We start from the raw sequence: 72,089 nt of genomic DNA on the forward strand, positions 1-72,089 counted from the left end.
CCTGTATATAATGATATATGTACAGCTGGTATAACCTGGGGATCTCCAGTAAATAATGATATATGTACAGCCGGTATAACCTGGGGATCTCCTGTATATAATGATATATGTACAGCTGGTTTAACCTGGGGATCTCCTGTATATAATGATATATGTACAGCCGCTATAACCTGGGGATCTCCTGTATATAATGATATATGTACAGCCGGTATAACCTGGGGATCTCCTGTATATAATGATATATGTACAGCCGGTATAACCTGGGGATCTCCTGTATATAATGATATATGTACAGCCGGTATAACCTGGAGATCTCCTGTATATAATGATATATGTACAGCCGGTATAACCTGGGGATTCCTGTATGTAATGATATATGTACAGCCGGTATAACCTGGGGATCTCCTGTATATAATGATATATGTACAGCTGGTATAACCTGGGGATCTCCAGTAAATAATGATATATGTACAGCCGGTATAACCTGGGGATCTCCTGTATATAATGATATATGTACAGCTGGTTTAACCTGGGGATCTCCTGTATATAATGATATATGTACAGCCGCTATAACCTGGGGATCTCCTGTATATAATGATATATGTACAGCCGGTATAACCTGGGGATCTCCTGTATATAATGATATATGTACAGCCGGTATAACCTGGGGATCTCCTGTATATAATGATATATGTACAGCCGGTATAACCTGGAGATCTCCTGTATATAATGATATATGTACAGCCGCTATAACCTGGGGATCTCCTGTATATAATGATATATGTACAGCTGGTATAACCTGGGGATCTCCTGTATATAATGATATATGTACAGCCGGTATAACCTGGGGATCTCCTGTATATAATGATATATGTACAGACGGTATAGCCTGGGTGTTTCTTGTACATAATTACATAGTCCTTGGTGGCCGGGTGTTAGGCCCATCATTGGGTGAGGTTGGGTTATATATAACGTGGCAGAGCCGCCGTGTCCCTGTGCCCTGGTCGGCAGATAACACTGCAGATGTTCTACAATCAGAGCTAATGACAAAATATATATTGTGGCTGCCCGAGGCTACGATTTAATGAAAGCCTCTGTATGACAGCGGATGCTGAGGTGACGCTCCCGAGACGGCAATTAAACCACGAACAAAAAGCAAGAGTGAAAAAAAAGAAGAAAGCTGCAATACAATAAACACCGTCATAAAGAGAAATAATACGAAATATACATAACAGACAACAAGCGAGGCGGTCGAGGGAACATAGGCACAGAGGCAACAACGGTGAAAATAACCTCAGAACTTCAACAAAAGTGAGATAACATCAATAAAAAGGCACACATTTTACTCCAGAGCTGCACTCTTAACTCTGCAGTATTCTCTGATAAAGCTGCCCACTATCCCCTAATGTTGCAATATAAACATAAAACTTGTTTAGAAAACATGCCCCTCCATAATACAACAGCAAAGCTGTCACTTGTGAATCTGCTTATTGACAGTTTTACCTATTAACAAGCAGAATAGTGAGTGCAACTCTGGAGTATAATGCAGGCTGTAACTCAGGATCAGTATAGGATAAGTAATGTCATGTATGTACACAGTGACTGCACCAGCAGCAGAATAGTGAGTACAGCTCTGGGGTATAATACAGGATGTAACTCAGGATCAGTACAGGATAAGTAATGTCATGTATGTACACAGTGTTAGGGATTTTTTATGCAGGGCCCCAACAGCCCTCTTGACTTTTGTAAGGTGAGTCCTAATTAACCCTTTCATGATTGAACATAGAGACCAAGACATGTCAATCTCTTAGTCAAGATCTTCTACCTTTAATAATCAAAATGCATAATATATATCAGACAGAAGAGTCATCAAAGGGGTGTGAATAGTATACTGCAAAGCTATTGGACATCAGCATATTCTAGGAAAAAAAAGTGAATTAATTGTGCGCAGTTCTCAGAGACCTTGTACACAGATATTGTTTATACTAAGAAGAAGATAAGTGGCTCCAGAATCATATTATTATGCAGCTTCGAGGACAGACTGGCTTCTCATTAAATGTCAAAGGGTATTAGCTGACAGGCCAGCAAACAGGTTACATAAAATGAAGTTTGAATCATGACATTAACTTGACAATGGTCAGGGAACATGGCCGCTGTATCTAAGATGGCGGACAGTAGTCAAGATGGCGTCCGAAACCAGTGCGACCTCCTTAACAATTCCCCCCTTTGAGCTTTGCTGGCCTGTAACTCCATCCTGAGCGTGACTGTACCAGCAGCAGAATAGTGAGTGCAACTCTGGAGTGTAATACAGGATGTAACTCAGGATCAGTACAGGATAAGTAATGTCATGTATGTACACAGTGACTGCACCAGCAGCAGAATAGTGAGTGCAGCTCTGGAGTATAATACAGGATGTAACTCAGGATCAGTACAGGATAAGTAATGTCATGTATGTACACAGTGACTGCACCAGCAGCAGAATAGTGAGTACAGCTCTGGGGTATAATACAGGATGTAACTCAGGATCAGTACAGGATAAGTAATGTCATGTATGTACACAGTGACTGCACCAGCAGCAGAATAGTGAGTGCAGCTCTGGAGTATAATACAGGATGTAACTCAGGATCAGTACAGGATGAGTAATGTCATGTATATACACAGTGACTGCACCAGCAGCAGAATAGAGAGTGCAGCTCTGGGGTATAATACAGGATGTAACTCAGGATCAGTACAGGATAAGTAATGTCATGTATATACACAGTGACTGCACCAGCAGCAGAATAGTGAGCGCAGCTCTGGAGTATAATACAGGATGTAACTCAGGATCAGTACAGGATAAGTAATGTGATGTATGTACACAGTGACTGCACCAGCAGCAGAATAGTGAGTGCATTCTCATTCTGCTGTGAGCTACTGACGGGTGTGGTTGTTACTGCTGAGCTCCTGCACCACCTGGAGCAAACCCAATCCACCCAGGCCTGCTCTCTCCTCCCCAGGGAGGGAGTGGGTTCTGTGGGATGAATCCTGCAGGAAAATCCCAGGCTCCTGTCTCCCGGACCAGGCCGGGGGGGGGGGGGGGGGGGGGGCAGGAGAATCCAGTTACCGGCCAAAACTGATGGCGTGAGAAGATCTGCCCGGAGCCAAGGACGCAGCAATGTGACCTCGGCTGCCACCCCCAAGACCCAGGGAAGCCGCAAGGTCTCCGGAACACAGAATATCAAGGCAAGTAACATCAGCCTGAGTGCTCCTCCTGGAAAGCTGAGTGACTGTGTGGGAAAGCTGGGTGGTTCAGCTGAAAAGCTGGGTGCTCACGGAGGTGTGCAAAAAGCATGGGGTGATCTTAAGGCCCGGGAGTCTGCTTCCATCTATGGCTCCCGGATTGCTGAGCACCTCCGTGAGTACGAGGAAGCTGTAAAAGCGCTGAGGAGGCTCCAGGAGGAGATAAGGGAGACCTTGGCCCTAGCAGGGGTGGCCACTAAGAAGAAGAAGCCTGATCTTCTTACCACCATAGACAGACTAAAAGCCGAGGTCACCGCTCTGCAGGAAAAGTGACATCTAATTCGCGAGCACAGCGGTCCGTTTCGTGAAAAATTGGAGAATGACGCCCGGTTTGATGACATGCACCAGGAGAAGCTAAGAAAGCAGAAGGGGCTTCAGATCCAGGCGGATGATGGGGATGATGAGGAAGATGAGGAAGACCTGCCGTGTCCGTCTGGTGGCCTGCACCAACACCAGCAGGCCTCGCACGACAGGCTGCCTGCAGAGCAAGCGCCATTACCATCAGGCTGCGGCTCTGCCAACCTGGAGGAGGAAAGTGATGACAGCGGCCAGGGAGGGGCGCTAATGGCTCAAATACGTCAGCTCGAGTCCCCAGTTCACCTGCAGAACTTCTCCTTTGGTGATGACATCCCACATGATGACCAAGGGAGGAAGAAGAAATCCAAGAAGACCAAGGCGTCTCAGGAGGTGAGCTTGGTGTTTCGTCCCCTCCCTGGACTGCAGGGATTAACAAACCCAAACCTTAAATTTGGTACTTGACCCTGTACCTTGATAAACCATCCAACCGTTTGGTACTTGACCTTGTACCTTGATCAACCATCCAACCGTTTGGTACTTGACCTTGTACCTTGATAAACCTTCCATCCGTCTGGTACTTGACCTTGTACTTTGATAAATCATCCATCCGTCTGGTACTTGACTGTGTACCTAGACTAACCACCCAGCCACCTGGTACTTGACCGTGTACCTAGACTAACCACCCAACCGTCTGGTACTTGACCGTGTACCTAGACTAACCACCCAACCGTCTGGTACTTGACCGTGTACCTAGACTAACCACCCAACCGTCTGGTACTTGACCGTGTACCTAGACTAACCACCCAGCCGTCTGGTACTTGACCGTGTACCTAGACTAACCACCCAGCCGTCTGGTACTTGACCGTGTACCTAGACTAACCACCCATCAACAGACCGGGAAACTAAATGTTTGGGTAATGTGGGAAGGCCACAGCGTTTATTAACAACTAAGATAAATTATTAAATAATGTTATAAATTAAAAACATTTCCCAACTTGCTAGGCCCGCTTGGCATCTTCAAAATCTTGAGAACCAACTTCGCCCGAAATGGCGGCTGCGGCCCTGCAGCCGGCATGTGGGCATCTTCCAGCGCCTTAGGGCCTGTGTAACTTCCGCCTTCGCTGTGACAACTGTAGGAAAACAGAAGGAAACAGCCAGAACCAAGGAAGAAAAGCTGAAAAGAAATAATTCTGAGGGCAGGGTGGGAGGGTGACTTCTCGCCTCTTCGGTCCAGGGGGCAGAAGGAAAGAGGCCCCCCCACGTGCTCTCGGACCTTATAAAACCACCGGGCGGGTCCTTACCCGCCCCCAAACACCGCCTCCGGTGACCTCACACGGGAGGGGTAAAGGGGCAAGCCCCACCAGCCTACCAGAAGGCTTGAAACCACCCCCTACAGTCCTCAGCCCCTTCGCTATTTGCTTTGGGGCTTGTTAGACTGCAGGGATTAACAAACCCAAACCTTAAATTTGGTACTTGACCCTGTACCTTGATAAACCATCCAACCGTTTGGTACTTGACCTTGTACCTTGATCAACCATCCAACCGTTTGGTACTTGACCTTGTACCTTGATCAACCATCCAACCGTTTGGTACTTGACCTTGTACCTTGATAAACCTTCCATCCGCCTGGTACTTGACCTTGTACTTTGATAAATCATCCATCCGTCTGGTACTTGACTGTGTACCTAGACTAACCACCCAGCCACCTGGTACTTGACCGTGTACCTAGACTAACCACCCAACCGTCTGGTACTTGACCGTGTACCTAGACTAACCACCCAACCGTCTGGTACTTGACCGTGTACCTAGACTAACCACCCAGCCGTCTGGTACTTGACCGTGTACCTAGACTAACCACCCAGCCGTCTGGTACTTGACCGTGTACCTAGACTAACCACCCATCAACAGACCGGGAAACTAAATGTTTGGGTAATGTGGGAAGGCCACAGCGTTTATTAACAACTAAGATAAATTATTAAATAATGTTATAAATTAAAAACATTTCCCAACTTGCTAGGCCCGCTTGGCATCTTCAAAATCTTGAGAACCAACTTCGCCCGAAATGGCGGCTGCGGCCCTGCAGCCGGCATGTGGGCATCTTCCAGCGCCTTAGGGCCTGTGTAACTTCCGCCACGGAGCAGCCTCCTCCCTCCTACCACCGGCTGCGACCCCCCACACAGACCAAGGCCATGGCCTTCTCAGCCTGCTTGTGCAGGCCGAGAAGGAAAATATTCGAAAATATTCACCTCAATGGAATTGAGATGGACCCTGTCGCATAATAAGAGATGGTGGTTATCCTATACGCCACTCCTCCCAGGGACATCATGTATTTTTGATAATCAGGACTTTCCTTGCTCTCTTTATAGCAGCTGTGAATAGGATACCTGACCCATTAACTGCTCGAAGACATACCTGCAAAATCCACAAGACTTCCTTCAAGGGACTAGTTATCCGGGGTGAGATGTGCCTTTTGTGCTACCCACGATTATCCTTTTACCGACTTTAAGTTACTGCATTTACCCAAAACCAGGGACCGAAACCGCAAAAGCTCGCAACTAGTTATGGAAAGTTTTGGACACTTCCATCTTTCTCTCTTACCCTGCACTAAATCAACCGCCCTATCAAAGGAGACGTACGTAACCGCCACAACCTTCTATATAGCGTCATTGACCGAGGGACCTTTGGGAAAAGACAGGTGAGCAATTAATCTGAACTTTCCGGGCTCCTTTTGGGAACTAAGCCTGGCGGTTCTATAAGGGACCGGCCATCCTACCCGGGGAAACCTAAGCCTGGCGGTTCTATAAGGGGGCGGCCATCCTACCCGGGGAAACCTCATTCCCGACCTTCTCCAGTGCTAATACTGGATTGAAGAAATTAAATTGCCGCAATTAACCAACATTGCGGTGGGCTGGTGGCTAACCTGATGCAGTGGATGGGGTGAGAAGTGCCTTTTGTGCTGCCCAGGATTATCCAACACTGACATTAACCCCTTAACGCCGAAGCCACTTTTCACCTTCCTGACACGGGCCAGTTTTTTAAATCTGCCCTGTGTGACTATAAATGGTTATAACTTCGGAACGCTTAACCTATCCAAGTGATTTTAAAATTGTTTTCTCGTGACACTTTGTACTTCATGTTAGTTACAACATTTTGGTGGTATGTTTTGCATTTATTTAGGAGAAATTCAGATATTTGGTGAAAATTTCGAAAAATTCTCAATTACCGGACTTCAAAATGTTCTACTTTATCCCATACATAGTCATAACCGCTAAAAATGTAATAACTAACATTCACCAAATGACTAATTTATGTGGACGTGATGTTTTATGCATATTTTAATTTTTACAGGATGTTATGGGGCTTTGAATGTTACGTGCGATTTTCCATATTTTCATAAAAAACGCAAAAACCTGCTATTGCAGGACCTGCTCGGTTTCAGGTCACTTTGAGAGGTCTAAATAAAAGAAAACCCCCTAAATTACCCCATTATAGAAAGGACACCCCTCAATGTATGTGAAACAACTTTTGTGAAGTTTATTAACCCTTTAACAGTTTTACAGGGGTTAAAACAAAAACGGATGCAATTGAAAGTCCTTTTTTTTTTTTTTTTTTTTTGACTAAATGAATGTGTTTTTCAAAATGTACAAATTCTCAGTGGATAAAATGCCAAAACGCTCCACAAATTTTAATCCCCAATCCCTTCCGCGTATAACAATACCCCATATGTGGTGGTGACTGCTGTATGGGCACACACCAGGGCATGGGGGGGGGGAGCTGCGCCATTCACCGCAGATTATGCATTGTCACTTTTTATTGGCTATACAATCTTTTTTTTTTTTGGACAAATAAGGGCTTATTTTTTGCGTCATGAGATGCACTTTACAAATACTTCATTTTAGTGGGTCATTAGCTTATTGATGAGATTTTATTAACTTTTGAATGTATGGGTGAAAGAAAAATTGTCAATTTTGGTTCCCTTTCTTTTTGTATTTTTTGAAGGTCGTACACCGTACACTAAAAATACTATATTATCTTTATTCTATAGGTCACTACGATTACGTTGATACCTCATGTATATAGTTTTTTACTTTTACAATTTTACTGAATAAACTAAAATAGAGGAAATCTCATTTGTTTTTGCATCGCCATCTTTTCGGAGACGTAACTTTAATATTTTTTGTTGACAGAGCGAGTTTAGGGCTTATTTTTTACATGTTGAGTTGTTCTTTTCAATTGATACCATTTTGGCGCTCAATTTTTTTTTTTTTTTTAAATTAAAATATGTTTTTATTAAATGTATTAACTCTTATCACTTTTACAGGTACGCCTGATCAAGCGATCCACTGATCGCTTGTTCAAGCTATTGTTCACCACACACAGTGTAATATCGATGTATCACACTGCGCATGCACGGACCCGGCTCCTGGAAGGAGGATCGCACATCCCCGGGCACTGGCAGTCCCGGGGCTGCGATCCCTAAATGGGTTGCCCTGTCCTGCGCTAACTAAATTCCCTAAGCCCACAGTGTATCCTGACTGGCTTGTAATTGTGTGAGTAGTGATCTAATGGACGTGATGACCTCTGTGTTCTTGTGTGATGAGGTAATGGCCAACCACAAGGGGAGGCCACTGAACTCACCGGATGAAGTCTTCGCTGGTGGAGCTGACTTGTCCTGATGTGAAGACTGTGCTTTGTCCTGTTCAGACGGTTGGTGATGTTCGGAAGCTGAAGTGATGCGTTGAGGTGGTTGCTTGATGATGTCAGAGCTGCGAGGTGGAGCTTGAGAGCTTTGGCTGCCATGACGGGATGACCTCTGGGACTGCGGTGGCTGTAGATGAGCTGAGGATCTGTTTTCGGATTCCTGGCGAGATGTTGGATGCTCTGATGTCCGCCTGGAGCGCTTGGTCAGGCAGTGAGGGAAGTCTCGGTGACGGGTGCGGGTGTGTGAGTGCGCCACCTCGCGGCCACTGTAACCCGGTGACGATGGGCTGCTGTAGTGTCTGCGACGTCCTCCGTGATGATGATGGCGGCTGCGGCCTGGTGAGAGGAGCTCAGAGCCAGAATCTGCAGCCCGCCTGCGGTATGGCCTCTGGGAGTCCATTCTGCTGTGACGTTGCTGCTTGTAGGACGGGGATCTGTGGCTCCTGTGTCTGTGGTGCGCCGTGGGCATAGAGGTCTCTACTGCATCAAGGGTATGCAGAGAGGACTCGGGAATAGGAGAGGAGGAGGGAAGGGGAGCTGCCCAGGGATCCAGGGCTGTGGTGTTGGCTGGGCCGGGACGCAGGCTGTGGATAGCGCTGCTGGCGGCTCCTGAGTTGGTGGGGGGTATGTGACAGGGAGGTGGGCCTGGGCTGACTGGGGAGAAGGCCCGAGGCCTGGAGTGTGGGTAGGCCCGAGGACTGCTATGGGGCCTGGGGCAGGATGGGGGATAGGCCCGAGGCCTGGTGCCGAGCCCGGGGCTGGTGATGGATAGGCCTGCGGCTGGCGTGGGGGCCCGAGGCCTGGTAGCAGGCCCAGGGCAGGCTGAAAATTAGGCCCGAGGCCTACCGGAAGTCCCCGGCCTAGGCGCCGGCCTAGGGTAGGCCTGAAGCCTGCCGCACGGCGGGGGAAGGGACAATGGGGGTGTCGGAAGGGCTGGGAAAGGCCGGCCCTGCCAGTGTGAGGAGCAGGACGGGGATCGCTGCCGAGGGAGGGCGGCTCGGCTTACCAGAGACCCGGCCGGATGCGGAGGCCGCAGGCTCCGGCTGGTGCTGGAGGTGAGAAGAGTGGTGGGGGAAGCGGGATCGTGGAGGTGAGATGATCGGGGGGGTGGGAGGTTGGTGGGCGGCATGGCGGGCGCCACGGAGGTGAGGATGATCGGGGGGGGGGGGGTTCGAGGGCGCCGCGGAGGTGAGGGGGTTACCTTGATGTCCGGGAGCTGGGGAGGCCGGGCATCGGGGCTAATAGCTGAAACCGGCCGGGACCTGAGCTGGAGGTGAGGAGAGCGGGGAGGTCCATCTGGCCGGGGCCAGGCGCTGGGGTAGGTGAGCGGGCAGCAGCGCTGGGGTAGGTGAGCGGGCAGCAGCGCTGGGGTGCCAGGCAGAGGATGGAAACCTACCCCTTTGCATTCTCCTCAGCAGGGATCCCACGACGATCCTCCTGGGCAGTCGGTGTCCCATGTGGTCTGGACGACGCCATCTTCTTCTGGCCCGGGCCGCGCTTCCTGGCTGGTGCAGGTGATGATCTTCCTCAGGAGACGTCCTCCATCTTCTGCCAGCTGCTCCCGTGGAGGAGGTAAGGAGCACTGGGTGGGTGGTGGTGACAGGGTGGCGGGCCGCCGGGCGGGGGTGGTGGCTGTACCCTCCAGCGTGAAAGCCACTGCAGGAGGATTCGGTCCTAGGAGATGGGTGTCCTCTTCAGGGACGTCCGCTTCTTGAACCGACCCCGCAGCAGGGCGCTGCAGGAGGGTATCCAGCCAGGCTGAACCATCCAGGGCCGCTTGCTGGATTACTTGTTCTTCTAGGGAAGCCATGCTGGGTATTTGCAGAGGTGTCTCTGACTTCTCGCCTCTTCGGTCCAGGGGGCAGAAGGAAAGAGGCCCCCCCCACGTGCTCTCGGACTTTATAAAACCACCGGGCGGGTCCTTACCCGCCCCCAAACACCGCCTCCGGTGACCTCACACGGGAGGGGTAAAGGGGCAAGCCCCACCAGCCTACCAGAAGGCTTGAAACCACCCCCTACAGTCCTCAGCCCCTTCGCTATTTGCTTTGGGGCTTGTTATTCCCTCCGGGCGGGCAGCAGTGCCAGCCTGTCGTGTAGGCCCCGTTACCCAGCCCAGCACGAATCCTGCAGTGGACCCGGTGCCAGGGTGCGGGGAGATTGCAAAGCCACGTTCCATCATGGCGCAGAGCACCAGCCTTGTTTGTAGTAGCAAGGATGGTGCCGGGAAGGCATCGGCCGAAAGGCCGGACAGTGAGGGCGATCCAGCAGGTCCTGGTACTGTGCGCTGCCCCCCAGTGGGAGGGGGGGGGTGGCCCAGTGCCAGGGGCAGTGGCGGTGGCTCCTGTGGCTCCTAGCGCTGTGGCTGTTGCTTGCTCCGGTGAGCAGCGGCAGTGTGATGGGGCTGCTGGGGCTTGTAGTGCGGTGCCTCCCAAGCGTCCTGTGCAGCCTGCAGGGAAAGGCGCAATGAAAGTATTGTTCTGTATTGGTGCATCAAACTCTGGAGATATGAAAGGGGCAAAGAGACTGTCTGGAGTCTGTAAGGATAAGAGGCCTCCACCACCAATCGAGCAGCGATGCTCAAACATCATAAAAACTGCTGGACAACAAGGGGTTAATGCCAATGAGGCAGAGGGCACAAGTAAGATCGGGGTTGGAGCTGCCTCTTCTCAGGCTGTATCAGCTATGGAGGTGGCTCTACCCCCAGTGTCCAGTGACGCCGAGGCAACCCCAGGTCCTCCTGGCCCAGCTGGTGTGAGTGATGCAGGGAAGCGAGGCAGTAATGCACATAGTGTGGTGAATGGTTCTGAGAGGGGTGATCCTGGTGTGCGTGCTGGACCATCTGCACCCACAGTGGTGGCCGCTCCCATAAGGAGCTATGCGAGTGTCACCGCTGGGGCAAGTGGGGTTAACTCCTTGTCTCCTGGCTCTGGGAATAGCGTTTTGCAAAGGCGTCTTCTGGAGGCTCTCAGGAGAGGGGAAAAGTCAATCACTGTAGAGGGGAGAGAGGTTGATCTGTCCTTCTGGACAGACAGGCATGGGAGAGCGGAGCCTGCGCAGCTGGGCGTAGAGCGGGCATGACAGGCTTGGCAGGGAGGGACATATAATACTTGGGTGGAATTCTATTGGGGGAGGAGAATAACAGTGGTAGGGATAGGGGGATTTAAAACAGGGGGGATGAGTTAGAGGTTATTTAGGCAGTGGTAGGAAGAGGTGGCCTCATTCTGGCCAGAAAAAATTGTCCCCACCCACCCTCCCCTTAGTTTGGTTTGTATAGGGAGCACACGTGTGTTTTGGGGAGTTGGGATACAAGTAGACAGATTCTTTGTCAGGTGGGTTTAGGTCAGGAAGTTAGGAGGTATGTTTTTGTAAGGTGGCGGGTTCTTGGCAACAGCCAGTGGTGCATTTAAAGTGTGGTTACAAAAAAGTTAGCCACGAAGTATCAGTAAGGTGAGGTTACTGATGTGAGGTTGGTGGTTTTTCCCTTGGAGCGGTATCCAGGTGGAATGTTTGTTTTCATTGTCTCCGAGTTGGTTTGCTCTAGGGCCACATCTTCGTTCGCCATTTTGCTAGGAGGTTGGCGGCCAAGTGGAGCTGGGGGTGTGGTTCTCATGCGCTGAGCGTGCAATTTATGGTTTATGGAGACAATGAGGTAAAACGGTGGTTTTGGTTATGTTTTAATCCCATGCCAATTAGGGTTGTTGCCAAGAACTTTGCCGTCATTATATGTTGATGTATTTTTTATTATGTTAACAAATGTTTCTTGTTTTTCAGATTGACATCCATTTGAAATAAAGCTGTGACCATTCACCTTTCCAACAAAATGTGTCTGTGTTTTATTGTAGCTAGGTGGTGGTCAGGCTCGGGGGTATTGTGGGTCCTTCCCTGGGTGCCGAACTCGGCCATTGCCTGGTCATGGCCTGGCAGCCTTTCAAGAGCAAAGGGGGGGAGAGACTGTATGGTCTTTACCCACAACCGGGCCCGGAGCTTCCCGTAGGAATGTGGTTCGTCTTCGCTGGAGGGGCAGTGACGCATGCCCACCCAGGTCAAGGGTGGTGGAGCTACTCCTGAAGATGAACTTCAGGGCTAGCGACATCTTTCCCCTGATACATCCTTATGGTATTCCGGAGTTCGATGTCAGCTTTGTTCGGCCGGAGGGCTTAGAGCTCTTCTGGTCAAATTATGAGCTGGCAAAGAACGAGCCCGCATGGCGAGACTTTGCTGTGCAAGCAGTGTCTCGCCAAAACGCAGTCAAGAAGGTGACCGTTTTGACCCGTAACAAGTCATTTTCTTGCATGGACATCATGACGTGGCTCGGTCGTTATGGCGAAGTAGTTCAGGTACCTCAGAAAAAACGTGATGAATTTGGCATTTGGTCGTCTGGAGCCTGGACCTTCATGGTTAAGTTGAAGTGTTCAGGCAGCACAGTCGCCCACATTCCCTCTTCAGCCTTTCTTGGGCGAGACAGAATCCTGATTTTCTACCAGGGGCAGCCGAAGGTCTGTCACAGTTGCGGTGACCCAGCACAGTTTAGCGCCAGCTGCCAAGTGCAGAAGTGCGCTTTGTGTGGTGGGCTAGGTCATCTCGCTGCATCCTGTAAGGACATTAGGTGTAACCTGTGTGGTGAGCTCGGTCACCCTTTCAGCCGTTGTCCTCGCTCCTTTGCCAATGCGGTTGTGACCCCAGTGGAGGAGAGCCATGAGGTTGCTTCTGTTGGGGAAGGTACCAGCAGAGGTGGAGGAGCTGAGGGGCCTGTGAAGAAAAGCAAGAATAAGTCACCTTCTCAGTTAAGGCGGCTTGAAGCTAGACAAAAAGGGAGAGAACTGGGGAAGCCTCAGGTTGCTGGGGTGACCCTTGGTCCTCCCTCAGAGGCTGGTCTTGCTACTGAGGCCCTGAGGGATGATGAGTTGGATGAGGAGGTCAGGAGGATGGAGCGAGAGAAAGGTGCCATGTCCTCCACGTCCTCCCATTATGAGAGTATGGATGAGGATAACAGGATTTGGCTAGAAAATAAGCGCAAGCAGAAAAAGAAAAAGCGCGGCGTATCTTAGGTACCTAAGGAAGGGAAAACTTCCTCCCCTCTGGTTGAGCTTTCCAACCAGTTCCTCACCCTCGATGAGATCGCCTCCTCGGAAGGAGGGGCTGAGGGTGGGGTTCTGGAGGTGGCGGCGGAGCAGCCTGCAGGGGGCGCCGAGTCTCTATCCTCTGGGGAAGCTGGGTCCTCAGAGTGGGAGACTGACTCAGAGTCAGGAGACAAGGACGAAGGAGAGGGTGGTCCGCGTGGGTCCTTGGGGTCCAATAATATTATGGACACCACAATTTCATTAAAGAGAAGTTGCCCCAATTCTGAAGGGAAAAGGGATCATCCTCAGAGGACAGTAGAGGAAAGGGAGGTAGTAAGAAAAAAGCCATCTAACTCAATCACTCATGATGGCGGCACCCACTCCGTTGACGCTGGCGTCCATTAATGTCGCCAGCATTAAGTCTGATGCGGCTAGATTTGCGGCCTTTGATTTTCTCGGCCGAGTTGAAGCCGACATTTTATTTTTGCAGGAGACCAGGCTGCCAGATTTGGCGGCCGTGTTTAAAGCTAAGAGGGAATGGAGACACGGGCCTTCCTATTGGTCTCTTGCGGCCGAGCCGTATAGCGGGGTGGCGGTCCTTTTTACCGCACCGGTAGAATGCCGACGAGTTATTGAGTTAGAAATGGGGAGGTGCCTGATCCTGGATGTCCTCATGAAGGGACAAGAACTGTGCCTAATTAACATCTATGGTCCCCAGTCCAAGTGGGACAGGAAGTGTCTCTTTATGAGGATCAAGCCCTACCTTTTTACAAGTCGGCAGGTGGTCTTTGGAGGGGACTTCAATGCTGTCACGAGGTCCCAGGATAGGGGAGGTTCCAGAGACAAGCTGACTTATGATAGCGTCGCTCTTAATAGCATAGCTAGTGGGGCTCGCCTGGTGGATGTCCACATCCGGCACACCCCAGGCCACGCGGGGTTCACCTATTATAGGGGTAGCTGCAGGTCTAGAATAGACAGGTTTTATTTAAAGGAGGAAGCCATTTCTTCAGCAGTGTCCGTTGTTGAGGTGGAGTTCTCCGACCACTGTCTAATTTTGTTTTCTCTGAATGTTACAGAGACCCCCCGGATGGGAAGAGGCTACTGGAAGCTCAATTCGTCTCTCCTGGAAGAAGCAGAGATAAGACAATCCTTTGAGGACTTTCTTCAGAGCCAGGTACCATTGCTGGGCCTTTGTAGCAGTAAGTCAGAGTGGTGGGAGATGCTCAAGAAAAGGGTGGCGAGATTCTTCCGCCAGCTCTCGAGCCTCAGGAGCCTGGACAGGTACCGCCTGTATCAGGGCCTGAGGAGGAAACTCGAGCACCTCGTCTCGACTGGAGGTAGTCGTGAGGACATCTCCAGAGTGAAATCCTTGCTGAAGAGGTGTCAGTACGATAGACACGCATCTTTGGTTTTTGAGAGGGATTACGGGAAATACCGCTCGCCCGACCCTTACAGAAACTGCAAGATGTCAGTGAATGGTAAAGTTGTCACAGGACTGGTTGACAGTACGGGATCCCTGAAAAGGTCCAGATCAGGGATTCTGGAGGTCGTCAGATCCTTCTACTCGCACCTCTTGGGCAGGAAGGATCTAGATCGGGATGTGATGTCGGCTTTCCTGGCTGAAACTGTCCCTGAGCCAGGAGTAGACCCCTCTCTTGATGTTTTGACAGAGATGATCAGTGAAGAGGAAGTCAGCCGGGCGATTGAAGGGCTCGCCCTCAAGAAATCGCCAGGTCCGGATGGCTTAACATCTGAGTTTTATAAAACCTTTAAGGACGCCTTGGTTCCCCTCTTGACTGAGGTATTCAATGAGTGTCTTTCCTCGGGCGCTCTGCCGAAGTCAATGAGGAGGTCTGCCCTGATCATCCTGTCAAAGGGTAAGGACCGATCTCGTATTGAGAACTGGCGTCCCATAGCGCTTCTCAATACAGACAGAAAGGTTTTGGCAAAGGTGCTGTTTAATCGGCTGGTGCAGTTTGCACCCCGGCTCCTTTCGGGGACCCAGCACTGCTCTGTTCCAGGCCGCAGTACATTTAGTGCTGTGCTTTGTGTCCGGGAGGCAGTGGAGCAGGGCAGGGCTGGTAACTGGAAGGGGTACTTGCTGTCCTTGGATCAGGCAAAAGCGTTTGATCGGGTTGACCACGAGTACCTCTGGTCTGTCCTTCTGAGGTATGGCCTGCCGGGGGAGTTTGTCAATTGGCTAAAGGTTTTGTATGCAGGGGCAGAGAGTTTCCCGCTTGTGAACGGTTGGATTGGCCGCTCTTTTGAGGTCGGGTCTGGTGTTCGCCAGGGTTGTCCTCTGAGCCCACTTTTATACGTGTTCGCGATTGACCCATTCCTTAGGAGGGTTGATCGTGGGCCGTTGGTGGGAGTCGGGATGGACCAGGCGGCACCGGAAGCCACTCTAAGGGTGGTAGCGTATGCCGATGATGTCACCGTTTTTGTGTCCTCGAGAGGGGAGGCGCAATGGGTGATGTCAGAGGTTGACCGCTACTCAGAGGCTTCTGGGTCCAAGATCAACCGGGATAAGTGTGAGAGTCTCTGGCTGGGAGAGGGGGATCCAGGCTTTGATCTCCCGGACACTCTTCCAGGGCCCCAAGACTCTGCCAAAGTTCTCGGCATCGATTTTGGCCAGGGGGATTACCCCATGCAAAACTGGGATGGCAGGCTTAAGATCGCCGCTCAGAGGGTGGACCAGTGGAAGGGTTGGTCTTTGACCCTCAGGGAAAGGGTGAACTTGATTAAAACTTACCTGCTCCCATTGCTGATATATCTGGGCAGTGTGTGCATGTTGCCAGAACCCCTCTGGACTCGGGTCTACAGTCTGTTCTTCCAGCTGTTATGGGGGAATAGGCTGAACCTTATCAAGAGGGAGGTTACTTACCGCACGAGGAGACAAGGAGGGTTGTGTATGGTCAACCCTGTGGTGTTCCTAGTGAATACCTTTCTTAAGATCAATGTAGCAAACCTCTGGAAAGAGAGGGCTCATCCGTGGGTATACTCCTGCAGGGGATGGTTTCGGCCTTTCTTCCAGGAATGGGAGACAGGAGGGCAAGTGAAGGATCTCCGCACACCGCATGGGCATCTTCCGGCTTACGCTACCCCGGTTCTGAAGGTGATTCGCCGGTGGGGTCTGGGAATGTGGGAGATCAAGGTGCGCTCTCTGGAGTATGAGAGGCTGGGCACGGGGAGGGCCTCTCTCCTTTGGAGGGGGTTCTCCTTTAGTGTCCCTTAGTCTGTCATCTCCTCTCCTGGTGTTGGGCTGAAGCTGACACTGTAGATTTTTGTTTTGTGTCCTGAGGTTATAGTGATGTAGGGCTTGCAGGCGCCGATCCTGGCCTTTATGTGGTTGGTTTGTTATATGTTGATATGTTTAATGTGTTTGTATTTTGTGTACAGTGTGTATTTATGTAGTTATAGTTAATGTGTATATAGCTTGGTTGGTTTTGGGGTGTTGGTGTTAGGGTGTTAGGTTGGGAGGGGGGTGGACGGGACTTGGACTGTACGATCCTGGGCACTGGTCTGGACTATATAGCGCGAACTTTGGACGTTAGACCAGTGTCTGGGTGGGAGGGTGATGGGCGTGGGATTTAGTTAGTTATATTTAATGTTTTTATTTCCTGTTTGTCTTTTTTTTGCTGTGTATTCTTTAGTTATTTATGAAAAAAAAAAAAAAAAAATTATAAAAATTTATATATTAAAAAAAAAAAAAAAAAAATTAGGTGGTGGGATTGGGTGAAGGTTTTGTTTTATAATGCTGATTGTGTGGTGTGTGTGTGGCTGGGCCAGGAGATTTTCGTAAGACTCTTTTAGTTTGTATTATTGTTTTGTTATTATTATTATTGTTTTGTTTTGCCAGAAGTTATGGCTTGATTTATGTTTATTGTTGTAATGTTTTTCATTTTTATATATAAAATAAAAGATTTACAGGATGTAACTCAGGATCAGTACAGGATAAGTAATGTCATGTATGTACACAGTGACTGCACCAGCAACAGAATAGTGAGTGCAGGTCTGGGGTATAAGACAGGATGTAACTCAGGATCAGTACAGGATAAGTAATGTCATGTATGTACACAGTGACTGCACCAGCAGCAGGATAGTGAGCGCAGCTCTGGAGTATAATACAGGATGTAACTCAGGATCAGTACAGGATAAGTAATGTCATGTATGTATACAGTGACTGCACCAGCAGCAGGATAGTGAGCGCAGCTCTGGAGTACAATGACTATAAGCCCCAGATTCTGGAAGATATGGTGACCCTTATTGGCTGTGTCATGTTGCTGTGTAATGTACATAATAACATGTTTGTACTTTCAGCAGAACCTTGAGTATGTGTGAGGAGGCGGCGGTGACATTATGTATCGGCTGGAGTTATGTTGCAGGACGGGGGAGCGCTGGTAAAGGGCGTCCTGCACACAGAAAGCAGAATAAGAGTGAAGCGGGCACAGAGCGGGTGCGGGAGTAATGAGTACAATGGATAATCAGGAAATGATGGATCTATCATGGAAGCAGAAGAGGTTCAGGATGGCCCCCTGGACCCCCGGGGTGGGTATATGTCCCCCCTCTTCCCCCAGTCTCTTTGGCAGCAGGGATAGACGGATCAGTTCCAACATGCTGATATACCCAGACCGGGCACGAGAGAGGACACCGCACCCTGACAACCCGGCCACAGAAACTACAGACAGCAGGTATGTGCCAGTCAATGCGGCATCTGGGAAAGCTGGGTGATTCTCACCCAGGGACCTGTTATATTTGGCCTTTTTATACATAGTCTGTATTATAGTGCCTATGAATGATGACATAATACTGCACATAGAGCTCACATTATACCTCTATAACCCATAGCTACACAGAATCTTATTACTAGTGCTACATAGTGGCCCAATAATACCCCCATACAGTGCTAGAAGTACAGAACTATTAGAATAATTATTATACCGCCATACAGTGCCAGCATCACTGGACTTATCACACATCTAAGCAATCATATCCCCCCAGTCTAAATAAATATAACACCTTGTGCCTCTATAATACTGCCATATAATGCTTTCATGTAGTATAATACTGCAATACAAGGCTCCTATAATAGAGCTATATAGTGCTTCAATAATAGCGGGATGTATAATACTGCCATATAGAGCTCATATAATACTGCTATGCAGAGATGAGATACATGTGTGGTATGTATGTTCTCTCCTCCATCACCGGCTGTGTACACATGTGCTGTATTCTCTTTGCCCCTCAGATTGTCCTTGAGGTTTGGAGGCGGTACCTTGGTCCGTCGTCTTCTGCTGGCAGGATGCCTGGTCCTGACCATGGTCCTGGTGGCTGTGGGCACAGTCCTGCTGACCCTCCGTGAGTCCCACTCTCTCAATGGACAATCTCCAGATCCCAATGATAGGACACCTGGGGTCTGAGAGGCCGCCATATGGGTCCTCACAACATTTCTCTTAAAATGTATCCCCATTATTCATCAAATTTGTCAACTATCCCTCAGTCTGCACCTATAGACCCTCTAGCTTCATCTATAGCTCCCTAGTTCTCAAATTTAGTCCCCACTTTCCTCTTAAACTCTCAAGTCTTTATGTTAGCTCCACAGTCTTCATCTATGGTACATCTGGCTTTTATCTATAGCCTACTCATTTTTATATATAGCCCCCCAAGTCTTCATGTACAGCCCCTCCTGTTCATATTTAGCCTCCAGTCTTCATCTCTAGCTCCCCAGTCTTCATCTGTAGCCCCCAGTCTTCATCTGTAGCCCCCCAGTCTTCATCTGTAGCCCCCCAGTCTTCATCTGTAACCCCCAGTCTTCATCTGTAACCCCCAGTCTTCATCTCTAGCTCCCCAGTCTTCATCTGTAGCCCCCAGTCTTCATCTGTAGCCCCCAGTCTGTCTTTATCTGTAGCTCCCAGTCTTTATCTGTAGCTCCCCAGTCTTCATCTGTAACTCCCCAGTCTTCATCTCTAGCTCCCCAGTCTTCATCTGTAACCCCCAGTCTTCATCTCTAGCTCCCCAGTCTTCATCTGTAGCCCCCAGTCTTCATCTGTAGCCCCCAGTCTGTCTTTATCTGTAGCCCCCAGTCTTTATCTGTAGCTCCCCAGTCTTCATCTGTAACTCCCCAGTCTTCATCTGTAACTCCCCAGTCTTCATCTGTAGCTCCCAGTCTTCATCTGTAGCCCCCCAGTCTTCATCTCTAGCTCCCCAGTCTTCATCTGTAGCCCCCCAGTCTTCATCTGTAGCCCCCCTGTCTTCATCTGTAACCCCCAGTCTTCATCTCTAGCTCCCCAGTCTTCATCTGTAGCCCCCAGTCTTCATCTGTAGCCCCCAGTCTGTCTTTATCTGTAGCTCCCAGTCTTTATCTGTAGCTCCCCAGTCTTCATCTGTAACTCCCCAGTCTTCATCTCTAGCTCCCCAGTCTTCATCTGTAACCCCCAGTCTTCATCCCTAGCTCCCCAGTCTTCATCTGTAGCCCCCAGTCTTCATCTGTAGCCCCCAGTCTGTCTTTATCTGTAGCCCCCAGTCTTTATCTGTAGCTCCCCAGTCTTCATCTGTAACTCCCCAGTCTTCATCTGTAGCTCCCAGTCTTCATCTGTAGCCCCCCAGTCTTCATCTCTAGCTCCCCAGTCTTCATCTGTAGCCCCCCAGTCTTCATCTGTAGCCCCCCTGTCTTCATCTGTAACCCCCAGTCTTCATCTCTAGCTCCCCAGTCTTCATCTGTAGCCCCCAGTCTTCATCTGTAGCCCCCAGTCTGTCTTTATCTGTAGCTCCCAGTCTTTATCTGTAGCTCCCCAGTCTTCATCTGTAACTCCCCAGTCTTCATCTCTAGCTCCCCAGTCTTCATCTGTAACCCCCAGTCTTCATCTCTAGCTCCCCAGTCTTCATCTGTAGCCCCCAGTCTTCATCTGTAGCCCCCAGTCTGTCTTTATCTGTAGCCCCCAGTCTTTATCTGTAGCTCCCCAGTCTTCATCTGTAACTCCCCAGTCTTCATCTGTAACTCCCCAGTCTTCATCTGTAGCTCCCCAGTCTTCATCTGTAGCTCCCCAGTCTTCATCTGTAACTCCCCAGTCTTCATCTGTAGCTCCCCGTCTTCATCTGTAGCCCCCCAGTCTTCATGTGTAGCTCCCCAGTCTTCATCTGTAACTCCCCAGTCTTCATCTGTAACTCCCCAGTCTTCATCTGTAGCCCCCAGTCTTCATCTGTAACTCCCCAGTCTTTATCTATAGCCCAGAGTCTTCATTCAAGTTTTTTTTTCTTCTAGATCTACAGGATAACTCTTATCTAGACACCATCTACAGAGAACGAGATGCTCTATCCTTGAACCTCAGCCACAATATGGCGGCTATGAAGAACCTGAGTGAAGACACACAGATCCTAAGCAACAACCTGTCATTATTGCTGGACTCTGTCTTCTCTATAAAGGAGGAAACCATAGCTGGGCTGGTGCAGAACCAGACTGAAATCTTACAAGAGATGATGAAACAAGGGCTGCTTTACCAGATGGAGCTCCAGCAATACATCCACCTCCAAAAGAGCATGGAGAACATCAGCAGAAGTTACCTGCGCATCCCCCAGGACAGTCCATTGCTAGAAAACTGCCAGAGAATAGACCAAGGTAGTGTCCTGTACCTGACACCATCATTACTATCACCAGTAATGTGGTAGAACTAGGGCCAGGACTAGAATAACATACCTCCTAGGAGGCATGGAAGAGCCAAGGGGTGGCTTACAACATGGCATGGTCAATATATGATGTTTATCATTATTTTCATTATCTCCTACAGGCACCATTTGCCAGTTTTGCTCGGCAGGGTGGCATTTCTTTGGGCTTTCGTGTTACTTACTTTCAGCACAAACCAGGAATTGGCAACAGAGCTTACACTGGTGCCGTGAGCAAGGGGCGCACCTGGTGGTGATCAACAACCAGGAGGAGCAGGTAGGGTGCTTGGCTTATCATGATAATGTGGGTGGCGGACTATGCAAGTCATAGATTCCCCATTGGCCACTATTTTTGTTTACAGGATTTCCTAAAGAGGACAGTGGAGATGCCATCCTGGATTGGTCTATCTGATCGAGATATGGAAGGACAGTGGAAATGGGTGGATGGGACCCCCTATGATTTAACTCCAAAGTAAGAAATAGGGACATTTTTCTATAGGGATGGCAAAAGATGTCATTGACCATGGGATGGCTTAGGGGACCTCCTTGGGAGACTTCTTGACTGGATCTGGTCAAAAGATCCCGTCTATGGTGGTTATATCATCTTTCAATATTTCATTCCAAGTTTTCTTGACCTTTCTACTCCACAGATTATGGTTTCAAAAGCAGCCGGATAATTTGGGCAATGAAGATTGTGCAGTCCTTCTCCCGGGATCCATGTGGAATGATGACAAGTGCCGGAAATTATACAGCAGCGTGTGTGAGTACAAGGCTGGGGAACTCCATCTTCCTGTGGAAGGTCTTCAGGATGAGTTACTGGGCCCTTGATTTGGCCAAACCAAAGGAGTCTGTAGACCGTAGACAGATGCCAACAATCTACAGTTTATGATGCAATCTCCTTTGATTTTGGGCATGTGCCACCTCAACATTTGAAGAATTCTTTGTTGTCTACCACTGTCCCAACCATATGATACAAAAAGTATGATTTGAAAGTTACAATAAAGAACCAAGTTGGTGACCAAGCATCAAATTCTTCTAGTTCCTACCAACCTAAATGGTCCCCTCTGAAGTTACCCAACCTGTAAGATACTTTTTGCAGATGCCAGGGTCCACTGGGCTTGGAGGTCCCATGGTGATCTAGATAAACACTCATGTAGACCAGGGACCAACTTCATCTGTAGCCCCCCAGTCTTCATCTGTAGCCCCCAGTCTTCATCTGTAGCCCCCCAGTCTTCATCTGTAGCCCCCAGTCTTCATCTGTAGCTCCCCAGTCTTCATCTGTAGACCTCCAGTCTTTATCTGTAGCCCCCCAGTCTTCATCTGTAGCCCCCCAGTCTTCATCTGTAGCCCCCCAGTCTTCATCTGTAACCCCCAGTCTTCATCTGTACCATCCAGTCTTCATCTGTAGCCCCCAGTCTTCATCTGTAGCCCCCCAGTCTTCATCTGTAGCCCCCCGTCTTCATCTGTAGCCCCCCAGTCTTCATCTGTAGCCCCCCAGTCTTCATCTGTAGCCCCCCAGTCTTCATCTGTAGCCGCCCAGTCTTTATCTGTAGCCCCCCAGTCACCAAGCATCAAATTCTTCTAGTTCCTACCAACCAAAATGGCCCCCTCTGAAGTTACCCAACCTGTAAGATACTTTTTGCAGGTGCCAGGGTCCACGGGCTTGTAGGTCCCATGGTGATCTACACTCATGTAGACCAGGGTCCAACTGATTTAGAATTGATCCATGGCATACCCTTAAGTTTTGCACAATAAGATTTCGTATTACGAAGACATTAGTAGTGTTTTTCCAATTACTAGACACGTTACTAAGCAGTAATGTGATGGATCAGAACCAAAGTTTTAAGAAGAGGACAAGCCAATCGACACAACTAATGCGTGTTCTGGAGGTCAGTGGTTGAATCAGATACCCGCCAGGTGAGGGCACATCCCTGGGATGGCAGGGTGATTGTCATTAGCAGGAACACATCAATTAGCGCTCGTCAGATCAGCGGGCTCGTCCTCTCTTTCATGTTTCTCAGTTTTAAGTTATTTTTAATGTCAGGACATGGCAAATGCCTTGGGATTGGTGATCGTTGGGCTTTTAATATAAATTAGCAAATTATTTCCATGTTAATAGACACCGAGCCGCCCACTCCTCGAGACCCCAGGTGCTGTAATCAGAGTTAAAATGAAACGACGCCCCCGTGCAAAACAGGCTCATTTGCATAATTAACGGCTGCCGGCAGCTAATGAGAGAGTGATCGTTGAGAAGGAAAGATACTAGATGAGAGGCTCTCATCACTGGGAGAGCTACATGGCGGCTCAGATGGGTGTTTGGGGGGACATCCATCCACCTGCAATTGTGTATGTCAATGCTGAAGAGCTGGAGATGATGGGAAGAGTAGGAAGAGTGATGGCGTAAGTACTAGGGCATGACATTTCTCTGCTCTCCAACTCTCAGCTCTTCCACTACAACTCCCACTTTCCGGCTACACTATTTGATTCTATCCCATTGAAGAACCTCCTTCAATTCATCGCTCGGCAGTTTTCATATGCAATTAAACATTACTTCTTCTGTTCCGTCTCTGAACTTTTATCTAGCAGGTCATGACTTTTTGTCCTTTAACTACACGTCTCATCTACATCCTTGAGCTTCTTACTATCTCTCCATCATACACCATTTCCAATGCTTTTGGCCTCCTTCCATACATACCTGAGGCCTGCCCGTCATTATCCTCTGCTCTACATCCTCTACATCATGTCTGATGGAGAGAACTAGTCTTCTCGAAAGCTCCACCATCAAATATACTCAGTGATCCTCAAAAAGTTATCACCTGATGTCTTCACTCTTCTTCTGCTCTCCATGGCTAACACAGTACAAATCTACACTACCAGCTACATCCTCTCATCCTCTCATACACATGGTCCACTACCGGCTACATCCTCTCATACACATGGTCCAATACCAGCTACATCCTCTCAATCTCTCATACACATGGTCCACTACCAGCTACATCCTCTCATCCTCTCATACACATGGTCCACTACCGGCTACATCCTCTCATACACATGGTCCACTACCAGCTACATCCTCTCATTCTCTCATACACATGGTCCACTACCGGCTACATCCTCTCATACACATGGTCCACTACCGGCTACATCCTCTCATACACATGGTCCACTACCGGCTACATCCTCTCATACACATGGTCCACTACCGGCTACATCCTCTCATACACATGGTCCACTACCGGCTACATCCTCTCATACACATGGTCCACTACCGGCTATATCCTCTCATACACATGGTCCACTACCAGCTACATCCTCTCATACACATGGTCCACTACCGGCTACATCCTCTCATACACATGGTCCACTACCGGCTACATCCTCTCATACACATGGTCCACTACCGGCTACATCCTCTCATACACATGGTCCACTACCAGCTACATCCTCTCATTCTCTCATACACATGGTCCACTACCGGCTACATCCTCTCATACACATGGTCCCCTACCAGCTACATCCTCTCATACACATGGTCCACTACCGGCTACATCCTCTCATACACATGGTCCACTACCAGCTACATCCTCTCATACACATGGTCCACTACCGGCTACATCCTCTCATACACATGGTCCACTACCAGCTACATCCTCTCATCCTCTCATACACATGGTCCACTACCGGCTACATCCTCTCATACACATGGTCCACTACCAGCTACATCCTCTCATACACATGGTCCACTACCGGCTACATCCTCTCATACACATGGTCCACTACCAGCTACATCCTCTCATACACATGGTCCACTACCGGCTACATCCTCTCATACACATGGTCCACTACCAGCTACATCCTCTCATCCTCTCATACACATGGTCCACTACCGGCTACATCCTCTCATACACATGGTCCCCTACCAGCTACATCCTCTCATACACATGGTCCACTACCGGCTACATCCTCTCATACAAATGGTCCACTACCAGCTACATCCTCTCATACACATGGTCCACTACCGGCTACATCCTCTCATACACATGGTCCACTACCAGCTACATCCTCTCATTCTCTCATACACATGGTCCACTACCGGCTACATCCTCTCATACACATGGTCCCCTACCAGCTACATCCGCTCATACACATGGTCCACTACCGGCTACATCCTCTCATACACATGGTCCACTACCAGCTACATCCTCTCATACACATGGTCCACTACCGGCTACATCCTCTCATACACATGGTCCACTACCAGCTACATCCTCTCATCCTCTCATACACATGGTCCACTACCGGCTACATCCTCTCATACACATGGTCCACTACCAGCTACATCCTCTCATACACATGGTCCACTACCGGCTACATCCTCTCATACACATGGTCCACTACCGGCTACATCCTCTCATACACATGGTCCACTACCGGCTACATCCTCTCATACACATGGTCCACTACCGGCTACATCCTCTCATACACATGGTCCACTACCGGCTACATCCTCTCATACACATGGTCCACTACCGGCTACATCCTCTCATACACATGGTCCACTACCGGCTACATCCTCTCATACACATGGTCCACTACCGGCTACATCCTCTCATACACATGGTCCACTACCGGCTACATCCTCTCATACACATGGTCCACTACCGGCTATATCCCCTCATACACATGGTCCACTACCAGATACATCCTCTCATACACATGGTCCACTACCGGCTACATCCTCTCATACACATGGTCCACTACCAGCTACATCCTCTCATACACATGGTCCACTACCGGCTACATCCTCTCATCCTCTCATACACATGGTCCACTACCGGCTACATCCTCTCATACACATGGTCCACTACCGGCTACATCCTCTCATACACATGGTGCACTACCAGCTACATCCTCTCATTCTCTTATACACATGGTCCACTACCAGCCACATCCTCTCATCCTCTCATACACATGGTCCACTACCGGCTACATCCTCTCATACACATGGTCCACTACCAGCTACATCCTCTCATTCTCTCATACACATGGTCCACTACCGGCTACATCCTCTCATACACATGGTCCACTACCGGCTACATCCTCTCATACACATGGTCCCCTACCAGCTACATCCTCTTATACACATGGTCCACTACCGGCTACATCCTCTCATACACATGGTCCACTACCAGCTACATCCTCTCACACACATGGTCCACTACCGGCTACATCCTCTCATACACATGGTCCACTACCAGCTACATCCTCTCATCCTCTCATACACATGGTCCACTACCGGCTACATCCTCTCATACACATGGTCCCCTACTAGCTACATCCTCTCATACACATGGTCCACTACCGGCTACATCCTCTCCTACACATGGTCCACTACCGGCTACATCCTCTCATACACATGGTCCACTACCGGCTACATCCTCTCATACACATGGTCCACTACCGGCTACATCCTCTCATACACATGGTCCAATACCGGCTACATCCTCTCATACACATGGTCCACTACCAGCTACATCCTCTCATACACATGGTCCACTACCGGCTACATCCTCTCATACACATGGTCCACTACCGGCTACATCCTCTCATACACATGGTCCACTACCGGCTACATCCTCTCATACACATGGTCCACTACCGGCTACATCCTCTCATACACATGGTCCACTACCGGCTACATCCTCTTATACACATGGTCCACTACCGGCTACATCCTCTCATACACATGGTCCACTACCGGCTACATCCTCTCATACACATGGTCCACTACCGGCTACATCCTCTCATACACATGGTCCACTACCGGCTACATCCTCTCATACACATGGTCCACTACCGGCTATATCCCCTCATACACATGGTCCACTACCAGCTACATCCTCTCATACACATGGTCCACTACCGGCTACATCCTCTCATACACATGGTCCACTACCAGCTACATCCTCTCATACACATGGTCCACTACCGGCTACATCCTCTCATCCTCTCATACACATGGTCCACTACCGGCTACATCCTCTCATACACATGGTCCACTACCGGCTACATCCTCTCATACACATGGCCCACTACCAGCTACATCCTCTCATTCTCTCATACACATGGTCCACTACCTGCCACATCCTCTCATCCTCTCATACACATGGTCCACTACCGGCTACATCCTCTCATACACATGGTCCACTACCAGCTACATCCTCTCATTCTCTCATACACATGGTCCACTACCGGCTACATCCTCTCATACACATGGTCCACTACCGGCTACATCCTCTCATACACATGGTCCACTACCGGCTACATCCTCTCATACACATGGTCCCCTACCAGCTACATCCTCTCATACACATGGTCCACTACCGGCTACATCCTCTCATACACATGGTCCACTACCAGCTACATCCTCTCATTCTCTCATACACATGGTCCACTACCAGCTACATCCTCTCATCCTCTCATACACATGGTCCACTACCGGCTACATCCTCTCATACACATAGTCCGCTACCAGCTACATCCTCTCATTCTCTCATACACATGGTCCACTACCGGCTACATCCTCTCATACACATGGTCCACTACCGGCTACATCCTCTCATACACATGGTCCACTACCGGCTACATCCTCTCATACACATGGTCCACTACCGGCTATATCCTCTCATACACATGGTCCACTACCGGCTACATCCTCTCATACACATGGTCCACTACCGGCTACATCCTCTCATACACATGGTCCACTACCGGCTACATCCTCTCATACACATGGTCCACTACCGGCTACATCCTCTCATACACATGGTCCACTACCGGCTACATCCTCTCATACACATGGTCCACTACCGGCTACATCCTCTCATACACATGGTCCACTACCGGCTACATCCTCTCATACACATGGTCCACTACCAGCTACATCCTCTCATACACATGGTCCACTACGGCTACATCCTCTCATCCTCTCATACACATGGTCCACTACCGGCTACATCCTCTCATACACATGGTCCCCTACCAGCTACATCCTCTCATACACATGGTCCACTACCAGCTACATCCTCTCATACACATGGTCCACTACCAGCTACATCCTCTCATACACATGGTCCACTACCGGCTACATCCTCTCATACACATGGTCCACTACCAGCTACATCCTCTCATACGCATGGTCCACTACCGGCTACATCCTCTCATACACATGGTTCAATACTAGCTACATCCTCTCATACACATGGTCCACTACCGGCTACATCCTCTCATACACATGGTCCACTACCGGCTACATCCTCTCATACACATGGTCCACTACCAGCTACATCCTCTCATACACATGGTCCACTACCGGCTACATCCTCTCATACACATGGTCCACTACCAGCTACATCCTCTCATCCTCTCATCCTCTCATACACATGGTCCACTACTGGCTACATCCTCTCATACACATGGTCCCCTACCAGCTACATCCTCTCATACACATGGTCCACTACCGGCTACATCCTCTCATACACATGGTCCACTACCGGCTGCATGCTCTCATACACATGGTCCACTACCAGCTACATCCTCTCATACACATGGTCCACTACCAGCTACATCCTCTCATCCTCTCATACACATGGTCCACTACCGGCTACGTCCTCTCATACACATGGTCCACTACCAGCTACATCCTCTCATACACATGGTCCACTACCAGCTACATCCTCTCATCCTCTCATACACATGGTCCACTACCAGCTACATCCTCTCATACACATGGTCCACTACCAGCTACATCCTCTCATACACATGGTCCACTACCAGCGACATCCTCTCATTCTCTCATACACATGGTCCACTACCGGCTACATCCTCTCATACACATGGTCCACTACCGGCTGCATCCTCTCATACACATGGTCCACTACTAGCTACATCCTCTCATACACATGGTCCACTACTGACTACATCCTCTCATACCCATGGTCCACTACCGGCTACATCTTCTCATACACATGGTCCACTACCGACTACATCCTCTCATACACATGGTCCACTACCGGCTACATCCTCTCATACACATGGTCCACTACCGGCTACATCCTCTCATACACATGGTCCACTACCGGCTACATCCTCTCATACACATGGTCCACTACCAGCTACATCCTCTCATCCTCTCATACACATAGTTCACTACCAGCTACATCCTCTCATAGACATGGTCCACTACCGGCTACATCCTCTCATACACATGGTCCACTACCGGCTACATCCTCTCATACACATGGTCCACTACCGGCTACATCCTCTCATACACATGGTCCACTACCGGCTACATCCTCTCATACACATGGTCCACTACCGGCTACATCCTCTCATACACATGGTCCACTACCGGCTACATCCTCTCATACACATGGTCCACTACCGGCTACATCCTCTCATACACATGGTCCACTACCGGCTACATCCTCTCATACACATGGTCCACTACCGGCTACATCCTCTCATACACATGGTCCACTACCGGCTATATCCTCTCATACACATGGTCCACTACCAGCTACATCCTCTCATACACATGGTCCACTACCAGCTACATCCTCTCATACACATGGTCCACTACCGGCTACATCCTCTCATCCTCTCATACACATGGTCCACTACCGGCTACATCCTCTCATACACATGGTCCACTACTGGCTACATCCTCTCATACACATGGTCCACTACCAGCTACATCCTCTCATTCTTTCATACACATGGTCCACTACCAGCTACATCCTCTCATCCTCTCATACACATGGTCCACTACCGGCTACATCCTCTCATACACATAGTCCGCTACCAGCTACATCCTCTCATTCTCTCATACACATGGTCCACTACCGGCTACATCCTCTCATACACATGGTCCACTACCGGCTACATCCTTTCATACACATGGTCCACTACCGGCTACATCCTCTCATACACATGGTCCACTACCGGCTACATCCTCTCATAAACATGGTCCACTACCGGCTACATCCTCTCATACACATGGTCCACTACCGGCTACATCCTCTCATACACATGGTCCACTACCGGCTACATCCTCTCATACACATGGTCCACTACCGGCTACATCCTCTCATACACATGGTCCACTACCGGCTACATCCTCTCATACACATGGTCCACTACCGGCTACATCCTCTCATACACATGGTCCACTACCAGCTACATCCTCTCATACACATGGTCCACTACGGCTACATCCTCTCATCCTCTCATACACATGGTCCACTACCGGCTACATCCTCTCATACACATGGTCCCCTACCAGCTACATCCTCTCATACACATGGTCCACTACCGGCTACATCCTCTCATACACATGGTCCACTACCAGCTACATCCTCTCATACACATGGTCCACTACCGGCTACATCCTCTCATACACATGGTCCACTACCAGCTACATCCTCTCATACGCATGGTCCACTACCGGCTACATCCTCTCATACACATGGTTCAATACTAGCTACATCCTCTCATACACATGGTCCACTACCGGCTACATCCTCTCATACACATGGTCCACTACCGGCTACATCCTCTCATACACATGGTCCACTACCAGCTACATCCTCTCATACACATGGTCCACTACCGGCTACATCCTCTCATACACATGGTCCACTACCAGCTACATCCTCTCATCCTCTCATACACATGGTCCACTACTGGCTACATCCTCTCATACACATGGTCCCCTACCAGCTACATCCTCTCATACACATGGTCCACTACCGGCTACATCCTCTCATACACATGGTCCACTACCGGCTACATGCTCTCATACACATGGTCCACTACCAGCTACATCCTCTCATACACATGGTCCACTACCAGCTACATCCTCTCATCCTCTCATACACATGGTCCACTACCGGCTACATCCTCTCATACACATGGTCCACTACCAGCTACATCCTCTCATACACATGGTCCACTACCAGCTACATCCTCTCATCCTCTCATACACATGGTCCACTACCAGCTACATCCTCTCATACACATGGTCCACTACCAGCTACATCCTCTCATACACATGGTCCACTACCAGCTACATCCTCTCATTCTCTCATACACATGGTCCACTACCGGCTACATCCTCTCATACACATGGTCCACTACCGGCTGCATCCTCTCATACACATGGTCCACTACTAGCTACATCCTCTCATACACATGGTCCACTACTGACTACATCCTCTCATACACATGGTCCACTACCGGCTACATCTTCTCATACACATGGTCCACTACCGACTACATCCTCTCATACACATGGTCCACTACCGGCTACATCCTCTCATACACGTGGTCCACTACCGGCTACATCCTCTCATACACATGGTCCACTACCGGCTACATCCTCTCATACACATGGTCCACTACCAGCTACATCCTCTCATCCTCTCATACACATGGTCCACTTCTAGCTACATCCTCTCATACACATGGTCCACTACCGGCTACATCTTCTCATACACATGGTCCACTACCGGCTACATCCTCTCATACACATGGTCCACTACCAGCTACATCCTCTCATACACATGCTCCACTACAAGCTACATCCTCTCATCCTCTCATACACATGGTCCACTACCGGCTACATCCTCTCATACACATGGTCACCTACCAGCTACATCCTCTCATACACATGGTCCACTACCGGCTACATCCTCTCATACACATGGTCCACTACCAGCTACATCCTCTCATCCTTTCATACACATGGTCCACTACCGGCTACATCCTCTCATACACATGGTCCACTACCAGCTACATCCTCTCATACACATGGTCCACTACCGGCTACATCCTCTCATACACATGGTCCACTACCGGCTACATCCTCTCATATACATGGTCCACTACCAGCTACATCCTCTCATACACATGGTCCACTACCGGCTACATCCTCTCATACACATGGTCCACTACCGGCTGCATCCTCTCATACACATGGTCCACTACCAGCTACATCCTCTCATCCTCTCATACACATGGTCCACTACCGGCTACATCCTCTCATACACATGGTCCCCTACCAGCTACATCCTCTCATACACATGGTCCACTACCGGCTACATCCTCTCATACATATGGTCCACTACCAGCTACATCCTCTCATACACATGCTCCACTACCGGCTACATCCTCTCATACACATGGTCCACTACCGGCTTCATCCTCTCATACACATGGTCCACTACCGGCTACATCCTCTCATACACATGGTCCACTACCGGCTACATCCTCTCATACACATGGTCCACTACCAGCTACATCCTCTCATCCTCTCATACACATGGTCCACTACCGGCTACATCCTCTCATACACATGGTCCCCTACCAGCTACATCCTCTCATCCTCTCATACACATGGTCCACTACCAGCTACATCCTCTCATCCTCTCATACACATGGTCCACTACCGGCTACATCCTCTCATACACATGGTCCCCTACCAGCTACATCCTCTCATACACATGGTCCACTACCGGCTACATCCTCTCATACACATGGTCCACTACCGGCTACATCGTCTCATACACATGGTCCACTACCAGCTACATCCTCTCATACACATGGTCCACTACCGGCTACATCCTCTCATACACATGGTCCACTACCGGCTACATCCTCTCATACACATGGTCCACTACTAGCTACATCCTCTCATACACATGGTCCACTACCAGCTACATCCTCTCATACACATGGTCCACTACCAGCTACATCCTCTCATACACATGGTCCACTACCAGCTACATCCTCTCATACACATGGTCCACTACCAGCTACATCCTCTCATACACATGGTCCACTACCAGCTACATCCTCTCATACACATGGTCCACTACCGGCTACATCCTCTCATACACATGGTCCACCTTTTTAGACTTCTGGTAATAGGTGTCGTTGGTGTTTGGTCCCTGATCTACAACTCTCAACCTCTTTCTCTATAATCCACGCTCTTATCTTCAACCACTGGTTCCATAACCTTTTACTTTACAGCTAAGTCTCTGTACTTCGCTCCACAACTTTCAACCAAGATTTTCACAACCCTCAACTATCTACTAAGTTCTCATCTTGTGTTTCTCTTTACAATAATTCTTTACATACTGTGTCCTCTTAGTTTTGTTCCGCCATTTTTTTTATTTCTAACCAGACTTTTTTGTCTTCTATTCTACTTCTCCCATCCTATTTCTTCACCATATTGAGTTTTATCTTTAATCTACCATAAAATCCATCGGGGGCACTTACTCATACAGTAGATCCAGCCACTGTAACAGCTAATCTACTTATATTTCTTATCCATGGATGCCTTACTTCTAAAATCAACTTTTAAAATTACGTTAATGTTACCAGAGCCCCTCAGTGCTGGAGATTCACTGGCTGTTACGCTGTGCAGATGATGTCAACGCCTTTCCCCTGCTCTGTCCCCCATCTCTCGGCTTGTGCAATTTAGCAGCAGCAGGAAGTATAGGGGAGGGAAGACCTGTAACAGCCTGTGAAGCTACAACACTCTGGATACACCCATCAGAGCCCTTCAGGCTCATAAGCATAATTATAAAAGTTGGTTTTAGAAGAAAGGAGGCCCTGGATAACAGATATGAGAAGACTGATCTACGACTAAGTTTATCATGATGGATTTAGATTTCCTTTAACTTTTTCTCTACATTCTTTACTATCTTCCTAGAATTCTCTCACCTTCTTCTTCGTTTCTGCTTTTCTTATCTAAAATTTACAGTTGTCGTTGTGAATTCTTTAAATGCATTATCTGGTCTACAACATCTTGCTATAAAAATTTAAGAATTACGTTCTCCATCTCTCAATCTTTGGTTAACCTTAGGTCTCTCATCCAGCATTTCCAAAGTTTTGAAGCCGGCAGGTCCACAACTTTGATTCACCACTTCATTATCTACTACCTTATTATTTTATTAGTGGAGCCTCTTTCCAGGACATGTTGCCCCTCATTTCATGGAGCGAGAGCTGTAGGCATTGAGGGACTGTGTGACTTGGCATTTGTGTTCTGAATGAGAGAAATGTTGATGAAATTAATTTGGAAATCCATTTCCCCCCAAGGATTTTAGATTTCAGAATTTCTAAATCCACTGGGGGCGCTTCTGCTAATGACTTCATTTACAGAGCTGGCACTTGTGTCTGACGCTACAGTCACCATGAGCCGACAGACAGGAGGGGGGGGGGGTCAGTACTAAAATGACCACCACCCAGGAGACATGGGGATCATTCGCAGGGCAGGGTCACCACATTTGTGAATGAAAAAGTCCTGCAGGAAAAGGCTATTTGTTACCAGCATGTGCGTCATAACAGGAGCAAGGAAGGAGAAAGGAAAGCATGGAAATAAGAATGGAGGAAAAGGAAGGGAGGGAAGAAAAAAGGGAAAAGCAAAATGGAGGAACAGAAAGATAAAAAAGAAAGTGAGAAAGGACAGAGATTGGGAATGATGTAAGGAAAGAAGAATGGGAGAGAGAATTGCAAGAAAAATTGAAAAGAAAGAGGGAGAGAAAGGAAGAGAATGAAGGAGAGAAAGAGAAAAAAGGAGAGTGAAGGAACGAAAGAAAGAAGGAAAAGAAGAAGGAAGGGGAAGGAAGGGAGGGAGAGAAAGGAAGAGCATGAAGGAAAGAAAGAGAATGAAGGAAAGAAAGAAAGAAGGAAGTGAAGGAAAAGAAGAAGGAAGAGGAAGGGAGGGAGAGAGAGGGGGAGAAAGGAACATAATGAAGGAAAGAAAGAGGAAAAAAAAAGACAGTGAGGAAATGAGAGAGGGAAAGAAAAAAAAAGGGCAAAGAAAGAGAATGAAGGAAGGAAGGGAGAGAAAAAGGAAAGACAAAGAATGTGGAAAAAGAAAAAAGTAAGGATTGGAAGTAAGGAGGATAGATGAAAAAGATGGTCTGAAAGATGGGAAAGGAGGGATGAAGGACTGAAAGGAAGAAATATGTGAAGAAGGTTGGAGAGGAAGAAGTAGGAAGAGAGAGAAATCAAACTTTATAAAAATAAGGGCGGGGAGAGAAAAGGACAAGAAGGATTGGAAGGAAGGATAAAGAGAGAGAGACCTAAACACAAGGTAAATGGACTGAGGGAGGGAGAAAAGTTGTAAGAAAGAGACAAAAACATGGAATCTAAGGAAAAAAGGAACGAAGAGAAGAAAGTAAAGAAGGGGAAGGAGGAAACACATGATTTGGGAAGGAAGGAGAAATAGAAGGAGGACTGGAAGAGAGGGAAGACTGATGGACAGGATAGAAATGACTGTGTGAAGACTACGAGGGACCCTCCATATCTCCACCTCTCTGCTCCGATTCTAGTTCCCCCATGTGTTACACATCCTGCTAATCCAACACAGGGATTATACATGACCAGTTTCTGGATTAAAGGAATCCTCTCGTACTTAATTCCTAGGAGTTCTCCAGGCTGTGGATTACTTGGAGGATCAGGGGGGCAGGGGGTTGTGTTGCCTCTTAAACCCCGGATCTGTTGACTGCATCCAATGGGGCGGAATGTAAATAATCCCCAAAAAAATCAAATCCTTCCGCCTCCCCGGCTCTCCGCCCACACGGCCAGGCTGCCAGTTTGCAATCATAACACCAGAGGAAAATAACTGGAGGAGAGGAATCAATGAAATCTATCTCCCTGTTTTGCACCTATCCCGCTGGGCAGGGGGGGGGGGGACTTGGCATTTCAGAAGTAGACACTTTGCAGCGCTGTGAGCATAGAAAAGCCCGCTGCTCGCCCCGTCTTCCCCTCCTGCCCTTCCGCCTCGCAAAGGTTCGTAATTGCCTCTCAATTGTTCAACTCAATTAAAGCCAAATAGGCCCTGCCAGGCGGGGGGGGGGGGGGGGGGGGCTCAGGCGGCACAAAAAGAACTCATTCCCAGGGCCCGCAGAAGAGGGTAGGAGGGGTGCGCCGGCTGGATGGCATTTTCAATTACCAGTAAATTTAGTGCAATTTGGCCTTTTTTCTGAGGCTGCCCCATGCTGGGAATGAAATAGGAGCCTGAATCTGCAAACTTGTACTGCTGCTAGATTTCGGGAGGAGTGGGTGAGGGGGGGAGGCAGGGGTATCACAGACCTAAATGGAAGTAACCCCTTCACTGCTGGCGCAGACGTCACCGCCAGACCAGGCGACTGATAGATGGAGGTGGCGGATGCGTCTCTATGAAGACATGGCGTAGGTAGGATGAGCTGTGTTGGGTGTATAGGGTTCACTTCAAAGGGTTTGTCCAGATTAAGAAATGAATGGGTGATTAGTTCCACAGACAGCGCCACGCCTGCCTATGGGTTGTGACTGGTATTACAGCTGATGTGACGGAGGATGAGCTGCACTACACTACATAACCTGTTTAGGAGAAAGCGCCCATATTTCTGATCTTAGATCATAGTTTCTAGCGGTCTGTGAGAAGATACCAAAATTAAAGGATGTCTCCATCTACCGTATATTCTGGACACATACACAAAGCCCCTCAAAAATTAGGACTATTATTCTTTGCACCGAGATTGACAAGACAAAAAATTGGCTGAAGGGTTGTGGCAACGATTTGGACATTTAATAAGAATTGTCTGCTAGAAAAAGTTCTATTGTCCCCTGCAACCAATCACAGCGCAGCTTTTATTCAGCTAGAGTAGTAAACAAATTGGAAGCTGCGTCTTGATTGGTTGCTATGGGCTACAAGGCCTGGTGCACTTTACACAGGTACAGGTGCTATATACAGAAAATATGAACATTTCCATGTTCTCCAGATGATGACTTTAACATTATTTGACAGTAAAATCCCTTTAATCCAGAAGTTTTTGCTCCCAAAACACATTTCATAACAGCAGACATTTTGTTTTGGCTTTGGGCAGCTTTTCAATATTCACCATCAGTGTCTTAAAGGGAAAATTACATCATTCACAGGATAGGGGATAAGTGTTATATAGCTGGGGATCCAACCACTGGGACGCACATAAATTACAATAACTGTGAGCCATAGTCTGCAAATTACTCATACTGGCAGCAACAGAGCTCCTTCCCCTACTGGCAGAAGCAAAGTTCCCTCCCCTGCTGGCAGCAGCAGAGCTCCTTCCCCTACTAGCAGCAGCAAAGCTCCTCCCCCTGCTAGCAGCAGCAGAGCTCCCTTCCCCTGTTGGCAGCAGAAGAGCTCCTCCCCCTACTGGCAGAAGCAAAGTTCCCTCCGCTACTGGCAGCAGAAGAGCTCCTCCCCCTACTGGCAGCAAGAAGAGCTCCCTCCCCTACTGGCAGCAGAAGAGCTCCCTTCCCTACTGGCAGCTAGTGATGGGAATTCTGGCCCTTGTGATCCTGATGGATCATTAGGCTCTGCTCACTAAGAAGAGCTTGCTCTTCTGGCTACTGAACGTCATCCCAATTACATGTATAATAGGGAGCCGCAGGCCAGTCAATCATTCCACACCACTCCACTTTTTACCCGATTGTATTGGGTTAAAGGGGGCATGGTCAGCCGGTTAGGGACGGGATTAAGTGAGCCATCGTCTCACTGATGGAAGCCGGCTCCCATCGTTCATGAACAAGACACGGCTCGTTCGCGAATGACACATCACTACTGGAAGCAGCAGAGCTCTCCCTACTGGCAGCAGTAGAGTTCCCTCCCCCTACTTGCAGCAGCGGAGCTCTTTCGCTTACTGGCAGAAACAGAGCTCCTTCTCCTACTGGCAGTAGTAAAGTTCCCTCCCCCTACTGGCAGCAGCAGAGCTCCCTCCCCCTATTTGCAGCAGCAGAGCTTTGTCCTTTACTGGCAGCAACAGAGCTCCTTCTCCATACCCTATTGACAGCAGCAGAGCTCTGTCCCCTACTGGCAGCAACAGAGCTCCTTCTCCCTCCTGGCAGCAGCAGAGCTCCTTCTCCCTACCCTATTGAGAGCAGCAGAGCTCTGTCCCCTACTGGCAGCAGCAGAGCTCCCTCCCCCTATTTGCAGCAGCAGAGCTCTTTCCTTTACTGGCAGCAACAGAGCTCCTTCTCCATACCCTATTGATAGCAGCAGAGCTCTGTCCCCCTACTGGCAGCAGCAGAGCTCCTTCCCCACTGGAAGTTTCCCTTTAAGTGCATGACGATCATTGGCTGCATAAAAATTACAATCCTCCTCTCCAAAATAACATCTGACTTGCATCAATCGCCGTGAGGTTATGTAGGATTGTACCTGAGCGCCTGTTATAAGAGGACTCCCTTTAGGACAGAGGTTGATCTTAATCAGACTCCTATATCCATACGATCTTGTGGGGTATATAGATTTATAGTGGCAGATGATACATCAACCCTTTACTATTTCTACCTGCTTGTACCTTATACTGTATAATATATGGGGTAGCTGTTTTGTGATGCCCCATGGAGTGTGGCCCCCCACCTCTAGTGATGTCAGCGCACATCACTTATTATAATCCCAGTGTGAATCTTTCCATGATACCCGACCCCTTCACGGGAGACCTGATCACAGATAGATTCTTCCATACAATTTCATTTTCTACAGTGGAGGTTGGCGGCTGGGCCGGCGCTATGGGTAGGCAAATTGAAAGGGGAGAATATCTTCTTTCAAATAAATTTTGAATTGTGTTTCTAGGTGCCAGGGATCCGGAGATATTCAGGTTTAAAGTGAGAATATCAGGGGCCATTTTTATATATAAAAATCACTCCCGATGGTAGTTTAACAGTTAATATCTCCGTTTTCCTGAAACTTAGAATCAAATTCATAGATTCCTATAAAAGAGGAGACTCTCTTCTTTCTTAGGAAAAAAGAAGTGAGGTTCTATGTGTCACGGAGCCAGAGATACAGCCCCCTGAAGTGTGCCCCCCCCCCCTCCAGATTCTTAGCCATCAGGCTGCAGGGAGTTTGCTGCACACAGGAGCTGCTGCACCTCCCAGATAATGGAAATAATCACTTTATATGTTACTACATTCTGATAAGGAACAATATCAACTAATATTCATGCAGAACTATCTAAGAACACACTTTCTCTCTAATTGCCTTTTATTTCGTGATAATTTTTTTTTGCAAAAATTGACTGATACGATGAACATTCGATCCTCTTCGCCTAATGTGACTGCATATTTACATGTCAAAATGGTAAAAATTGCTTTGGTCAATAATGCAACAAAATATCCAGACATGCCGGGCAGTGAAAGGGTTAATACCTGTTGGTTACCTGCTTATCATCCATCTCCTGTCTATATATCTATCTGTCTAATTATCATCTCCTATAATCTGACCATTTATATATCTTGCTATTTCTCTATTTATTAATCAATCTTCTATTTCTCTTCTACTATATTTATCATCTACTTTTATATTCTGCATCTAGAAATCGCTATAAATATCATCTTTCCTATTTATATTCTATCATTATAATAATTAATAATTCTTTATTTTTTCGAATCAGTCGGGTTTTCGTTCGGCCACGCCCCCCGATTTCCGTTGCGTGCATGCCAGCGCCGATGCGCCACAATCCGATCGCGTGCGCCAAAATCCCGGGGCAATTCAGGGGAAATCGGCACAAATCGGAAATATTCGGGTAACACGGGGGAAAACACGAATCGGGCCTTTAGTAAATGACCCCCATTAACTCTTTGCAGATGTTGACCAGCGCTGCAAGGCTGTAGTGCTAACCACTGCAACACCATGCTGCCCATCACTCTCCCTATCATCTATAAAATATCCAATATTACAGTTTGTTTTACCATACTATAGGGAGCCTCTTACTGACTGTGACTGGTCATTAAATAGTTTTATTTTGGGAACCCACTTTTAGTTTTGCCCAGGGCCCCACTTTGTCTAGAACCGGCCCTGGTCAGCGGAGTCACACAATTTCCCGTAATCTGGAGGGGAGGGGGAGGATGGATGGTAATACGAAAGATCTAGAACATTATATGTTCACCTGATATGAGGTATTTATATTGTGTTACCTCAATATATATATTATACAAATTGGGGCAGATTTACTTACCCGGTCCGTTTGCGATCCAGCGGCGCGTTCTCTGCGCTGGATTCGGGTCCGGCCGGGATTCATCAAGGCAGTTCCTCTGACGTCCACCAGGTGGCGCTGCTGCACTGAAGTTCCCTGAAATGCACTGAAGTTCACGATCCTATCCTGGATGAAGGTAAGTGCAAGCTCCGCGACACAATTTCCTTTTTTAAATGCGGCGTTTTTTTTCCGAATCCATCGGGTTTTCGTTCGGCCACGCCCCCGATTTCCGGCGAGTGCATGCCGGCGCCGATGCGCCACAATCCGATCGCATGCGCCAAAATCCCGGGGCAATTCAGGTACAATCGGCGCAAATCGGAAATATTCGGGTAACACGTCGGGAAACCGCGAATCGGGCCCTTAGTAAATGACCCCCATTGTCTACAGTAACAATCCATTAATCCGGCATCAATAAAACATGACTGTCACAGATGATGAGATATTCCGGATTATTGGACAGTCATAGCAAAATGAGTAGCAGATTAGGAATGTGCAGATTTTGGCGCACACGATCAGAATAGTGAGTGTTGCATACTATGCAAGTCTATAAGAAAGTTACAGAACTTGACGTAAGATAAGACTGAATCCATTTAGAAGGAATTCGGGAGCGACACTGGGGGCACAATTGAGAAAATTACATTATAACTGGAAACTTATGGAAAATAAACTGAAGTGAAACGTGATGCTGCGGATGGCGGTGAGCGGTGGCTGATCATGTGGGTGGTGTCATGTGGCTGCTGCTGTTTAGTGGCATTTATATGTAGTATCGGGTGTAGCCCGGACGGGCTGGCGGGTCACAGGAGTAACACCTGCACCGCTGATACCCAGCTAACAGGATGCGGGCAGCGGCATGGCAGGGGTTAACCCCGGGGACACTAAGCTCTTTATAACTTCACATGTTGGGCCTTGCATCCGCGCACTGTATATACACAGAGTTATGTCGGGAGGCTCTGACTCAGGGAAAACCACGGCTGTAATTGGATTCAGAGGGACTTAATTAGGAATTATAGAAAACAGAATGTAAATGGGATCCATTGATGCCGGGAGCCTTCTGTAAGCGGCTAGGAAGTGGCCCGCACCCCTGGTGGGCCAGTGGGAAGGGAGATCCGGCTACTTTGCTGGACTCGTGCTCCATCTAGTGGCTATAATAGGGAATCACACATGATGGGTGCTGCCAAATCAAAGGGAAACTCCGGGAAAAGCTTTCTCCAGTGTAATCATTTATAAGCACCCAGGTATCAGCACCCCCGCTCCTGGAAGGAGACAATCCTTTAAAAAGGTTTTCTGCTTGCTGTCAGTGAATGGGAACATTCTTGTATAAATCTAGACGCATAACAGGGCCCCAATGCAAAATCTGAAACCAGGCCCTGACTTACTAAGTGACGCTCCTATAGCTATACACCTGATCCACAGAGATGTGATACTCACAGCATAGTGTTTGCTACAGTTGTATCCACTGTAGACAATCCTCAATGTGCTCAACAGCCTCATACAAGTAAATTGTATCTGCACTGACACAATGGGGCTCATTTACTAAGGGTCCGTCGGACGCATTTTGGTTGGGTTTCCCGACGATTTCCGTTTTGTGCCGAATTGCCCCGGTATTTTGGCGCACGTGATCGGATTTTGGTGCATCGGCGCCGGCTTGCACGCAACAGAATTCGGGGGGGGGGCCGTCAGACAACCTGACGGATTCGGACAACGCGCGGGATTTAACATTTAGAAGTGTGACGCAAGACACGCACTTACAAAGCACCAGGAAGAAGAAGGTGAACTCCGGCAGACTTCAGCAGGGAAGCGATGGATGCAGGAACTCGTGCGCACAATCTTAGTGAATCGCGGCAGACCGGAATCCTCGTCGGACAATGCACTGCGGGATCGCGACAGGACCGGGTAAGTAAATGTGCCCCATTGTAACAAACAGGAAACAGAGATATGAGCTGCTGCTCTGGCTACATTATGACAGACAGTGTCATAGAAACCATTGTAACAAATCACAGCAACAATGTATATAATGCATTGTTTACATGCAAAACACGTGGTGCTAGTTACCAATCACACGTGTTTCCTCTGAAACGTAGATGAGCTCAGTACAAGCCCATTGCTGACGAAACGGTTGCTGAACTGCGTGGCCGCATCCTAACTTTCCAGTTTTCACTGACATTGCAAAAAAAGTTGTGCCGATCCAAAGTGACTGAAACCCTCCGGAAGCAGAATGTCCAAATGAAGGCCCAAGGGGTGATCCTATCAGTTAGCGCATTTGGTCACTCCAAGTATGTAATTTGTAGAAAATTGCATCTTTACAACATCATAAACTCAAGTCACAAGTCCCCCAAGAAGACTGCCCCCCCCCCCCTCCAGAAAGACAAATGCAAGAGAGGACAGGATAATGCGGAGAATCTCCATGGGTAATTGTTCCATCACAGCAGTTTGAACTGCTGCTAGTTCAGCACTGAACAGGGTAAGGATCTGTCTCATCATACAGTGTCATGATGTTTGAGAGCGTTTCCACTGAAAGACAAATCTGCAGTGACCAAAGCTCTCATTACCAGAAAGAATCAAAAGGCGAGACTCACCGCTGAGGAGCAGGATGTGTGGACAGAGGAGAAGTGTCCACAGTTCGTTTTAATAATGAAAGCAAGTTTCATTTATTTGTATCAGATGGAAAATATTATATTTGTCAACAAATTGGGGAAAGACTGAACCCAAAGTGTGTAAAGAAGTCAGTGAAAGGTGGTGGAGGAAGTGCCAAAGCCTTCTAGAAGACCCACAACCAAGTGAACCAACCATGAAATCCTAATACATCTGTTCCTGCTTACAGTACAGTTATACTCAAGAGGCAATTTAGGACCTTCCAAGGGTCCTGAAACTGCAGATTGAAAGCAGGCAGAAGGAATGAATCCTCCATTCCCCAAGAAGCTTTATATTGATATCATATGCAGTTAGTGAATCCCAGGCTATAATATTCATACAGTCCAGGGTCCATGGCAGTCTTAACCGATCCCTGCCCATCCCAGTGATGCCCTGTGGTCGGTGCTGAGGTCCTGTGTTCTCCCTACTGATTGGTGACTGCTAGGACCTTCAGAAAATGTCATTATTATCTTTCTCTGTTCTCTAATTATCACCATCACATTTTCTGCAGATGAAAGGTTTTATGATGATACTTTGGTAATTGTGTAAAACCCTGTTCTAGGCACCTGGTGACCCCTTACAAAAACTCCTTCAATTGTTCATCAATGGAGATGACATTATTTTTCAGAGAATCAAGTCATCAGACATTGGGGCTCATTTACTTACCCGGTCCCGTCGCGATCCCACGGCGCGTTCTCCTACGGCAGTGGTGGCGAACCTATGGCACTAGTGCCAGAGGTGGCACTCTGAGCCCTTTCTGTGGGCACCCAGGTCATCACCCCATAATTAAGTTCACCAGACAGGACTCAAAGAATCTGCCGGGATTCACTAAGGTCGTGCGCCCGATGTCCACCAGGTGTCGCTGCTGTGCCGAGGTCCGCCGGAGTTCACCTGCTTCTTCCCGGTGCATGGGAGTGCATGATCTTGCGACACATTTCGTTTTTTTAAATTCCGCGGTTTTTCCGAATCCGTCGGGTTGTCCGATGGCCACACCCCCCCCATTTCTGTCACGTCAAAATCCGATCACGTGCGCTGAGCCCTTAGTAAATGAGCCCCATTGTTCTCTCATTTTGATCACAGGACCTCTGTTCTCATGATCACTGGGACCCTGGACTGACAAGTTATCCCCTAGCCACGTGACCTGATATAAACAGAAGACCCCTTTAAGCTTCACAATTGTATCCGGTCTATAAACTAAACAGACTGATACATATAACTGCACTGAAACATTGTAGCAAACAGGAGAAGGGGAGAGAATTTTACATTGTACCGGATTGAACAGTAACAAATCTTCAGCTGTGAAAAGCATTAGGTTTTCCGGCTCTGGATGTAAACACGTTTCTATTCACTGACAGAAAGCAGAGATCTTGGAAATTCTGAGAAACTGATGCGCAAATTAGAACAGAAAGTTGTGGATAAATGTATTTGGTTCTTGGGAATACCCATAGCGGAGCTGGGTGATAGGAGGGACGGGATTGGCTGGCGCGGCGTGCGACCTTTGCGCTGATTTCGCAGTGTATGTACGGCGTGCGGTGTGGTCTCCGGGACGTGAGATATGCCAGCCCCGTCCTGGATCCCGTCCAGTGGACACATCCTTGTAATATCTGCCGGGATAGGGTCACATTCCTATTGACACTTAATTCACTATAAAATAAACTGCGGATAATTCTGTTTGGATTGTAGGAATAAACACTCCGGCAAAATGCAGCGTTAAAAGTCCCAGAATCAAAGAAGCCTCTTCTGCCTGATGCCAGCTGGGGTGTCGGGGGCTTTACTACACCGCACACACACAAGAGACCCTCACACCATGGAGCAGACACAAGTCCTGCACTCTGAATAACCCCCCCGAAATATCCAGAAAGAGGGATCCAGCTGCTGAACAGACAGAGAGGAGGATACAAGATGGAGAGAAGTAGATACAGAGAGAGAACTGATACAGTAGAAGATCAATAGAAGATATAAAGATACATATGAGATACAATGGCCATAGCAGCACGTAGGGGCACATAGGTCGTGCGCCCGATATCCACCAGATGTCTACTGCTGCGCTGAGGTCCGCCGGAGTTCACCTGCTTCTTCCTGGTGCATGTAAGTGCGTGATCTTGCGACACAAATAGTTTTTTAAATTCCCCGTTTTTTCCGAATACGTCGTGTTGTCCGATGGCCACGCCCCCGATTTCTGTCGCGTGAAAGCCGGCGCCAATGCGCCTCAATCCGATCGCAATTCAGCGCAAAACGGAAATATTTGGGAAACCCGACGAAAGTGCAGCGTTCGGACCCTTAGTAAATGAGCCCCAATAGGTTACTGCCTGCCATAGACTGAGAGACATGTGATATACCATAGACTATAATTACCCCCCCCCCCAAACTCATGTCTCCCTTCATCGTGTTCCCCATCACCCTGTACCCCACCTCATCCACCACAATCCAATATTTTATAAATGCTTTGGCAATGCTAACGTGTATTTAATCCTGCCAATGAATGGATAGATAGATAATGGGGCACATTTACTAAGGCTCAGTTCACATGTCCAGTTTTTTAGCAGCTATTTGTAATGTGGATAAAAAAGTAGTAGCAGCAGCTTTGTCTCAGGGTGCGGTCACAAGTTGCGTTTTCACGCATGCGTTTAATAAAGCAATGCCAGAGCTGAAGAGAGATTTGCCTAATTAAACAGCTTTAAACACGAGTGTTTACAAAATGCAAACGTTAACGCATGCAATGTTAACACAATGTTACCACAAGTGTTAACATTTGTGTTTTGTAAACGCAAGTGTTAACAGCTGTTTAATTAGGCAAATCTATCTTCAGCTCTTGCGATGCGTTTTTAAACGCACGCGTTAAATGGGACGTGTGACCGCACCCTCAATGATACATTCTCACCCATTATCATCCACACCTGCTTTTGTGTTTGAACGCAGCCTCGAGTCTTTTACTTCTCTTCACTATTGCACTATTCCTCGTGCAACTTCCTCTGCACTGAAGGGGGCGCTCCGGTGCTCAGTCAGACCATGCGCCACATTTATCATGCAAAGTCCAACAGAAATGTGTCACACGCCCCATGTTAAAGGTGCATCAAAAAAGAGTCAACATCTGCAAAGAGTTTGTATGTTCTCTCCGTGTTTGCGTGGGTTTCCTCCGGGTCCTCCGGTTTCCTCCCACACTCCAAAACATACCGGTAGGCTGATTAGATTGTGAGCTCCGTTGGGGACAAGGACTGATTTGGCATCTCTGTGCAGCAGCGCTGCGTAATCTGTGTGCGCTATATAAATACTAGAATTATTATTATTATTATTATTATTATTATTAGAGATGAGCGAACACTAAAATGCTCGGGTACTCGTTATTCGAGACGAACTTTTCCCGATGCTCGAGTGCTCGTCTCGAATAACGAACCCCATTGAAGTCAATGGGAGACTCGAGCATTTTTCAAGGGGACCAAGGCTCTGCACAGGGAAGCTTGGCCAAACACCTGGGAACCTCAGAAAAGGATGGAAACACCACGGAAATGGACAGGAAACAGCAGGGGCAGCATGCATGGATGCCTCTGAGGCTGCTTAATCGCACCATTATGCCAAAATTATGGGCAACAGCATGGCCATGACAGAGTGACAGAATGAAGCTAGATAGCATCTAAAACATCCAATAATTGACCCTGACACTATAGGGGACGGCATGCAGAGGCAGCGGCAGCAGGCTAGAGAGTGGCATGGCGACATACCCTAAATGGACTCAGGCTTCAAACCAATGGGTGGCAGAGAGGAACCAAAGGAGGTGAGCAAGAAGCGCTCAAATAATATCGCTACATGATAAAAGGATTACACAGCAGGGTGGCGACAAAGTTAACATGGAAGCCATGAAAACAACCCAAAATTCTGCCTGACACAGCTCGTTTGATAAGGGGACCATGTATGCTTACAGTTCATGCCAGTCGCTGCACTTGCTGCCAGTCTCCTTTCGAATAGTTTAAAATAATAATAACCCTCATCCATAAAGCTCTGTATAATGCTGCACCCCCCTACCTCTCCTCTCTTATCTCAGTCTATCGCCCAACCCGTGCTCTTAGATCCGCCAGTGATCTTAGATTAACCTCTACCCTAGTGCGGACCTCCCACTCGCGTCTCCAAGACTTCTCTAGAGCTGCACCAATTCTATGGAATGCTCTGCCCCGGACTATCAGACTAATACCTAACCTCCAAAGTTTCAAACGTGCTCTTAAAACCCATTTCTTTAGGCAAGCCTATAACACTCATTAACTGCATGAAGTTTTAACTCTTCTACTAACCCGTCCTGTGTCGTCCTCCCATCTGTTATCCAGCAACCAACAGGCACCAGACTTCTCTGCAGTCCCATTCACCCTGGACCTGGTATATAAGATGACGGCTGAGTGTTTCAAGCGACAGCAATTCCATTTATTATATTTTGTTCTATTCCCTAAGAAGAATGGCTTGACCATTAAATATTCTTTTACCTCGTGTTACCCCATCATCTTCATAAACCGTAAGCTCTGGCGAGCAGGGACCTCACTCCTGTTGTTCCATACAAATGTTGTGCTCTGTTACATTACATTTGTATTTGTTTCCTATGATTTGTAAAGCGCTGCAGAATATGATGACGCTATATAAATAAAGATTATTATTATTATGGAGGCAGTGAACTAGTAGTAGATTAAAGGTGCTGCAACTATGTTAGTTGGATCTTGTGATGGAGCTGGCGCTCTGCAGCCAGTCGAGCTTTCGCCAATCCAAGCCCCTGTCTATAGGCTACTCCCCAAACAGCACTTCTAAGAACCTTTTGTATAAGATCAAGTGTAGTAGCGTTCTTATAAGTTTAGGATATGCCGGGTGAGGGGAATGTAAACAGATGCGCAAGAAGCGCTGAAATAATATCCCTAAATGGTAAAAGTTTGCCAGTATATTTTGTGGATAACACAGCAGGGTGGCGACAAAGTTAACAACTTTGATGTGGAATCCATGAAAACAACCCAAATTTCTGCCTGACACACCTCGTTTGATAAAGGGACGATGTATGGAGGCAGCTATATGGACGACTTTTGGAGGTAGCAATGGAGACAACGTGTGGAGGCTGCTATGGAGACAATTTAATTTGGATAGTGCCTGTATGTGGCAGTCCCAAACATTTTTCAAACCAGAGGAGCAGGTAGGTGGCCCTCCAGTAAAATGGAATAGATTGAGTGCCTGTATGTGGCAGTCCCAAAAATGTTTCAAACCAGAGGAGCAGGTAGGTGGCCCTCCAGTAAAATGGAATAGATTGAGTGCCTGTATGTGGCAGTCCCAAAAATTCTTCAAACCAGAGGAGCAGGTAGGTGGCCCTCCAGTAAAATGGAATAGATTGAGTGCCTGTATGTGGCAGTCCCAAAAATTCTTCAAACCAGAGGAGCAGGTAGGTGGCCCTGCAGTAAAATGGAATAGATTGAGTGCCTGTATGTGGCAGTCCCAAAAATGTTTCAAACCAGAGGAGCAGGTAGGTGGCCCTCCAGTAAAATGGAATAGATTGAGTGCCTGTATGTGGCAGTCCCAAAAATTGTTCAAACCAGAGGAGCAGGTAGGTGGCCCTCCAGTAAAATGGAATAGATTGAGTGCCTGTATGTGGCAGTCCCAAAAATTGTTCAAACCAGAGCAGCAGGTAGGTGGCCCTGCAGTAAAATGGAATAGATTGAGTGCCTGTATGTGGCAGTCCCAAAAATGTTTCAAACCAGAGGAGCAGGTAGGTGGCCCTCCAGTAAAATGGAATAGATTGAGTGCCTGTATGTGGCAGTCCCAAAAAATTTTTAAAACAGAGGACCGGGTAGGTGGCCCTCCAGAAAAATGGAATAGATTGAGTGCCTGTATGTGGCACTCACAAAAATTGTTTCAAACAGAGGACCGGGTAGGTGGCCCTCCAGAAAAATTAAATGCATGAAGTACTATAGCAAGAGCCAGTGGGCCCTGTCAAAAAATAGCCATTTTCCTCTGCTTTACTGTACAAAGAGGAGGAGAAGGAGGAAAATGAGGAGGAGGAGGAGGAGTGGATCAATTATTCAGGTTGAGCTTCCTTCACCTGGTGGAGATTGGAAATTCTGAGAAATCCAGCCTTTATTCATTTTAATAAGCGTCAGCCTGTCAGCGCTGTCAGTCGACAGGCGTGTACGCTTATCGGTGATGATGCCACCAGCTGCACTGAAAACCCGCTCGGTCAAGACGCTAGCGGCAGGGCAGGCAAGAACCTCCAAGGCGTACAGCGCCAGTTCGTGCCACATGTCCAGCTTTGAAACCCAGTAGTTGTAGGGAGCTGTGTGATCATTTAGGACGATGGTATGGTCAGCTACGTACTCCCTCACCATCTTTCTGTAAAGATCAGCCCTACTCTGCCGAGACTGGGGACAGGTGACAGTGTCTTGCTGGGGTGAAATAAAGCTGGCAAAAGCCTTGTAAAGCGTACCCTTGCCAGTGCTGGACAAGCTGCCGCTCGCCTACTCTCCCTCGCTACTTGTCCCGCAGAACTACGCACTCTGCCGCTAGCGCTGTCAGAAGGGAAATACTGTTTCAGCTTGTGCACCAGGGCCTGCTGGTATTCATGCATTCTCACACTCCTTTCCTCTGCAGGGATGAGAGTGGAAAGATTTTGCTTGTACCGTGGGTCCAGGAGAGTGAACACCCAGTAATCGGTGCTGGAATAAATTCTTTGAACGCGAGGGTCACGGGATAGGCAGCCTAGCATGAAATCTGCCATATGCGCCAGAGTACCAACGCGTAAGAATTCACTCCCCTCACTGGCCTGACTGTCCATTTCCTCCTCCTCCAACTCCTCCAACTCCTCTTCTTCTGCCCATACACGCTGAACAGTGAAGGACTCAACAATGGTCCCCTCTTGTGTCTCGCCAACATTCTCCTCCTCTTCCTCCTCATCCTCCTCCACCTCCACCTCCTCCGATATGCGCTGAGAAACAGACCTCAGGGTGCTTTGGCTATCAACAAGGGAATATTCTTCCCCCGTCTCTTGTGACGAGCGCAAAGCTTCCGACTTCATGCTGACCAGAGAGTTTTTCAACAGGCCAAGCAGCGGGATGGTGAGGCTGATGATGGCGGCATCGCCACTGACCATCTGTGTTGACTCCTCAAAGTTACTCAGCACCTGACAGATATCAGACATCCACGTCCACTCCTCATTGTAGACTTGAGGAAGCTGACTGACCTGACTACCAGTTCTGGTGGAAGTTGACATCTGGCAGTCTACAATCGCTCTGCGCTGCTGGTAAACTCTGGATAACATGGTCAGTGTTGAATTCCACCTCGTGGGCACGTCGCACAACAGTCGGTGAGCGGGCAGTTGGAGGCGGCGCTGCGCTGCCCTGAGAGTGGCAGCATCTGGGCTGGACTTCCTGAAATGCGCACAGATGCGGCGCACCTTCGTGAGCAAATCAGACAGATTGGGGTATGTCTTGAGGAAACGCTGCACTATCAGATTTAACACATGGGCCAGGCATGGCACATGTGTCAGTCTGCCGAGTTGCAGAGCCGCCACCAGGTTACGGCCGTTGTCACACACAACCATTCCCGGCTTGAGGTTCAGCGGTGCCAGCCACAGATCAGTCTGCGCCGTGATGCCCTGTAATAGCTCTTGGGCGGTGTGCCTTTTGTCGCCTAGGCTCAGCAGTTTGAGCACCGCCTGCTGTCGCTTAGCGACGGCACTGCTGCTGTGCCTAGAGCTACCGACTGATGGCGCCGTGCCCACGGATGGTAGTTCGGAGGAGGAGGTGGAGGAGGGGTGGGAGGAGGAGGAGGCATAGTAGGCCTGAAACACCTGGACCGAGGTAGGCCCCGCAATCCTCGGCATCGGCAGTATATGAGCAGCCCCAGGGTCAGACTCGGTCCCAGCCTCCACCAAGTTAACCCAATGTGCCGTCAGCGATATATAGTGGCCCTGCCCGGCAGCACTCGTCCACGTGTCCGTGGTCAGGTGGACCTTGTCAGAAACGGCGTTGGTCAGGGCACGGATGATGTTGTCTGACACGTGCTGGTGCAGGGCTGGGACGGCACATCGGGAAAAGTAGTGGCGGCTGGGGACCGAATACCGAGGGGCGGCCGCCGCCATGAGGTTGCGAAAGGCCTCGGTCTCTACTAGCCTATAGGGCAGCATCTCCAGGCTAAGCAATCTGGAGATGTGCACATTAAGGGCTTGGGCGTGCGGGTGGGTTGCACTATATTTGCGTTTCCGCTCCAGCGTCTGGGGTATGGAGAGCTGAACGCTGGTGGATGCTGTGGAGGATCGTGGAGGCGACGATGGGGTTTTTGTGCCAGGGTCCTGGGCAGGGGGCTGACTAGCAGCTGACACAGGGGAAGGAGCAGTGGTGTGCACGGCCGGAGGTGAACGGGCTTGTTGCCACTGAGTGGGGTGCTTAGCATTCATATGCCTGCGCATACTGGTGGTAGTTAAGCTAGTAGTGGTGGAACCCCTGCTGAGCCTGGTTTGGCAAATGTTGCACACCACAGTCCGTCGGTCATCCGGTGTTTCCTTAAAGAACCTCCACACTTCTGAAGATCTAGCCCTCGCCGCAAGAGCCCTCACCACGGGAGCTTCACTAGTTGACAGTGGCGCTGATGCACCAGCTCTGGCCCTGCCTCTCCGTCTGGCCCCACCACTGCCTCTTCCAACCTGTTCAGGTCGAGGACTCTCCTCCGTCTCAGAAGCACTGTGTTCACCCGGCCTCTCAACCCAGCTTGGGTCTGTCACCTCATCATCCTCCGATCCCTCAGTCTGCTCCCCCCTCGGACTTCCTGCCCTGACAACAACTTCCCCACTGTCTGACAACCGTGTCTCCTCATCGTCGGACACCTCTTTACACACTTCCACTACGTCAAGAAGGTCATCATCACCCACAGACTGTGACTGGTGGAAAACCTGGGCATCGGAAAATTGCTCAGCAGCAACCGGACAAGTGGTTTGTGACTGTGGGAAGGGTCCAGAAAACAGTTCCTCAGAGTATGCCGGTTCAAATGGCAAATTTTCCTGGGAGGGGGCAGACTGGGGGGGAGGAGGCTGAGGTGCAGGAGCTGGAGGAGTGGGGATTTCGGTGACATGGGTGGACTGCGTGGAAGACTGACTGGTGGTGGACAAATTGCTCGAAGCATTGTCAGCAATCCACGACATCACCTGTTCGCACTGTTCTGGCCTCAACAGTGCTCTACCACGAGTCCCAGTAACTTCAGACATGAACCTAGGGAGTGTAGCTCTGCGGCGTTCCCCTGCTCCCTCATCAGCAGGTGGTGTCTCACCCCGCCCAGGACCACGGCCTCTGACCCCTGCAGTAGTTGGACGCCCACGTCCCCGCCCTCGTCCTCTACCGCTAGCCCTCGGGTTAAACATTTTTAAAATGAGAGTTATAACTTTTTTTTTTTTTTTACTTCTTTTTGTTTTTTTTTGTGTTTTTTTTTTTTTTTTTGTGTTTTTTTTTTTTTTTTGAGTTTTTAAAACCAAACAATCCTATCCTATTGCTATGGCTATTTTCTAGCCAAGTATCAAAGGAAGCACACTACTATGCCAGATGAGATGACACTGAGTTATTGCCTAATAGAAATCCAACCCCTACTGAATTTTCCCACTTCAGCCTTTGCTATGGATATGTGCGCCACTAAGCGCAGAACACAGCGGTCGCAAGTCTCACTACAAATTGCTCAGAATTGGCAAGTACATGCACTGCAGAAACTACAGCCACCAGCAGATCAACCAGAAATCAAATATATAGAACGCTACTGTAGGCTTCAAGAAGCTGTTTGTATTCTCCTATGGCTATTTTCTAGCCAAGTATCAAAGGAAGCACACTACTATGCCAGATGAGATGACACTGAGTTATTGCCTAATAGAAATCCAACCCCTACTGAATTTTCCCACTTCGGTCTTTGCTATGGATATGTGTGCCACTAAGAGCTAAACACAACGGTAGCAAGTCCCCCTGCTAATTCCTCACAAAATGGTAAAAGATGCAAATTAAAATAAAAAAAGTAGAACGTTATTGTAGCCCTAAGAAGGGCTGTTGGGTTCTTTGAGAATCACTCCTGCCTAACAGTAAGCTAATAGAACACCCTAACGCTTTCCCTGACCAGCAGCAGCTCTCTCCCTAGCGGCATCCAGAGACAGAATGATCCGAGCAGCGCGGCCAGCGGCTAGTCTATCCCAGGGTCACCTGATCTGGCCAGCCAACCACTGCTATCGACGTGTAAGGGTACCACGTCATGCTGGGTGGAGTGCAGAGTCTCCTGGCTTGTGATTGGCTCTGTTTCTGGCCGCCAAAAAGCAAAACGGCGGGAGCTGCCATTTTCTCGAGCGGGCGAAGTATTCGTCCGAGTAACGAGCAGTTTCGAGTACCCTAATGCTCGACCGAGCATCAAGCTCGGACGAGCATGTTCGCTCATCTCTAATTATTATTACAAGATTGGTGCAGATTGTCTGAGCACTGCAGGGGGCGCAAGATTCATGAAGAATGTGTGCCAGAAATCCTAAACTGGCGCCCCCTGCACACGACACAGGACACTGCACATAGCTACAAATCTCTTTTGCTTATCTGGGATGTAAGGTGATGGACTACAACTCCCATCACTTCCTGCTCGGCAGCAGCTGGATTGCCACCTGTGTGTAGGTTTGCATTAAGGGGGATTACGGTATATAGGGGTCTGTTTGTCAGGAATGTGGAGCAGGGCAAAGATCAAATACATGGCAGCAGCTGCAGAGTGAGGGATGGAAGTGATGTGTCGCTTGTAATTAACAACCACTGGATGTTGGGTAACAAAAATTCCATAAACCAACCTGAGCGGCGCAGCCCCTGCACTGCAGGACATCTGGGACCCACAGGTTGTGGGCACGGAGAGCAAAATATCGTAATGATCCCTTTAACTTTGTCCTGGTGTAAGAAGGTCCTTACTACATTGTCCTGAGTTAAGAAGGTTCTTACTAAATAGTTCTGGGGTAAGAAGGTCTAGTCCACAGAGTTTTTGGTCCATACTACCTGCTCCCGGACTAAGAAGGTCCATACTACCTGGTCCTGGGGTAAGAAGACTCACCCTACCTAGTCATGTGCTAAGAAAGTCCCTAATACCTAGTCCAGGGGTAAGAAGGTCTGCACTTCCTAGTCCAGGGTTACGAAAGTCAGTACTACCTAGTCCAGTAGTAAGAAGGTCGGCACTTCCTTGTCCAGTGGTAAGAAGGTCGGCACTTCCTTGTCCAGTGGTAAGAAGGTCTGCACTACCTAGTCTTGGGGTAAGAAGGTCCTCACTAACTAGTCCAGGGGTAAGAAGGTCGGCACTTCCTAGTCCAGTGGTAAGAAGGTCCGCACTAACTAGTTCAGGGGTAAGAAGGTCCGCACTTCCTAGTCCAGGGGCAAGAAGGTCCGCACTAACTAGTTCAGGGGTAAGAAGGTCCGCACTACCTAGTCCAGGGGTAAGAAGGTCTGCACTATCTAGTCCAGTGGTAAGAAGGTCTGGACTATCTAGTCCAGTGGTAAGAAGGTCTGCACTACCTAGTGCAGTGGTAAGAAGGTCTGCACTTCCTAGTCCAGGGGTAAGAAGGTCCGCACTACCTAGTCCAGTGGTAAGAAGGTCTGCACTTCCTAGTCCAGTGGTAAGAAGGTCTGCACTTCCTAGTCCAGTGGTAAGAAGGTCTGCACTTCCTAGTCCAGTGGTAAGAAGGTCTGCACTTCCTAGTGCAGTGGTAAGAAGGTCTGCACTTCCTAGTCCAGGGGTAAGAAGGTCCGCACTTCCTAGTCCAGGGGTAAGAAGGTCTGCACTACCTAGTCTTGGGGTAAGAAGGTCTGCACTACCTAGTCTTGGGGTAAGAAGGTCTGCACTACCTAGTCTTGGGGTAAGAAGGTCTGCACTACCTAGTCCAGTGGTAAGAAGGTCGGCACTTCCTAGTCCAGTGGTAAGAAGGTCTGCACTACCTAGTCCAGTGGTAAGAAGGTCTGCACTACCTAGTCTTGGGGGAAGAAGGTCTGCACTATCTAGTCCAGTGGTAAGAAGGTCTGCACTTCCTAGTCCAGTGGTAAGAAGGTCTGCACTACCTAGTCTTGGGGTAAGAAGGTCGGCACTTCCTAGTCCAGTGGTAAGAAGGTCTGCACTACCTAGTCCAGTGGTAAGAAGGTCTGCACTACCTAGTCCAGGGGTAAGAAGGTCCGCACTACCTAGTCTTGGGGTAAGAAGGCCCGCACTACCTAGTCCAGGGGTAAAAAGGTCGGCACTTCCTAGTCCAGTGGTTAAGAAGGTCCGTGTTACCTAGTCCAGGGGTAAGAAGGTCTGCACTACCTAGTCCAGTGGTAAGAAGGTCCGCACCTCCTAGTCCAGTGGTAAGAAGGTCTGCACTATCTAGTCCAGTGGTAAGAAGGTCCGCAATTCCTAGTCCAAGGGTAAGAAGGTCCGCACTACCTAGTCTTGGGGTAAGAAGGTCTGCACTACCTAGTCTTGGGGTAAGAAGGTCTGCACTACCTAGTCCAGTGGTAAGAAGGTCGGCACTTCCTAGTCCAGTGGTAAGAAGGTCTGCACTACCTAGTCCAGTGGTAAGAAGGTCTGCACTACCTAGTCTTGGGGTAAGAAGGTCCGCACTTCTTAGTCCAGTGGTAAGAAGGTCTGCACTACCTAGTCTTGGGTTAAGAAGGTCTGCACTACCTAGTCTTGGGTTAAGAAGATCTGCACTATCTAGTCCAGTGGTAAGAAGGTCTGCACTTCCTAGTCCAGTGGTAAGAAGGTCTGCACTACCTAGTCCAGTGGTAAGAAGGTCTGCACTACCTAGTCTTGGGGGAAGAAGGTCTGCACTATCTAGTCCAGTGGTAAAAAGGTCTGCACTTCCTAGTCCAGTGGTAAGAAGGTCTGCACTACCTAGTCTTGGGGTAAGAAGGTTGGCACTTCCTAGTCCAGTGGTAAGAAGGTCTGCACTACCTAGTCTTGGGTTAAGAAGGTCCGCACTTCCTAGTCCAGTGGTAAGAAGGTCTGCACTACCTAGTCCAGTGGTAAGAAGGTCTGCACTACCTAGTCCAGGGGTAAGAAGGTCCGCACTACCTAGTCTTGGGGTAAGAAGGCCCACACTACCTAGTCCAGGGGTAAGAAGGTCGGCACTTCCTAGTCCAGTGGTTAAGAAGGTCCGTGTTACCTAGTCCAGTGGTAAGAAGGTCTGCACTATCTAGTCCAGTGGTAAGAAGGTCCGCAATTCCTAGTCCAGGGGTAAGAAGGTCCGCACTACCTAGTCTTGGGGTAAGAAGGTCTGCACTACCTAGTCTTGGGGTAAGAAGGTCTGCACTACCTAGTCCAGTGGTAAGAAGGTCGGCACTTCCTAGTCCAGTGGTAAGAAGGTCTGCACTACCTAGTCCAGTGGTAAGAAGGTCTGCACTACCTAGTCTTGGGGTAAGAAGGTCCGCACTTCTTAGTCCAGTGGTAAGAAGGTCTGCACTACCTAGTCTTGGGTTAAGAAGGTCTGCACTACCTAGTCCAGGGGTAAGAAGGTCTGCACTACCTAGTCCAGTGATAAGAAGGTCGGCACTTCCTAGTCCAGTGGTAAGAAGGTCTGCACTACCTAGTCTTGGGGTAAGAAGGTCCGCACTACCTAGTCCAGGGGTAAGAAGGTCCGCACTACCTAGTCTTGGGGTAAGAAGGTCCGCACTACCTAGTCCAGGGGTAAGAAGGTCGGCACTTCGTAGTCCAGTGGTTAAGAAGGTCCGTGTTACCTAGTCCAGGGGTAAGAAGGTCTGCACTACCTAGTCCAGTGGTAAGAAGGTCCGCACCTCCTAGTCCAGTGGTAAGAAGGTCTGCACTATCTAGTCCAGTGGTAAGAAGGTCCGCAATTCCTAGTCCAGGGGTAAGAAGGTCCGCACTACCTAGTCTTGGGGTAAGAAGGTCTGCACTACCTAGTCCAGGGGTAAGAAGGTCGGCACTTCCTAGTCCAGTGGTTAAGAAGGTCCGCACTACCTAGTCTTGGGGTAAGAAGGTCTGCACTACCTAGTCTTGGGGTAAGAAGGTCTGCACTACCTAGTCTTGGGGTAAGAAGGTCTGCACTACCTAGTCCAGTGGTAAGAAGGTCCGCACCTCCTAGTCCAGTGGTAAGAAGGTCTGCACTATCTAGTCCAGTGGTAAGAAGGTCCGCAATTCCTAGTCCAGGGGTAAGAAGGTCTGCACTACCTAGTCCAGTGGTAAGAAGGTCGGCACTTCCTAGTCCAGTGGTAAGAAGGTCTGCACTACCTAGTCCAGTGGTAAGAAGGTCTGCACTACCTAGTCTTGGGGTAAGAAGGTCCGCACTTCCTAGTCCAGTGGTAAGAAGGTCTGCACTACCTAGTCTTGGGTTAAGAAGGTCTGCACTACCTAGTCCAGGGGTAAGAAGGTCTGCACTACCTAGTCCAGTGATAAGAAGGTCGGCACTTCCTAGTCCAGTGGTAAGAAGGTCTGCACTACCTAGTCTTGGGGTAAGAAGGTCGGCACTTCCTAGTCCAGTGGTAAGAAGGTCTGCACTACCTAGTCCAGTGGTTAAGAAGGTCCGCACTTCCTAGTCCAGTGGTAAGAAGGTCTGCACTACCTAGTCCAGTGGTAAGAAGGTCTGCACTACCTAGTCCAGGGGTAAGAAGGTCCGCACTACCTAGTCTTGGGGTAAGAAGGTCCGCACTACCTAGTCCAGGGGTAAGAAGGTCGGCACTTCCTAGTCCAGTGGTAAGAAGGTCCATGTTACCTAGTCCAGGGGTAAGAAGGTCTGCACTACCTAGTCCAGGGGTAAGAAGGTCTGCACTACCTAGTCAGGGGTAATAAAGTCTTTGCTACCTAGTCCTGGGTTAAGAAGGTCCAAACTTCCTGGTCCAGCAGTAAGAAGGACCTTGCTACCTAGTCCTGGGGTAAGAAGGTCCTTGCTATCTAGTCCAGGTATAACAAGGATTCCAAAAGCAAATATGAAGGCACCACATTTCAATCAACTCCAGCAAGCGATAAATTAGCCCCTTTTACCCAGTCCCCGGGTGTGAGAGTCTATTGGGTCCCCTCCTAGGGAGTCCACAGTACACCATTTTGGAGTAGTTGCCCTCTCTAACTTCTCCTGGAGTAAGACACTTCTCTTTTCTAGCACCATCACCTGGGTGGCAATGCACAGTGACTGCTATGTTTTCCCATCTAAAGAGAAAATATCCTGCAAACACTTGACCTCTCGACCTATTAAATCATCCTCAAGTGGCTGCTATCTGTGAGCCATGGAGACAATGAAAGTGAGTGTATGACCCCTGACCCAGAGATGGCGCGACCTGATAATCAGCCGAGCCTCATACTGTACACACATAGGCTTATCCACACCATCTACATACACATACATCCTATACATCTACACATATATACACATCCACACTTATATACAAACAAATACTATACACATACTACACACATACATTCTATACATCTACACATATATACACATCCATACTTATATACAAACACATACTATACACATACTGAACCTGCATACCACACATACATCCTGTACATCCACATATTTACACATACATACATCCTATATATCCACATATGTACATATACATACTGTACATATATCCTGTACATCCACATGTGTACATACACATACCATACACTTATCCATCCTGTACATCCACATATGTACATACACATGCTACACACATACATCATGTACATCCACGTATGTACATACACATACTGTGCATACATCCTGCACATCCACATATGTAAATACACATACTACACACATACAGCCTGTACATCCACATATTTACATACACATAATGTACACACATACATCCTGTACATCCACATATATACATGCACATAATGTACACACATACATCCTGTACATCCACATATGTACATACACATACTGTACACACATACATCCTGTACATCCACATATGCACATACACATACTGTACACATACATCCTGTACATCCACATATGTACATACACATACTGTACACTTATGCATTCTGTACATCCACATATGTACATGCACATACAGTACACTTATACATCCTGTACATCCACATATATACATGCACATAATGTACACACATACATCCTGTACATCCACATATATACATGCACATAATGTACACACATACATCCTGTACATCCACATATGTACATGCACATACTGTACACTTATACATCATGTACATCCACATATGTACATGCACATAATGTACACACATACATCTTGTACTTCATCATATGTACATACACATACATCCTGTACATCCACATATGTACAAACACATACTGTACACTTATACATCCTGTATATGCACATATGTACATCCACATATGTACATACACATACTGTACACACATACATCTTGTACATCATCATATGTACATACACATACTGTACACACATACATCTTGTACATCATATGTACATACACATACTGTACACTTATGCATCCTGTACATCCACATATGTACATACACATACTGTACACTTATACATCTTGTACATCCTCATATGTACATGCACATACTGTACACACATAAATCCTGTACATCCACATATGTACACATACTGTACACACAAATTTTGCATCATCATCATATGTACATACACATACTGTACACACATACATCCTGTACATCCACATATGTACATACACATACTGTACACTTATACATCCTGGATATCCACATATGTACATACACATACTGTACACTTATACATCCTGGATATCCACATATGTACATACACATACTGTACACACATACATCCTGTACATCCACATATGTACATCCACATACTGTACACTTATACATCCTGTACATCCACATATGTACATACACATACTGTACACTTGTACATCCTGTACATCCACATAAGTACATACACATACTGTACACACATACATCCTGTACATCCACATATGTACATACACATACTGTACACACATACATCCTGTACATCCACATGTGTACATCCACATACTGTACACACATACATCTTGTACATCATCATATGTACATACACATACTGTACACACATACATCCTCTACATCCACATATGCACATACACATACTGTACATACATACATCTTGTACATCATCATATGTACATACACATACTGTACACACATACATCCTCTACATCCACATATGCACATATACATACTGTACACACATACATCTTGTACATCCACATATGCACATACACATACTGTACACACATACATCTTGTACATCCACATATGCACATACACATACTGTACACTAATACATCCTGTACATCCACACATGTACATACACATACTGTACACACATACATGCTGCCTACACTTATATAGCGGATGCCTTGTACAGAGGTTTCAGTGTACATACACCTCACAGAGGATGTAGTCACATGGAGCAGCTCTCTCTGCTTTCCCCACGATTTCCTTCGGTTTCTGTGTTTAATGTGAGTAACAAAAGCTATGACAGCGCTGCACCATGTGAATACATCCTTACATCTTGGCGCTGCACATTCAGGTCCAGACCTTTCCTATATGGGAAAGCTGGGTGTTAACTTATGCGGCCACTATTACAGCACCAGCAGGGGGAGCCTTCCAGCTTTTTCAGATTGGAGCTCCTCTGTGATTGAGAGATGCCCCCCTCCAGCACCCACACTATACCAACCAACAACCCCCGCTCCTGTATGCAACAGCTGGTACCCAGCACAATTACAGGCAGACATCTGGCAGTCCGGGCGACAATTAAAGTCTCAGTGGGAGGGAGGGAGATGGGAGGCCTCCACCGCAGATTGCTGGGAAGAACCACAATTACCTGAGAACACGCAGCTAGGTGATTAAGTGTCTGCAAGAGACGGGAGACACACAACATACATCACCTGAAGTCCTAAATGACATAGGGATAACTATGTGAGGAGCTCCCCCTAGTGGTGGTGTATAATCTGTATGTAGTGATCTCCCCCTAGTGGTGGTGTATAATCTGTATGTAGTGATCTCCCCCTAGTGGTGGTGTATAATCTGTATGTAGTGATCTCCCCCTAGTGGTGGTTTATAATCTGTATGTAGTGATCTCCCCCTAGTGGTGGTGTATAATCTGTATGTAGTGATCTCCCCCTAGTGGTGATGTATAATCTGTATGTAGTGAGCTCCCCCTAGTGGTGGTGTATAATCTTTATGTAGTGATCTCCTCCTAGTGGTGGTGTATAATCTGTATGTAGTGATCTCCTCCTAGTGGTGGTGTATAATCTGTATGTAGTGAGCTCCTCCTAGTGGTGACTGTATAATCTGTATGTAGTGAGCTCCCCCTAATGGTGGTGTATAATCTGTATGTAGTGATCTCCCCCTAGTGGTGACTGTATAATCTGTATGTAGTGAGCTCCCCCTAGTGGTGGTGTATAATCTGTATGTAGTGATCTCCTCCTAGTGGTGGTGTATAATCTCTATGTAGTGAGCTCCCCCTAGTGGTAGTGTATAATCTGTATGTAGTGAGCTCCCCCTAGTGGTGGTGCATAATGTGTATGTAGTGATCTCCTCCTAGTGGTGGTGTATAATCTGTATGTAGTGATCTCCTCCTAGTGGTGGTGTATAATCTGTATGTAGTGAGCTGCCCCTAGTGGTAGTGTATAATCTGTATGTAGTGAGCTCCCCCTAGTGGTGGTGTATAATGTGTATGTAGTGATCTCCTCCTAGTGGTGGTGTATAATCTGTATGTATTGCTCTCCCCCTAGTGGTGGTGTATAATCTGTATGTAGTGAGCTCCCCCTAGTGGTGGTGTATAATCTGTATGTAGTGAGCTCCCCTTAGTGATGGTGTATAATGTGTATGTAGTGATCTCCCCCTAGTGGTGGTGTATAATCTGTATGTAGTGATCTCCCCCTAGTGGTGGTGTATAATCTGTATGTAGTGATCTCCCCCTAGTGGTGGTGTATAATCTGTATGTAGTGAGCTGCCCCTAGTGGTGGTGTATAATCTGTATGTAGTGATCTCCCTCTAGTGGTGGTGTATAATCTTTATGTAGTGAGCTCCACCTAGTGGTGATGTATAATCTGTATGTAGTGATCTCCCCCTAGTGGTGGTGTATAATCTGTATGTAGTGATCTCCACCTAGTGGTGGTGTATAATCTGTATGTAGTGATCTCCCCCTAGTGGTGGCTGTATACTCTATATTTAGTGATCTCCTCCTAGTGGTGGTGTATAATCTGTATGTAGTGAGCTCCCCCTAGTGGTGCTGTATAATCTGTATGTATTGAGCTCCTCCTAGTGTTGGTGTATAATCTGTATGTAGTGAGCTCCCCCTAGTGGTGCTGTATAATCTGTATGTAGTGATCTCCCCCTAGTGGTGGTATATAATCTGTATACAGTGAGCTCCCCCTAGTGGTGGTGTATAATGTGTATGTAGTGAGCTCCTCCTAGTGGTGGTGTATAATCTGTATGTAGTGAGCTCCTCCTAGTGGTGGTGTATAATCTGTATGTAGTGAGCTCCCCCTAGTGGTGGTATATAATATGTATGTAGTGAGCTCCCCCTAGTGGTGGTGTATAATCTGTATGTAGTGATCTCCTAGTGGTGGTGTATAATCTGTATGTAGTGATCTCCCACTAGTGGTGGCTGTATAATCTGCATGTAGTGAGCTCCCCCAAGTGGTGGCTGTATAATCTGTATGTAGTGAGCTCCCCCTAGGGGTGGGGTATAATGTGTATGTAGTGATCTCCCCCTAGTGGTGGTGTATAATGTGTATGTAGTGAGTTCCCCCTAGTGGTGGTGTATAATCTGCATGTAGTGAGCTCCCCCTAGTGGTGGTGTATAATCTGTATGAAGTGAGCTCCCCTTAGTGGTGGTGTATAATGTGTATGTAGTGATCTCCACCTAGTGGTGGTGTATAATGTGTATGTAGTGATCTTCCCCTAGTGGTGGTGTATAATCTGCATGTAGTGAGCTCCCCCTAGTGGTGGTGTATAATCTGTATGTAGTGAGCTCCCCCTAGTGTTGATGTATAATCTGTATGTAGTGATCTCCCCCTAGTGGTGGTGTATAATCGGTATGTAGTAAGATCGCCCTAGTGGTGGTGTATAATCTGTATGTAGTGAGCTCCCTCTAGTGGTGGTGTATAATATGTATGTAGTGATCTCCTCCTAGTGGTGGTGTATAATCTGTTTGTAGTGATCTCCCCCTAGTGGTGGTGTATAATCTGTATGTAGTGATCTCCCCCTAGTGGTGGTGTATAATCTGTATTTAGTGAGCTCCCCCTAGTGGTGGTGTATAATCTGTTTGTAGTGATCTCCCCCTAGTGGTGGTGTATAATCTGTATGCAGTGATCTCCCCCTAGTGGTGATGTATAATCTGTATGTAGTGATCTCCCCCTAGTGGTGGTGTATAATCTATATGTAGTGAGTTCCCCCTAGTGGTGGTGTATAATCTGTATGTAGTGATCTCCCCCTAGTGGTGGTGTATATTCTGTATGTAGTGATCTCCCCCTAGTGGTGGTGTATAATCTGTATGAAGTGAGCTCCCCTTAGTGGTGGTGTATAATGTGTATGTAGTGATCTTCCCCTAGTGGTGGTGTATAATCTGTATGTAGTGATCTCCCCCTAGTGGTGGTGTATAATCTATATGTAGTGAGTTCCCCCTAGTGGTGGTGTATAATCTGTATGTAGTGATCTCCCCTTAGTGGTGGTGTATAGTCTGTATGTAGTGATCTCCCCCTAGTGGTGGTGTATCATGTGTATGTAGTGATCTTCCCCTAGTGGTGGTGTATAATCTGTATGTAGTGAGCTCCACCTAGTGGTGGGGTATAATCTGTTACAATATGTCAGTGCAGGTAAATGATACAATATATTATAACGCTGTTTGTATATTTACACCTGAGAAGGTATATAGTAGGGAATAGTTTTTCAGGAGGTGGGGTGTCACAGTGACTCCCGCTAATCCCCTCACCCATTAATTGCCGCTGATTGACCGGCTGTCTCCTTTTTGCATTTTCCAATGTCTCTACCTATGATTTTCATACTCTTCCCCTTTATTACTTGTCACTTCCCCGGCTCCTGTCGCCAAACCGTTTGGTCAATTTAGCAAATTAAGGCATTTTAAGAAGTCATTAGGGAGATGCGCTGTCATATCCCCCCGCACGGCGCTCCTGTCCACCCCGCCTGACACTATAAATGATGCCTGTGAGGTGCCGGCGCTATTATTAATATGTCTCCAGGAGATGCGGCTTAATAGTCTGGTTAAGAATGTTAAGTGCACTGGAGAGGGTGGAATCGGCAGCCTTCACTCCCTCCATTATGTCCCCCTGTATTACAGGCAACAATGGAGCGATTGCCAGTAAGCGATTGCCTACCCACTATATTAATCCATATTGTGGTGACGGCCATATTGTACCGTATTGTATTGTAAGGTATTCATGTGGGTGCAATGACTGATGTAAAAGAAACATCTAATCTCATACAACCCCATTAATCTACACTTACATATACACCGTTTAGAAGAAGAGTTTTACAAACAGCTCCACTCCTGACCATAGGTTGATTCCGGTATTACAGTTAGTGTAATTAAAGTGAATAAATCCGTAGTATATGTGACTCCTCTTTGGTCTCTGTGTAACGTTACCTCTCTTTGACTGTCCTTTATAAATATAAGTAACAGTTTACTCTTCAGACAGTGGATTTGTGGGAATGTAAACTTTCCGATGGTTCCACGGTAGCGTTAACATGTGGCCTCCACATTCCAGGCAGTAATATCAGTGAGAATCTTCTCAGCACCATCTGTCTGTGCGAATCCTGCACCATCTAGCACCTTGTCAGGTTGTCTACGGGAATGGCTCCCAGCAAAACTAATGTGTCACATGTATGTAATTTAAAGGGATTGTCCACATCTTCAATTTAGGAGACTATAGAGCTACAAAGAGCGTCCCTCGTTCTGGAGGACCCGGCATGTCCGTTGATTTTGGAGAACGTCCATTAATTTCAGGTGAACAACATGTAATGCTTAATAAGTCCTGTGGTAGTGATGCAGGGAAATTAAACAATTGCTGCATGGTTCTTCCATATATTAGATATGGTCGCTGATGGCCACAGCACATGTATACTATAATCACATTATCTCAATGTATATTTGTGGTCATTGTGTTATAATATTGAACAAAGTTATTTGGTGTTTTAGGCCTTATTTTATGAACACTGACAGAAACCTGTAACCTGCCCATAGCAACCAATCGCAGTGCAGCTTACATATCTAAGACTGCTCAGGCAGAATAAGAACTTTGCTGTGATTGGTCGCTATGGGTAACAAGGCTGTTTTCTGTGTTAGTGTTGATAAATAAGACCTTGTATGTATATTATATGTAATATGTCATCTTTTTTGGGTTATAACCTTGACACTTGGATCTTTGCTTAGGCGAGCACAGGGCTGTGTGGAAAAGGGAGGCGGAAGTGAGAACTCCTCACCTCTTTCCTCTCCAAGGAAAGTTGAGCGAAATGCCGTAAATCCGCCCAAATATAGGACACAAGTCATATAGGATGCGGTGCGGCCCCTCGGTTCGGTCACGTTGAGTCGCTGTGTGATCAGGTGACCAGGCGTCCATTGCATTCATGTGAATGTGGCCTAAGAGTAATGTCCACAACAAATAGGCCCACAGCTGATTTCCTGTGAATTTGCTCAAAAATGTTTTGTCAAATCCATACATTTGGGCTTTACTGATCTTTTCAGATATTAGTATTAAATATTCTGTGAATTTGTGAGGTAAATTATCAGAATGTCAGGCGGCAACATGCAGGACTTAACCATTTCTGATGTGTCCTGTCATGGCGGGCCTAATGCTATCCGTCACAGGGTCACATTAATGCGGAGCTGGTGGGTGCCCATGGCAGGGGTGGTAACAGTCCATTAGTCCTGAGAGCAGTAAGATTACCAGTCTTAGCGGGCAGTTAGGAGCCAGCATGGCGTAATGAACAGTCCTGTGCTGCTATTATTACCCTCAGCCACGGGGGCTTGTATGTGGGATGACGGACGGTCCCCACAATGATAATTACCTATTTTTACTGACTCAATAAACACAAGATTTCCAAATGAGGCCTGACTGACCAGGGGAGGTCGGAGAAAATGTACTGAAATGTGGAATATTAGCGTAATATAAGGATTGTGCATGAATAACTTCATAAAAATCTGCATAATAACATGTGGGGAAGGGGCTGATGATGGATATAACATCTCCCACATGAGACTGAATAAAACTAGTGTAAAAGACAACTACTATGTACCCAAATAATACTTTATATTACACCCTAATACATCAGGAACACCTAAAATATTCCTACGAACTGCACAATAACTTATAAAGCCATTATATAACCTTATAACACCTCATATAACCATACACCAAGTTCCTCATACTACCTCAAATAACCTAATGTTACCCTATATACTTTCCCAATGTCACAAATAATCTTGTGATACACCATAAAAAACATACATTTTGTCATATATTCTCCCAATATTACACATAGGCTTATATTACTCCATCAGCGGCGTAAGTTGCTGAAGTGCCGTGGAGCACATAGGGGGCCCATAAGTTCCCTCTTCCCAATGTGAGGGGATTAGTATTGGATATTATGTATTATAGTGTTGTGATATATATTTTGCATTGGGGCCTTCCAACTTCAACTTAGGCCACTGTACCCCATATCCCCTCCTGATACCCCATATAACAACATATGACCTTTTATACCCCAATTTATTCCTTATGACCTACTAACACCTCATATAACCACAGAATATTTCACGTAACTGTATGTAACCATATATTACCACAATCATAACACCCCATGCGCCCAATATCCCCTACATCCGCATCCAACCCAGTTTAGGGTGATGCCAAACGTGGCGTTTTGAACCCGCTTTTGGTCCTTTTTTAAGCAGTCCGTTAAAAAATGCAAGCGTTTTTGAAAAACACATGCGTTTTTTGAAAACACATCCATTTTTGACAGGTTTTACCAATTATCTTAATTAAAACTGGTCAAAAACGGATGCACTTTCAAAAAACGCATGCGTTTTTCAAAAAGGCATGCGTTTTTTTGACGCATGCGTTTTTTGGAAGGACTGCTTAAAAACGGACTAAAAACGGGTTCAAAATGCCACGTGTGGCATCACCCTTACCCACAAAGTACTTTACATAACCTTCTTGCTGAGGGGGCATTATACTGTGTGGGGGACACTAATGAGACAATGTATTATCTGGGGGATAGGGAAGGGATATTTTACCGTTTAAGAGAGCTTTATACTATAGGGGGACACTAAACATGTCTTATATTGTGTGGGGGCACGAGGGAAATAATATAGGGCTGCAGCAGTAGGGTAATAGGGGTGTCATAGAACAGACTCCCAAGCAGCACAGAGTATTATAGGAACCAGAATATTTGATGTACAACCTTGATTCCAGCCCTAAAATTTAGAAATATGGAGATCTCTATATATATCTGAACTCTGAACTTTCCTCCTTGGGGTCCCAGTGACAACTTGCTCTCCTCCTACCTCCTCCTCTGACTAATTCTCTTCTGCCTCCGCTGAGCCAGATCAGCTCATGATTCTGTGTTTAATCAATCATTCCGGCTCTGAACACACCCTGCTGGCACTTTAATATCTTTTGGCACGAGCCACTGATTCTGGCAGCATGCATCCAGGACTCATGCCGGCAAACATATGGGCAAGCTGGGGTGACTGACAGGCCCCCTTTTGGCTTTTCCAACCCACGCTCAATGAGCTCCATCACCAGATTGGACCCAAGAAGATAGGGAGCGGCACATTCAATCCATCAGATTTAGAGAAGGGGAAACAGCAGAAACACAGCTGGAAAAAGTAACACAGAGATAGACTGGACTCCTGGCAGCAAGAGGAGAGGAGATGTCCTGTAACAGGAGCAGGGAGAGGAAGAAAAGCAAGGGGTGAATTACTACTACACATAAAACTACTGCTATAATACTGCCCCTATTTTACAAGAATATCACTATAATGCTGCCACCTATGTATAAGAATATAACTACTACAATACTACCCCCTAGATACAAGAATATAACTACTATAATACTGCCCCCTATGTACAGGAATATAACTACTATAATACTGCCCCCTATGTACAAGAATATAACTACTATAATACTGTCCCCTATGTACAGGAATATAACTACTACAATACTACCCCCTAGATACAAGAATATAACTACTATAATACTGCCCCCTATGTACAGGAATATAACTACTATAATACTGCCCCCTATGTACAAGACTATAACTACTATAATACTGCCCCCTATGTACAAGAGTATAACTACTATAATACTGCCCCCTATGTACAAGAATATAACTACTATAATACTGCCCCCTATGTACAAGAATACAACTGCCCCCTATGTACAGGAATATAACTACTATAATACTGCCCCCTATGTACAGGAATATAATTACTATAATACTGCCCCCTATGTACAAGAATATAACTACTATAATACTGCCCCTATGTACAAGAATATAACTACTATAATACTGCCTCCTATGTACAAGAATATAACTACTATAATACTGCCCCCTATGTACAAGAATATAACTACTATAATACTGCCCCCTATGTACAAGAATATAACTACTATAATACTGCCCTCTATGTACAAGAATATAACTACTATAATACTGCCCCCTATGTACAGAAATATAACTACTATAATACTACCCCCTATGTACAGGAATATAACTACTATAATACTGCCCCTATGTACAAGAATATAACTACTATAATACTGCCCCCTATGTACAAGAATATAACTACTATAATACTGCCCCATATGTACAGGAACATAACTACTATAATACTGCCTCCTATGTAAAGGAATATAACTACTATAATACTGCCCCCTATGTACAGGAACATAACTACTATAATACTGCCCCCTATGTAAAGGAATATAACTACTATAATACTGCCCCCTATGTACAAGAATATAACTACTATAACACTGCCCCCCATGTACAGGAATATAACTACTATAATACTGCCCCCTATGTACAGGAATATAACTACTATAATACTGCCCCCTATGTACAGGAATATAACTACTATAATACTGCCCCCTATGTACAAGAATATAACTACTATAATACTGCCCCCTATGTACAAGAATATAATTACTATAATACTGCCCCTATGTACAAGAATTTAACTACTATAATACTGCCCCCTATGTACAAGAATATAACTACTATACCACTGCTCCCAATGTACAGGAATATAACTACTATAATACTGCCCCCTATGTACAGGAATATAACTACTATAATACTGTCCCCTATGTACAGGAATATAACTACTATAATACTGCCCCCTATGTACAAGAATATAACTACTATAATACTGTCCCCTATGTACAGGAATATAACTACTATAATACTGCCCCCTATGTACAAGAATATAATTACTATAATACTGCCCCCTATGTACAGGAATATAACTACTATAATACTGCCCCCTATGTACAAGAATATAACAACTATAATACTGCCCCCTATGTACAAGAATATAACTACTATAATACTGCTCCCTATGTACAAGAATATAACTACTATAATACTGCCCCCTATGTACAAGAATATAATTACTATAATACTGCCCCTTATGTACAGGAATATAACTACTATAATACTGCCCCCTATGTACAAGAATATAACTACTATAATACTGCCCCCTATGTAGAAGAATATAACTACTATAATACTGCTCCCTATGTACAAGAATATAACTACTATAATACTGCCCCCTATGTACAAGAATATACTATAACTACTATAATACTGCCCCCTATGTACAAGAATATACAGTAACTACTATAATACTGCCCCCTATGTACAAGAATATAACTACTATAATACTGCCCCCTATGTACAAGAATATAACTACTATAATACTGCCCCTATGTACAAGAATATACTGTAACTACTATAATACTGCCCCCTATGTACAAGAATATAACTACTATAATACTGCCCCTTATGTACAGGAATATAACTACTATAATACTGCCCCCTATGTACAAGAATATAACTACTATAATACTGCCCCCTATGTAGAAGAATATAACTACTATAATACTGCTCCCTATGTACAAGAATATAACTACTATAATACTGCCCCCTATGTACAAGAATATACTATAACTACTATAATACTGCCCCCTATGTACAAGAATATACTGTAACTACTATAATACTGCCCCCTATGTACAAGAATATAACTACTATAATACTGCCCCCTATGTACAAGAATATAACTACTATAATACTGCCCCTATGTACAAGAATATACTGTAACTACTATAATACTGCCCCCTATGTACAAGAATATAACTACTATAATACTGCCCCCTATGTACAAGAATATAACTACTATAATACTGCCCCCTATGTACAAGAATATACTGTAACTACTATAATACTGCCCCTTATGTACAAGAATATAACTACTATAATAGTGCCCCCTATGTACAAGAATATAACTACTATAATACTGCCCCCTATGTACAAGAATATAACTACTATAATACTGCCCCCTATGTACAAGAATATACTGTAACTACTATAATACTGCCCCTTATGTACAAGAATATAACTACTATAATAGTGCCCCCTATGTACAGGAATATAACTACTATAATACTGCCCCCCTGTGTACAAGAATATAACTACTAGAATACTGCCCCCTATGTACAGGAATATAACTACTATAATACTGTCCCCTATGTACAAGAATATAACTACTATAATACTGCCCTTATGTACAGGAATAAAACTACTATAATACTGCCCCCCCTGTGTACAAGAATATAACTACTATAATACTGCCCCCTATGTACAAGAATATAACTACTATAATACTGCCCTTATGTACAGGAATAAAACTACTATAATACTGCCCCCCCCCTGTGTACAAGAATATAACTACTATAATACTGCCCCCTATGTACAAGAATATAACTACTATAATGCTGCCCCTATGTACAAGAATATAACTACTATAATACTGCCCCCTATGTACAGGAATATAACTACTATAATACTGCCCTTATGTACAAGAATATAACTACTATAATACTGCCCTTATGTACAGGAATAAAACTACTATAATACTGCCCCCCTGTGTACAGGAATAAAACTACTATAATACTGCCCCCCTGTGTACAAGAATATAACTACTATAATACTGCCCTTATGTACAAGAATATAACTACTATAATACTGCCCTTATGTACAAGAATATAACTACTATAATACTGCCCCCTATGTACAGGAATATAACTACTATAATACTGCCCTTATGTACAAGAATATAACTACTATAATACTGCCCTTATGTACAGGAATAAAACTACTATAATACTGCCCCCCTGTGTACAAGAATATAACTACTATAATACTGCCCTCTATGTACAAGAATATAACTACTATAATACTCCCCCTATGTACAGGAATATAACTACTATAATACTGTCCCCTATGTACAAGAAAATAACTAATATAATACTGCCCCCTATGTGCAAGAATATAACTACTATAATACTGCCCTTATGTACAGGAATATAACTACTATAATACTGCCCCCTATGTACAAGAATATAACTACTATAATACTGCCCCCTATGTACAGGAATATAACTACTATAATACTTCCCCCTATGCACAAGAATATAACTACTATAATACTGCCCCCTATGTACAAGAATATAACTACTATAATACTGCCCCCTATGTACAAGAATATAACTACTATAATACTGCCCCCTATGTACAAGAATATAACTACTATAATACTGCCCCCTATGTACAAGAATATAACTACTATAATACTGCCCCTATGTACAGGAATATAACTACTATAATACTGCCCCCTATGTACAGGAATATAATTACTATAATACTGCCCCCTATGTACAAGAATATAACTACTATAATACTGCCCCCTATGTACAGGAATATAACTACTATAATACTGTCCCCTATGTACAAGAATATAACTACTATAATACCGCCCCCTATGTACAAGAATATAACTACTATAATACTGCCCCCTATGTACAAGAATATAACTACTATAATACTGCCCCCTATGTACAGGGCAATATGTATAAATACGACTACTATACTGTTTTATTAGGTCTTAAAAGTTGAACGTCAGTGGTAATTCTCCAGGTTCTGATGAAATTACTTTATTGCTTTGTAACAGATTTTCAAGTCAGGGTTAATAAAATCTAAATCTGCAATTATTGGTGCAGTTTGGGTGACGTCTAGTTAAAAAGGTTATAAACCAACCATTTCCAAGAAACCTGTAATTCATTGGATTAATCCTGGTGGGGCCACTAGGGGGCAGCAGAGGCCCATATTATTCTCATTAATCTTCAGGA

The 72,089-nt window shown here is 47.0% G+C and overlaps 1 protein-coding gene across 1 annotated transcript; it reads left to right on the forward strand.

Moving 5' to 3' along the window:
• The first annotated feature begins 17,691 nt into the window (after positions 1-17,691).
• LOC140077794 (uncharacterized) lies at positions 17,692-22,015 on the forward strand. Its single transcript, XM_072125271.1, has 6 exons — positions 17,692-18,028; positions 18,586-18,695; positions 20,599-20,952; positions 21,122-21,273; positions 21,359-21,468; positions 21,647-22,015. Exons 1-6 carry the CDS (start codon positions 17,805-17,807, stop codon positions 21,822-21,824), a joined length of 1,128 nt encoding a protein of 375 aa, XP_071981372.1. The 5' UTR covers positions 17,692-17,804; the 3' UTR covers positions 21,825-22,015.
• Positions 22,016-72,089: the final 50,074 nt, after the last annotated feature.

This window comes from Engystomops pustulosus, chromosome 9 (assembly GCF_040894005.1).
Source record: "Engystomops pustulosus chromosome 9, aEngPut4.maternal, whole genome shotgun sequence".
Classification (NCBI taxonomy): Eukaryota; Metazoa; Chordata; class Amphibia; order Anura; family Leptodactylidae; genus Engystomops; species Engystomops pustulosus.

What these genes read in the sequence shown, in the direction of transcription:
- LOC140077794 (XM_072125271.1), top strand. Translation starts at nt 17,805, where the DNA reads ATGAGTACAATGGATAATCAGGAAATGATGGATCTATCATGGAAGCAG. An exon ending in CACAGTCCTGCTGACCCTCC is followed by an intron (nt 18,696 to 20,598) that starts GTGAGTCCCACT and finishes TTTTTCTTCTAG; the next exon opens with ATCTACAGGATAACTCTTAT. An exon ending in TCAACAACCAGGAGGAGCAG is followed by an intron (nt 21,274 to 21,358) that starts GTAGGGTGCTTG and finishes TTTTGTTTACAG; the next exon opens with GATTTCCTAAAGAGGACAGT.